Here is a 71799-nt window from a genome sequence, read left to right on the forward strand (position 1 = left end):
TGAGATGGACAAGGTCACTGTGTGAGATGGATAAGGTCACTGTGTCAGGATGGACAAGGTCACTGTGTGTGAGATGGAGAAGGTCACTGTGTGTGAGATGGACAAGGTCTCTGTGTGTGAGATGGACAAAGTCACTGTGTGAGATGGACAAAGTCACTGTGTGAGATGGACAAGGTCACTGTGTGTGAATGGACAAGGTCACTGTGTTTGAGATGGACAAGGTGACTGTGTCAGGATGGACAAGGTCACTGTGTGAGATGGACAAGGTCACTGTGTTAGAATGGACAAAGTCACTGTGTGTTGGGGTGGACAAGGTCGCTGTGTGAGATGGACAAGGTCACTGTGTCAGGATGGCTAAGGTCACTGTGTGTGAAATGAACAAGTTCACTGTGTGTGAGGGTGGACAAGGTCACTGTATGAGATGGACAAGGTCACTGTGTGTGAGATGGACAAGGTCTCTGTGTGTGAGATGGACAAAGTCACTGTGTGAGATGGACAAAGTCACTGTGTGAGATGGACAAGGTCACTGTGTGTGAATGGACAAGGTCACTGTGTTTGAGATGGACAAGGTGACTGTGTCAGGATGGACAAGGTCACTGTGTGAGATGGACAAGGTCACTGTGTTAGAATGGACAAAGTCACTGTGTGTTGGGGTGGACAAGGTCGCTGTGTGAGATGGACAAGGTCACTGTGTCAGGATGGCTAAGGTCACTGTGTGTGAAATGAACAAGTTCACTGTGTGTGAGGGTGGACAAGGTCACTGTATGAGATGGACAAGGTCACTGTGTGTGAGATGGACAAGGTCACTGTGTCTGAGATGGACAAGGTCACTGTGTGTGAGGGTGGGCAAGGTCACTGTGTGAGATGGACAAGGTCACTGTGTGAGATGGACAAGGCCACTGTGTTGAATGGACAAGGTCACTGTGTGTGAGATGGTCAAGGTCACTGTGTGAGATGGACAAGGTCACTGTGTGTGAGGGTGGACAAGGTCACTGTGTGAGATGGACAAGGTCACTGTGTCAGGATGGACAAGGTCACTGTGTGAGATGAACAAGGTCACTGTGTGAGATGGACAAGGTCACTGTGTGTGAGGGTGGACAAGGTCACTGTGTGTGAGATGGGCAAGGTCACTGTGTGAGATGGACACGGTCACTGTGTCAGGATGGACAAGGTCACAGTGTGTGAATGGACAAGGTCACTGTCTGTGAGATGGACAAGGTCACTGTGTCAGGATGGACAAGGTCACTGTGTGAGATGGACACGGTCACTGTGTGAGATGGACAAGGTCACTGTGTGTGAGATGGACAAGGTCACTGTGTGTGAGGGTAGACAAGGTCACTGTGTCAGGATGGACAAGGTCACTGTGTGTGAGATGGACAAGGTCACTGTGTGTGAGGGTAGACAAGGTCACTGTGTCAGGATGGACAAAGTCACTGTGTGAGATGGACAACGTCACTGTGTGTGAGATTGACAAGGTCACTGTGTGTGAAATGGACAAGGTCACTGCGTGTGAGATGGACAAGGTCACTGTGTGAGGTGGACAAGGCCACTGTGTGTGAATGGAGAAGGTCACTGTGTGAGATGGACAAGGTCGCTGTGTGTGGGTGGACAAGGTTACTGTGTGTGAGATGGACAAGGTCACTGTGTGTCAGGATGTACAAAGCCACTGTGTGTGAATGGACAAGGTCACTGTGTGTGAGATGGACAAGGTTACTGTGTGAGGGTGGACAAGGTCACTGTGTGTCAGGATGGACAAGGTCACTGTGTGTGAGATTGACAAGTTTACTGTGTCAGATGGACAAGGTCACTGTGTCAGAATGGACAAGGTCACTGTGTGTGAGATGGACAAGGTCACTGTGAGTGAGATAGACAAGGTCACTGTGTCAGGATGGACAAGGTAACTGTGTGTGAGATGGACAAGGTCACTGTGTGTCAGGATGGACAAGGTCACTGTGTCAGGATGGACAAGGTCACTGTGTGTGAGGGTGGACAAGGTCACTGTGTGTGAGATGGACAAGATCACTGTGTGTGAGGCTGGACAAGTTCACTGTGTGTGAGATGGACAAGGTCACTGTGTGTGAGATAGAAAAGGTCACTGTGTGAGAGATGGACAAGGTCACTGTGTGTGAGATGGACAAGGTCTCTGTGTGTGAGACGGACAAAGTCACTGTGTGAGATGGACAAGGTCACTGTGTGTGAATGGACAAGGTCACTGTGTTTGAGATGGACAAGGTGACTGTGTCAGGATGGACAAGGTCACTGTGTGAGATGGACAAGGTCACTGTGTGTGAATGGACAAGGTCACTGTGTTTGAGATGGACAAGGTGACTGTGTCAGGATGGACAAGGTCACTGTGTGAGATGGACAAGGTCACTGTGTTAGAATGGACAAAGTCACTGTGTGTTGGGGTATACAAGGTCGCTGTGTGAGATGGACAAGGTCACTGTGTGTGAGATGGACAAGGTCACTGTGTGTGAGATGGACAAGGTCACTGTGTGTGAGATGGACAAGGTCACTGTGTGTGAGATGGACAAGGCCACTGTGTGTGAATGGACAAGGTCACTGTGTGTGAGATGGACAAGATCACTGTGTCAGGATGGACAAGGTCACTGTGTGTGAGGGTCGGCAAGGTCACTGTGTGAGATGGACAAGGTCACTGTGTGAGATGGACAAGGTCACTGTGTGAGATGGACAAGGCCACTGTGTGTGAATGGACAAGGTCACTGTGTGTGAGATGGACAAGGTCACTGTGTGAGATGGACAAGGTCACTGTGTGTGAGGGTGGACAAGGTCACTGTGTGAGATGGACAAGGTCACTGTGTCAGGATGGACAAGGTCACTGTGTGTGAGGGTGGACAAGGTCACTGTGTGAGATGGACAAGGTCACTGTGTCAGGATGGACAAGGTCACTGTGTGAGATGGACAAGGTCACTGTGTGAGATGGACAAGGTCACTGTGTGTGAGGGTGGACAAGGTCACTGTGTGTGAGATGGACAAGGTCACTGTGTGAGATGGATAAGGTCACTGTGTCAGGATGGACAAGGTCACTGTGTGTGAGATGGAGAAGGTCACTGTGTGTGAGATGGACAAGGTCTCTGTGTGTGAGATGGACAAAGTCACTGTGTGAGATGGACAAAGTCACTGTGTGAGATGGACAAGGTCACTGTGTGTGAATGGACAAGGTCACTGTGTTTGAGATGGACAAGGTGACTGTGTCAGGATGGACAAGGTCACTGTGTGAGATGGACAAGGTCACTGTGTTAGAATGGACAAAGTCACTGTGTGTTGGGGTGCACAAGGTCGCTGTGTGAGATGGACAAGGTCACTGTGTCAGGATGGCTAAGGTCACTGTGTGTGAAATGAACAAGTTCACTGTGTGTGAGGGTGGACAAGGTCACTGTATGAGATGGACAAGGTCACTGTGTGTGAGATGGACAAGGTCACTGTGTCTGAGATGGACAAGGCCACTGTGTGTGAATGGACAAGGTCACTGTGTGTGAGATGGACAAGGTCACTGTGTCAGGATGGACAAGGTCACTGTGTGTGAGGGTGGGCAAGGTCACTGTGTGAGATGGACAAGGTCACTGTGTGAGATGGACAAGGCCACTGTGTGTGAATGGACAAGGTCACTGTGTGTGAGATGGACAAGGTCACTGTGTGAGATGGACAAGGTCACTGTGTGTGAGGGTGGACAAGGTCACTGTGTGAGATGGACAAGGTCACTGTGTCAGGATGGACAAGGTCACTGTGTGAGATGGACAAGGTCACTGTGTGAGATGGACAAGGTCACTGTGTGTGAGGGTGGACAAGGTCACTGTGTGTGACATGGGCAAGGTCACTGTGTGAGATGGACACGGTCACTGTGTCAGGATGGACAAGGTCACAGTGTGTGAATGGACAAGGTCACTGTCTGTGAGATGGACAAGGTCACTGTGTCAGGATGGACAAGGTCACTGTGTGAGATGGACACGGTCACTGTGTGAGATGGACAAGGTCACTGTGTGTGAGATGGACAAGGTCACTGTGTGTGAGGGTAGACAAGGTCACTGTGTCAGGATGGACAAGATCACTGTGTGTGAATGGACAAGGTCACTGTGTGTGAGATGGACAAGGTCACTGTGTCAAGATGGACAAGGTCACTGTGTGAGATGGACAAGGTCACTGTGTGAGATGGACAAGGTCACTGTGTCAGGATGGGGAAGGTCACTGTGTGTGAGGGTGGACAAGGTCACTGTGTGAGATGGACAAGGTCACTGTGTGTGAGATGGACAAGTTCACTGTGTGTGACTGGACAAGGTCACTGTGTGTGAGATGGACAAGGTCACTGTGTCAGGATGGACAAGTTCACTGTGTGTGAGGGTGGAGAAGGTCACTGTGTGAGATGGACAAGGTCACTGTGTGAAATGGACAAGGTCACTGTGTCAGGATGGACAAGGTCACTGTGTGTGATGGTGGACAAGGTCGCTGTGTGAGATGGACAAGGTCACTGTGTGAGATGGACAAGGTCACTGTGTGAGATGGACAAGGTCACTGTGTCAGGATGGACAAGGTCACTGTGTGTGAGGGTGGACAAGGTCACTGTGTGTGAGATTGACAAGGTCACTGTGTGTGAGGGTGGACAAGGTCACTGTGTGTGAGATGGACAAGGTCACTGTCTGAGATGGACAAGGTCACTGTGTGAGGATGGACAAGGTCACTGTGTGTGAGATGGAGAAGGTCACTGTGTGTGAGATGGACAAGGTCACTGTGTGTGAGATGGACAAGGTCTCTGTGTGTGAGATGGACAAAGTCACTGTGTGAAATGAACAAGTTCACTGTGTGTGAGGGTGGACAAGGTCACTGTATGAGATGGACAAGGTCACTGTGTGTGAGATGGACAAGGTCACTGTGTCTGAGATGGACAAGGCCACTGTGTGTGAATGGACAAGGTCACTGTGTGTGAGATGGACAAGGTCACTGTGTCAGGATGGACAAGGTCACTGTGTGTGAGGGTGGGCAAGGTCACTGTGTGAGATGGACAAGGTCACTGTGTGAGATGGACAAGGCCACTGTGTGTGAATGGACAAGGTCACTGTGTGTGAGATGGACAAGGTCACTGTGTGAGATGGACAAGGTCACTGTGTGTGAGGGTGGACAAGGTCACTGTGTGAGATGGACAAGGTCACTGTGTCAGGATGGACAAGGTCACTGTGTGAGATGGACAAGGTCACTGTGTGAGATGGACAAGGTCACTGTGTGTGAGGGTGGACAAGGTCACTGTGTGTGAGATGGACAAGGTCACTGTGTGAGATGGACACGGTCACTGTGTCAGGATGGACAAGGTCACTGTGTGTGAGATGGAGAAGGTCACTGTGTGTGAGATGGACAAGGTCTCTGTGTGTGAGATGGACAAAGTCACTGTGTGAGATGGACAAGGTCACTGTGTGTGAATGGACAAGGTCACTGTGTGTGAGATGGACAAGGTGACTGTGTCAGGATGGACAAGGTCACTGTGTGAGATGGACAAGGTCACTGTGTCAGAATGGACAAGGTCACTGTGTGTTGGGGTGGACAAGGTCGCTGTGTGAGATGGACAAGGTCACTGTGTCAGGATGGATAAGGTCACTGTGTGTGAGATGGACAAGGTCACTGTGTGTGAGGGTGGACAAGGTCACTGTGTGAGATGGACAAGGTCACTGTGTCAGGATGGACAAGGTCACTGTGTGAGATGGACAAGGTCACTGTGTCGGGATGGACAAGGTCACTAGGTGTGAGATGGACAAGGTCACTGTGCGTGAGATGGACAAGTTCATTGTGTGAGATGGACAAGGTCACTGTGTGTGAGATTGACAAGGTCACTGTGTGAGATGGACAAGGTCACTGTGTCGGGATGGACAAGGTCACTAGGTGTGAGATGGACAAGGTCACTGTGTGTGAGGGTGGACAAGGTCACTGTGTGAGATGGACAAGGTCACTGTGTGTGAAATGGACAAGGTCACTGTGTGTGAGATGGACAAGGTCACTGTGTGTGAGATGGACAAGGTAACTGTGTGTAAGGGTGGACAACGTCACTGTGTGAGATGGACAAGGTCACTGTGTGTGAGATGGACAAGGTCACTGTGTGTGAAATGGACAAGGTCACTGCGTGTGAGATGGACAAGTTCACTGTGTGAGGTGGACAAGGTCACTGTGTGTGAATGGACAAGGTCACTGTGTGAGATGGACAAGGTCACTGTGTGAGGGTGGACAAGTTTACTGTGTGTGAGATGGACAAGGTCACTGTGTGTCAGGATGGACAAGGTCACTGTGTGTGAATGGACAAGGTCACTGTGTGTGAGATGGACAAGGTCCCTGTGTCAGGATGGACAAGGTCACTGTGTGAGATGGACACGGTCACTGTTTGAGATGGACAAGGTCACTGTGTCAGGATGGAGAAGGACACCGTGTGAGAGGGTGGACAAGGTCACTGTGTGTGAGATGGACAAGGTCACTGTGTCAGGATGGACAAGGTCACTGTGTGTGAGGGTTGACAAGGTCACTGTGTGTCAGATGGACAAGGTCACTGTGTGAGATGGACAAGGTCACTCTATGTGAGATGGACAAGGTCACTGTGTGTGAGGGTAGACAAGGTCACTGTGTGTGAGGGTAGACAAGGTCACTGTGTCAGGATGGACAAGGTCACAGTGTGTGAATGGACAAGGTCAATGTGTGTGAGATGGACAAGGTCACTGTGTGAGGATGGACAAGGTCACTGTGTGAGATGGACAAGGTCACTGTGTGAGATGGACAAGGTCACTGTGTCGGGATGGACAAGGTCACTGTGTGAGATGGACAAGGTCACTGTGTGTGAAATGGACAAGGTCACTGTGTGTGAGATGGACAAGGTCACTGTGTGTGAGATGGACAAGGTCACTGTGTGTAAGGGTGGACAACGTCACTGTGTGAGATGGACAAGGTCACTGTGTGTGAGATGGACAAGGTCACTGTGTGTGAAATGGACAAGGTCACTGCGTGTGAGATGGACAAGTTCACTGTGTGAGGTGGACAAGGTCACTGTGTGTGAATGGACAAGGTCACTGTGTGAGATGGACAAGGTCACTGTGTGAGGGTGGACAAGTTTACTGTGTGTGAGATGGACAAGGTCACTGTGTGTCAGGATGGACAAGGTCACTGTGTGTGAATGGACAAGGTCACTGTGTGTGAGATGGACAAGGTCCCTGTGTCAGGATGGACAAGGTCACTGTGTGAGATGGACACGGTCACTGTTTGAGATGGACAAGGTCACTGTGTCAGGATGGAGAAGGACACCGTGTGAGAGGGTGGACAAGGTCACTGTGTGTGAGATGGACAAGGTCACTGTGTCAGGATGGACAAGGTCACTGTGTGTGAGGGTTGACAATGTCACTGTGTGTCAGATGGACAAGGTCACTGTGTGAGATGGACAAGGTCACTCTATGTGAGATGGACAAGGTCACTGTGTCGGGATGGACAAGGTCACTAGGTGTGAGATGGACAAGGTCACTGTGCGTGAGATGGACAAGTTCATTGTGTGAGATGGACAAGGTCACTGTGTGTGAGATGGACAAGGTCACTGTGTGAGATGGACAAGGTCACTGTGTCGGGATGGACAAGGTCACTAGGTGTGAGATGGACAAGGTCACTGTGTGTGAGGGTGGACAAGGTCACTGTGTGAGATGGACGAGGTCACTGTGTGTGAAATGGACAAGGTCACTGTGTGTGAGATGGACAAGGTCACTGTGTGTGAGATGGACAAGGTCACTGTGTGTAAGGGTGGACAACGTCACTGTGTGAGATGGACAAGGTCACTGTGTGTGAGATGGACAAGGTCACTGTGTGTGAAATGGGCAAGGTCACTGCGTGTGAGATGGACAAGTTCACTGTGTGAGGTGGACAAGGTCACTGTGTGTGAATGGACAAGGTCACTGTGTGAGATGGACAAGGTCACTGTGTGAGGGTGGACAAGTTTACTGTGTGTGAGATGGACAAGGTCACTGTGTGTCAGGATGGACAAGGTCACTGTGTGTGAATGGACAAGGTCACTGTGTGTGAGATGGACAAGGTCCCTGTGTCAGGATGGACAAGGTCACTGTGTGAGATGGACACGGTCACTGTTTGAGATGGACAAGGTCACTGTGTCAGGATGGAGAAGGACACCGTGTGAGAGGGTGGACAAGGTCACTGTGTGTGAGATGGACAAGGTCACTGTGTCAGGATGGACAAGGTCACTGTGTGTGAGGGTTTACAAGGTCACTGTGTGTCAGATGGACAAGGTCACTGTGTGAGATGGACAAGGTCACTCTATGTGAGATGGACAAGGTCACTGTGTGTGAGGGTAGACAAGGTCACTGTGTGTGAGGGTAGACAAGGTCACTGTGTCAGGATGGACAAGGTCACAGTGTGTGAATGGACAAGGTCAATGTGTGTGAGATGGACAAGGTCACTGTGTGAGGATGGACAAGGTCACTGTGTGAGATGGACACGGTCACTGTGTGAGATGGACAAGGTCACTGTGTGTGAGATGGACAAGGTCAGTGTGTGTGAGATGGACAAGGTCACTATGTGTGAGGGTAGACAAGGTCACTGTGTCAGGATGGACAAGGTCACTGTGTGTGAATGGACAAGGTCACTGTGTGTGAGATGGACAAGGTCACTGTGTGTGAGATGGACAAGGTCACTGTGTGTAAGGGTGGACAACGTCACTGTGTGAGATGGACAAGGTCACTGTGTGTGAGATGGACAAGGTCACTGTGTCAGGATGGACAAGGTCACTGTGTGTGAGGGTGGACAAGGTCACTGTGTCAGGATGGAGAAGGTCACTGTGTCAGGATGGACAAGGTCACTGTGTGTGAGGGTGGACAAGGTCACTGTGCGTGAGATGGACAAGGTCACTGTGTCAGGATGGACAAGGTCACTGTGTGTGAGGGTGGACAAGGTCATTGTGCGTGAGATGGACAAGGTCACTGTGTGTGAGATGGACAAGGTCACTGTGTGTGAAGGTGGACAAGGTCACTGTTTCAGGATGGACAAGGTCACTGTGTGAGATGGACAAGGTCACTGTGTGTGAGGGTGGACAACGTCACTGTTTCAGGATGGACAAGGTCACTGTGTGAGATGGACAAGGTCACTGTGTGTGAGATGGACAAGGTCACTGTGTGTGAATGGACAAGGTCACTGTGTGTGAGGGTGGACAAGGTCACTGTGTGAGATGGACAAGGTCACTGTGTGTGAGATGGACAAGGTCACTGTGTGAGATGGAGAAGGTCACTGTGTGAGATGGAGAAGGTCACTGTGTCAGGATGGAGAAGGTCACTGTGTGAGATGGAGAAGGTGACTGTGTGAGATGGAGAAGGTCACTGTGTCAGGATGGAGAAGGTCACTGTGTCAGGATGGACAAGGTCACTGTGTGTGAGGGTGGACAAGGTCACTGTGCGTGAGATGGACAAGGTCACTGTGTCAGGATGGACAAGGTCACTGTGTGTGAGGGTGGACAAGGTCATTGTGCGTGAGATGGACAAGGTCACTGTGTGTGAGATGGACAAGGTCACTGTGTGTGAAGGTGGACAAGGTCACTGTTTCAGGATGGACAAGGTCACTGTGTGAGATGGACAAGGTCACTGTGTGTGAGGGTGGACAACGTCACTGTTTCAGGATGGACAAGGTCACTGTGTGAGATGGACAAGGTCACTGTGTGTGAGATGGACAAGGTCACTGTGTGTGAATGGACAAGGTCACTGTGTGTGAGGGTGGACAAGGTCACTGTGTGAGATGGACAAGGTCACTGTGTGTGAGATGGACAAGGTCACTGTGTGAGATGGAGAAGGTCACTGTGTGAGATGGAGAAGGTCACTGTGTCAGGATGGAGAAGGTCACTGTGTGAGATGGAGAAGGTGACTGTGTGAGATGGAGAAGGTCACTGTGTCAGGATGGAGAAGGTCACTCTGTGAGCTCTTCACTGTGGAAGACACCACGAGTATTGTGGAAGTTTGAGCTTATCTTAGAGGAAAAGTAAATGCAGTTGATATTACTGAAGTGAAAGTTCTTTTGGGAAACTGAAGGATCTGAAGCCTGATAAGTCACCTGGACCAGATGGACTACACCCCAGGGTTCTGAAATAAGTAGCTGAAGAGATTACAGAGGTATTAGTCATGATCTTTCAAGAATCACTAGATTCTGGCATGGTTCTGGAGGACTGGAAAATTGCAAATGTCACTCCACTCTTCAAGAAGGGAGAGAGGCAGAAATAAAGAAAATTATAGGCCAGTTAGCCTGACCACAGTGGTTGGGAAGTTATTGGAGTTAGTTGTTCAGGATGAGGTTTGGGGTTACTTGGAGCACGTAATAAAATCAGCATGGATCCTTTAGGGAAAATCTTGCCTGACAAATCTGTGGACTTCTTTGAAGAAATAACAAGCAGGATAGACAAAGGATGTGGTGCACTTGGCTTTTCAGAAGGCCTTTGACAAGGTGCCACACATGAGGCTGCTTAACAAGCTAAGAGCCCGTGGTATTACAAGACAGATTCTAGTATGAATAAAGCAGTGACTGACTGGCCAGAGGGAAAGATTGGGAATAAGGGGAGCACTGCCTGGATGCTGCTGGTGACTAGTGCTTTCCCATCAGGGCCTGTGTCAGGACTGATCCTTTTTACGTTCTATGTCAATGATTTTGATGATGGCTTTGTGGCCAAGTTTGTAGATGACATGAAGATGGATGGAGAGGCAGGTAATTTTGAGGAAGTAGAGCGGCTACAGAAGGACTTAGACAGATGAGGAGAATGGGAAAAGAAGTGGTAGATGGAATACATTGTCGGGAAGCCTGTGGTCATGCACTTTGATCAAAGGAATAAAATCAGAGACTATTTTCTAAACAGGAAGAAAACTCAAAAATCCAAGATTCACTAAAGGTTGACTTGCAGGCTGAATTGGTGTTGAGGAATTCAACCTCCAATGTTAGCAATCATTTTGAGAGGAGCAAAAGCTGAGGCTTTATAAGACACTGGCTAGTACTGTGAGCAGTTTTAGGCCCCTTATCTGAAAAAGGATGTACAGACATTGGAAAGAGTTCGAAGGAGTCTCACAAAAATTTTTCTTGGAATGAAAGGGTTATCATATGAGGAGTGTTTTATTGACCTTGGGCCTGTACTCATTGGAATTTAGAAGAATGAGGGGAGGGATCTCATTGAAATCAGTCCAAAGTCGAAAGGCCCAGATCGAGTGAATGTGGAGAGGATGTTTCCTATAGTGGGGGAGTCTAGGACCAGAGGACACAGATAGAGTGGTTGTGGAGAGGATGTTTCCTATAGTGGGGGAGTCTAGGACCAGAGGACACAGATAGAGTGGTTGTGGAGAGGATGTTTCCTATAGTGGGGGGGTCTAGGACCAGAGGGCACAGATAGAGTGGATGTGGAGAGGATGTTTCCTATAGTGGGGGAGTCTAGGACCAGAGGACACAGATAGAGTGGATGTGGAGAGGGTGTTTCCTATAGTGGGGGGGTCTAGGACCAGAGGGCACAGATAGAGTGGATGTGGAGAGGATGTTTCCTATAGTGGGGGAGTCTAGGACCAGAGGACACAGATAGAGTGGATGTGGAGAGGATGTTTCCTATAGTGGGGGAGTCTAGGACCAGAGGACACAGATAGAGTGGTTGTGGAGAGGATGTTTCCTATAGTGGGGGAGTCTAGGACCAGAGGACACAGATAGAGTGGTTGTGGAGAGGATGTTTCCTATAGTGGGGGGGGGTCTAGGACCAGAGGGCACAGATAGAGTGGATGTGGAGAGGATGTTTCCTATAGTGGGGGAGTCTAGGACCAGAGGACACAGATAGAGTGGATGTGGAGAGGATGTTTCCTATAGTGGGGGAGTCTAGGACCAGAGGACACAGATAGAGTGGATGTGGAGAGGATGTTTCCTGTAGTGGGGGGAGTCTAGGACCAGAGGGCACAGATAGAGTGGATGTGGAGAGGATGTTTCCTATAGTGGGGGAGTCTAGGACCAGAGGACACAGATAGAGTGGATGCGGAGAGGATGTTTCCTATAGTGGGGGAGTCTAGGACCAGAGGACACAGATAGAGTGGATGTGGAGAGGATGTTTCCTATAGTGGGGGAGTCTAGGACCAGAGGACACAGATAGAGTGGATGTGGAGAGGATGTTTCCTATAGTGGGGGAGTCTAGGACCAGAGGACACAGATAGAGTGGATGTGGAGAGGATGTTTCCTGTAGTGGGGGGAGTCTAGGACCAGAGGGCACAGATAGAGTGGATGTGGAGAGGATGTTTCCTATAGTGGGGGAGTCTAGGACCAGAGGACACAGATAGAGTGGATGCGGAGAGGATGTTTCCTATAGTGGGGGAGTCTAGGACCAGAGGACACAGATAGAGTGGTTGTGGAGAGGATGTTTCCTATAGTGGGGGAGTCTAGGACCAGAGGACACAGATAGAGTGGTTGTGGAGAGGATGTTCCCTATAGTGGGGGGTCTAGGACCAGAGGGCAGCTGAGCAGAAGAAAGTGCAGTGTGCAATTAGTGGATATGATGAATCGAGCCAAGGGGAACCTGACAAACCAATTGTCTTTGTTTCTGCCCATTTTGTGGACTCTAATCTGACTCCTGCTCTGCGACACTCTAATCAGAGCAACTGAATGTGGAGACAGGGAACTTCAGGTAATGACCTGCTAGACCCGAGACCATTCTCAGAGGAGTAGCTACCTATGATGTAAAATGCCAGAGCTACCAAACAAGCAATCTGTAATCTCGTTAGACTCTGTCTGGGCCGCCTCATTTAGCTGGTTTGGACCAGTGAGAGTTGACAGACACAGATACACAAAGCTGGACTGGGCAGAACCATGGATCAATGTTGGTTGTAGCCCTGGACGAGAACCAGTAAGAAGGCGAAGCAGGTAGGTCAGGTGACCTTGAGCCAGTGGGATGGCGTCGAGAGTCAAGCGCTCAAAATGTGCAGGGGCGGTCACTCCCCAGCGACCAGAGACCAACCATCGCGGATAAGGAGCACCCCACGACACGTGGGGATCGGGACCACGAGGAGTGCCTGGCCAGCACAGGCTCCTTTCACAGGTAATTCCTTTTCTCTTCATTTAACCGTTCATGGAGTGTCCGGGTTTCTAGTCGTGTGCACACAGGCAGATCGTTTGTGATCCCACATGCTTTTGTTTTTTGTTTAGTTGAAACAATAAAACTTGCTTGTCGGTAAATACGGATTCTCTGTGCCTCACAGATCGTTATTGGAAGGGGTGATTCTTGTAACAGGACACAACCTCAGAATAGAACGACGTCCATTTGGAATGGAGGTGAGGAGGAATTTCTTTAGCCAGAGGGTGGAGAATCTGTGGAGTTCATTGCCCCAGGTGGCCGCGGAGGCCAAGTCATTGGCTACATTTAAGATAGAGATTGATAGCTTCTTGATTGATCAGGGTAGGAGACGGGGATGAGAGGGATGATGAAATGGTGGAACAGACATGATGGACCAAACAGCCTAACTATGCACATATATCTATGGTCTTATGGTCACTGTATGTGGCTGGCTAAAGGTCACAGGGTGTGGACGGCCAAGGCAACTGTGTGTGGATGGCCAGGCTTGTCGGTCTGGTCAGTCGAGGTCACTGTGTGTGGACGGTCAAGGTCATCGATCTGGCCAGTCGAGGTTACTGTGTGTGGACGGTCAAGGTCATCGGTCTGGTCAGTCAAGGTCACTGTGTGTGGATGGTCAAGGTCATCGGTCTGGTCAGTCGAGGTCACTGTGTGTGGATGGTCAAGGTCATCGGTCTGGTCAGTCGAGGTCACTGTGTGTGGACAGTCAAGGTCATTGGTCTGGTCAGTCAAGGTCACTGTGTGTGGATGGTCAAGGTCATCGGTCTGGTCACTCGAGGTCACTGTGTGTGGACGGTCAAGGTCATTGGTCTGGTCAGTCGAGGTCACTGTGTGTGGACAGTCAAGGTCATTGGTCTGGTCAGTCGAGGTCACTGTGTGTGGACAGTCAAGGTCATCGATCTGGTAGTCAAGGTCACTGTGTGAGGACGGTCAAGGTCATCGATCTGGCCAGTCGAGGTTACTGTGTGTGGACAGTCAAGGTCATCGGTCTGGTCAGTCAAGGTCACTGTGTGTGGACGGTCAAGGTCATCGGTCTGGTCAGTCAAGGTTACTGCGTGTGGACAGTCAAGGACAGTCAAGGTCATCGGTCTGGTCAGTCGAGGTCACTGTGTGTGGACAGTCAAGGTCATCGGTCTGGTCAGTCAAGGTCACTGTGTGTGGACGGTCAAGGTCATCGGTCTGGTCAGTCGAGGTCACTGTGTGTGGACGGTCAAGGTCATCGATCTGGTCAGTCAAGGTCACTGTGTGTGGACGGTCAAGGTCATCGGTCTGGTCAGTCAAGCTCACTGTGTGTGGACGGTCAAGGTCATCGGTCTGGTCAGTCAAGGTTACTGTGTGAGGACGGTCAAGGTCATCGATCTGGCCAGTCGAGGTTACTGCGTGTGGACAGTCAAGGACAGTCAAGGTCATCGGTCTGGTCAGTCAAGCTCACTGTGTGAGGACGGTCAAGGTCATCGATCTGGCCAGTCGAGGTTACTGCGTGTGGACAGTCAAGGACAGTCAAGGTCATCGGTCTGGTCAGTCGAGGTCACTGTGTGTGGACGGTCAAGGTCATCGGTCTGGTCAGTCAAGGTTACTGTGTGAGGACGGTCAAGGTCATCGATCTGGTAGTCAAGCTCACTGTGTGAGGACGGTCAAGGTCATCGATCTGGCCAGTCGAGGTTACTGCGTGTGGACAGTCAAGGACAGTCAAGGTCATCGGTCTGGTCAGTCAAGCTCACTGTGTGAGGACGGTCAAGGTCATCGATCTGGCCAGTCGAGGTTACTGCGTGTGGACAGTCAAGGACAGTCAAGGTCATCGGTCTGGTCAGTCGAGGTCACTGTGTGTGGACGGTCAAGGTCATCGGTCTGGTCAGTCAAGGTTACTGTGTGAGGACGGTCAAGGTCATCGATCTGGTAGTCAAGCTCACTGTGTGAGGACGGTCAAGGTCATCGATCTGGCCAGTCGAGGTTACTGCGTGTGGACAGTCAAGGTCATCGGTCTGGTCAGTCAAGGTTACTGCGTGTGGACAGTCAAGGACAGTCAAGGTCATCGGTCTGGTCAGTCGAGGTCACTGTGTGTGGACGGTCAAGGTCATCGGTCTGGTCAGTTGAGGTCACTGTGTGTGGACGGTCAAGGTCATCGGTCTGGTCAGTCGAGGTCACTGTGTGTGGACAGTCAAGGTCATTGGTCTGGTCAGTTGAAGTCACTGTGTGTGGACAGTCAAGGTCATTGGTCTGGTCAGTCGAGGTCACTGTGTGTGGACGGTCAAGGTCATCGGTCTGGTCAGTTGAGGTCACTGTGTGTGGACGGTCAAGGTCATCGGTCTGGTCAGTCGAGGTCACTGTGTGTGGACAGTCAAGGTCATTGGTCTGGTCAGTCGAGGTCACTGTGTGTGGACTGTCAAGGTCATTGGACTGGTCAGTTGAAGTCACTGTGTGTGGACGGTTGGGTAAAGGTGACTGTGGGTATTAATAGGACGGTGGAAAGGCTTATTTGGGATGGAATGGGATTCATGGGGTTGTGTGATATTCAGAGGCTGGGGTTCATGGGGATGTACAGTATTCAGAGGCTGGGGTTCCTGCTGGTGGCTTATAATATTCAGTATCTGGGGTTCCTGGGGATGTGCAATACTCAGAGGTTGGGGTTCAAGGGGATATTTACTATTCAGTGTCCGGGGTTCCCAGGGTTGTGCAATACTCAGAGGCAGAGGTTCAAGGAACCCCAGGAACCCTGGGCACTGAATATTAATACCCCTATGAACCCCCCCCCCCCCCCCCTGAGTATTTAATATTCAGTGTTGGGGTTCCTTAGGCATGAGTGGGTTACTGGGGTAGGAGGGGTTGCTGAATTGCTGGGCATTACTTGGTGTGAGGAGCTTTCTGAGGTGGAGGGGTGGTAACTGGGGAGAGGGGCATCGGCGGAGCGAGGGTGTTGTTGGAGGAGGGGGGAGATTTACTGGATGGAGGACTCCTGGCAGAGCAGATGTAGACTAAACCACCCACGGTGTTTGAGGAGAGCTAACCTTCCGCAAAAATTTGCTGGCCAACCTTTCTCGATGTGCGACGGAGACCATACTGACGCACGGAACGACGGTGTGGTAGTCTAGCTGCGGCGAGAGAGATCACAAAGGATTCCAATGGGTGATCAGGGTTAGACATTGCTGGCCAACTTTTATCGATGTGCGCTGGAGACCATACTAACATACGGGGTGACAGTGTGTTACTCTCCCTGCAGTAAGTCCGATCGCAAAGCCCCCCCAACGAGTGATTAGGACCGCCCGGCACGTCACTGGGTCTCAACTACCGGACCTGGAGACAAACTATAGCTCCCAATGCTCGTAACGTTCATTAAAGACTCCATCCCATCCCGGGCACTGTCTGTTCAATCTCCTGCCATCTGGTCAGGGACACAGAAACATCGCGGCCGAGACGGTGAGAGTGAAGAGCAATTGCTTCCCGGGGGCTGTTGTGCAGCTGAATAATCCTACACCCCAGCTTGCCAGTGGCCTTGGAGTGTTAGAGACTATCAAAGTCACTCGTCGCGTATCAATACGGGAATTGTAGTTTTTAATGAAACCGTGCTGCATGCATTGTAAATATCTGTTTTGCACGGAGTAGCACCACAATCTCGTTGTTTTCAGAAACGACGATTAAAAGGGTCGGAGGTCACTGTCCACGGGCGGACGGAGTTCGAGCCGTCGCTCTCCCCGACGCTGATGGCAGGATGTTTTTGAAATTTATGGGATTATTGGTGTGGACTGTAGTTTATGTTGCTCTCCTCCAGTTTCCTGTGTTTTTCTCTCTTGCCGATTGGGGATTTGGGGACTTGATGTCTTTGCGGGTGATATTTTAGTTTTTGTGTGAGGGAGGGGTTGGGGATTCGGGGGGCTGATGTTTTTATTGACATTTTTCCGTGTTGGGGGGTGGGATCTGTTAAATTTTCTGTTCGCGGGAGGGGGTTGAGGGGTCTTGATGTTCCCGTTGCCATTTTTTTTCCCTCCTTGTGGGCGATATCTTAGTTCTTTTGCGAGGGAGGGGGTTGGAGGTTTGGGGGTCTGATGTTCTCGCTGCCCTTTTATGGGTGGGCGATCTGTTACTTTTTTGTGCGAGGGAGGGGGTTGGAGGTTTGCGAGTTTTGGGGTTTCTTCTTCTTTCTCGTGCGGCGGGGGGGGGGGTTGGGTTTATTTTTTTCTCTTTCAACGACCTCCGTGGTTTTTCTGTACTTCATGACTATCTGGAGAAGACGAGTCTCAGAGTTATATTCTGCGTACGTACTTCCTTAATAAAATGACCCCTTGAACCTTTACTCTATTCGGATAAAGTGGTTAAGGCGTCGGTCTAGTGATCTGAAGGTCGTGAGTTCGAGCCTTGGCTGAGGCAGCGTGTTGTGTCCTTGAGGAAGGCACTTAACCACACATTGCTCTGCGAGGACACCGGTGCCAAGCTGTATGGGTCCTAATGCCCTTCCCTTGGACAACATCAGTGTCGTGGAGAGGGGAGACTTGCAGCATGGGCTTCCATACAACCTTGCCCAGGCCTGCGCCCTGGAAACCTTCCAAGGCGCAAATCCATGTTCTCAACAAGACTTACGGATGCCCATATATCCGGAATGAAGCTGTGAATTAAATCTCTACATTTAATTTCAAGTTGAACAATTTTATTAAATCTTTGAAATACAATCTATAAAGTGATGTTGAATCAGTGTTATTCATCTGGATACATTCTTTAATCTTTTTAAAACAACATAGTGTTATCTGAAGTATTCATAATAATATAGAAACATAAGATAATTATTTATTATAACTTGTAATGAAGGGAATATTTAAAAAATACGGGTTGACGGCAAATTTAAACCAGACTGAAGTCAGTTATTAAATAATTATCTTCTTTATTAACCGTGGTGTTAGTGAGCTTAACTTTGATTGTCGGTGTGAAGCTGAAAGCAACAAGTTGCGTTGGGGAGATTGATGCTTTGAGATTGCTGGTTCCGAGGTAGTGTTTGGTAACGGAGAGAAGGAGGTGGGGAGGTGGGAGAGAGTTGAAGGACAGGGATATGGAGAGGGCAAGTGCAAGCAGGCTGGACCCACTGGGGTTGGGTGGGATGCCAACTAGAGGTCGTGGGTTAAGGGTGAAAGCTGAGAAGTTTAAGGGGGGGCGTGGGGGAAAATGTCTTCACTCAGAGGGGCAGAATGAGCTGCCAGCACAAGTGGTGCACACGAGCTGGATTTCAACGTTTCGGAGAAGTCTGGATAGGGACACAGATGGGAGGGGTGTGGTCCCAGTGCAAGTCGGTGGGAGCAGGCTGTTTCGACTGTTTCGGCTACGGACTAGATGGGCCGAAGGGCCGGTTTCCGTGCCGAGCTTCTCTGTGGCAGGTGCTGGGACCACTCCCATGTGTGAGATGTGTTAAGGACCCGGACCTCCGGGTGAACGTCTCAAAGTTCACAAATGATTCTCTGTTCCCTTCCCACCTACATCCGTGACACTTTGACTATGAGACAGAGAAGCGGATATACACCATTCAGCCCATCAAGTCTGCTCCGCTGTTCCTCCTCTGGCTAAAGAAATTCCTCCTCATCTCTGTTCTGAGGCTCTATCTGTGTCCTCTGGTCCTAGACTCCCCGACTATAGGAAACATTCTCTCCACATCCACTATCTGTGTCTTCTGGTCTGAGAGTCCCCGACTATAGGAAACATCCTCTCCACATCCACTCTATCCGTGTCCTCTGGTCCTAGACTCCCCCACTATAGGAAACATCCTCTCCACATCCACTCTATCTGTCTCCTGTAAAAAAATTCCTTCCTCTCTGCCACAGGGAGAGGCGTCCCATCCTCGGGCATCTGCCCGCCACAGAGGAGTCCGGCGAGCTGCCCCAGTATGGCTGATGGGCCTCATGAGAAGAAGAAATGGAAAAAATCCTCTTCCTGGCACTTAACCCTGGGAGAAGGACAAGTACTACACCTCGTCCCTCAGCACCGTCCGGGACCCCAGCAGGAATGGTGAGGCTTCTCATAACCACAAGAGGAGAGGGGTCCTGATGGAAGATCTCAGCTCAGAATGTCGACTCTTCACCCCTCTCCGCAAAAGCTGCCTGACCTGCTGAGTCCTTCCCGCATCGTGTTGCCCAGTTTCGAAATGGAAACCGTTTTGGACACCGCACACACTCCCTGGAGCAGAAATGGAGATGTCCCACCCTGGCCCCGACCCTCAAACACACCTTGCTCACAGGTGTCACTGGGCACCGAATCTGTCTGCAGGGAAACAGACACTGACAGGTGAAATCTGGGGTGGGAATTGGATCCAGACCCACGGGCAATATTCCCGCTAATTTTTTTTTTCAAACATCTGTGCTCTGAGATGCAGCCTGAAAACCGCGGGGCACTTGAATAAAATAGTACATAAAAGAAAATTTCAGCTGCGTTGGCAACGAAGGCTACGTGCACGGGAGCATTTCAGTCGCTGCGTGGCAGTGAAGCTTGGAGGGAACTGCGCCCCAAGGCTGGGGCAGTGAGGGTGGACTCCAGCGTTGCCTGTCGGCCCGGTCACCTCCTCCGAGTTTCCAGGATGCTCTTGGCCACCAGATCGATGATAAGGTGAGCTGAGTTCTCATGCTCCAACTCCGCAAAGACGTGGCACACGTTCTCTGACGTGCTGCCCTGCTTTTGGGCCACGAATGCAAAGATCCTGAAAATTAAAAAAAAAATCTCATTCCATATCCCAGAGCAAACTCGCCCAGCAACCACCTGAGGTGTAAACTTGGGCGACAGACAAATACTTGTGGGGTGGGAGGTGGTGGTGGACTGCTAGGGTGGTGTGGTGAGGAGGGAAGAGAGAAGTGGGGGGGGGTGTTAGGGAGCAGGGAGATGGAAGTCGAGATGGGAGAAGCAGAGGGAGAGATGGACGGGGAAGATGGGAGGAGGCTGAGTGGGGAGGAGATGGAGGGGAGAGAGGCGGGGGAAGAGAGAGGGAGACGGGGGAAGAGAGAGAGAGAGATGGGTGGAGAGAGGTGGGGAGGGAGCTGGGGGAGGGAGGGGGAGGGGAGAAGGGGGAGAGAGAGAGGGTGAGAGGGGGAGAGAGGGGAGAGGGGAGAGAGAGAGACGGGGAAGACAGGGGAGAGAGGGGGAAAGGGAGGGGGAGAGGGGGGAGAGGGGGGGAGGGGGAGAGAGAGATGGGGATGAGAGAGAGACGGGCAAGAGAGGGGGGAGAGAGAGGGGAAAGGGAGGGGGAGAGAGGGGGAGAGAGGGGAGAGAGGGGGAGAGAGGGGAGAGAGGGGGAGGGGGGAGAGAAGAGGAGAGGGGGAGAGAGGAGGAGAGGGGGGAGGGAGGAGGAGAGGGAGGAGAGAGGAGGTGAGGGGGGAGAGAGGGGAGAGAGGGGGAGAGAGAGAGATGGGGTTGAGAGAGATGGGGAGAGAGAGATGGGGAAGAGAGAATGTGTGAATATGGGAGTTGGGGTGAGGTGATGGGCATGTAGGGGTTCGGGGGGGGGGAGTTGAAGTGAGGATGGGTCCAGGGGAATTGGGGTATAGTTGAAGTGGGAGTTGAGGAGAGGTGATGGGTATGGGTGAGTTGGGGGTTGGGAATTGAAGAGAGGTGTGGGTACTATGGGAGAATTACAGAACATCGCTCCCACTACAAATGGGTGCTCACCTTGATGGCTCGTTGTCCTTCCGCCACCTGTAACGAGAAGGAAGGAGTCACATTTCCTGGTGTTAACATCCCCTGCACCCACAGGCTCAGCCCCGAGGTTACCGCCAGGTCCCCCATCCCAGGCCAGAGCAAGACCACACACAGTGCCGGGGCTGGGTCTAATGACTCTTTGTTTGGACCTGTCCAGGCAGGGGGAGGGCAGCCGTGGCCCCTGGTGCTCTTTCTTGGCCTGACTAGTAAACCAGACCCAGTATTGGGGAAGTCTAGGACACACCAAATATTGAAAGGCCTGGATAGAGTGGATGTGGAGAGGATGTTTCTTATTGTGGGGGAGACTAGGACCAGAGGACACAGATAGAGTGGATGTGGAGAGGATGTTTCTGATTGTGGGGGAGTCTAGGACCAGAGGACACAGATAGAGTGGATGTGGAGAGGATGTTTCCTATAGTGGGGGAGTCTAGGACCAGAGGACCCAGATAGAGTGGATGTGGAGAGGATGTTTCCTATAGAGGGGGAGTCTAGGACCAGAGGGCACAGATAGAGTGGATGTGGAGAGGATGTTTCCTATAGTCGGGGAGTCTAGGACCAGAGGGCACAGATAGAGTGGATGTGGAGAGGATGTTTCCTATAGTGGGGGAGTCTAGGACCAGAGGGCACAGATAGAGTGGATGTGGAGAGGATGTTTCCTATAGTGGGGGGAGTCTAGGACCAGAGGGAACGGTCCTCTGACGTTCATCTAAAACTGAGATGAAGAGAATTTTCATTAGCCAGAGGGTGGTGAATCTGGAATTCGTTGCCACAGACGGCTGCGGAGGCCGAGTCATTGGGTGTGTTTAAGGTGGAGGTTGACAGGTTGTTGATTAGTCAGGGTGTCAAAGGTTATGGGGAGAAGGCAGGAGAATGGGGGTTGAGTGGGACAGTAAATCAGCCATGTTAGCATGGTGGAGCAGACTCAATGGGCTGAATGGCCTAATTCTGGCCCTATGTTTTATGGTCTTACAGAAACCGGTCTTGGCCAAATTAGTAAAAGTATCCAAGAAAGTGGGAGGTGCAGTTCTGGTGGCTGAATTTATAAACATGTTACAGGGAGCGGCAGGAACAGAATTCTGAACTTTAGCCATCAGGAAGTTTTCAGCTTGAGACGTCGGCTGTTTAATCCTCTCCATAGATGCTGCCGACTCGCTGAGCTCCTCCAGCACTGTGTGTGTGTGGGTGTAGACCTACTCTCGGGTCTAAAGAGGAGGGGGATTCTGCAGAGGCTGGAAATCCAGAGCAACACACACACACACAATGCTGGAGGAACTCAGCAGGTCGGGCAGAGTCTACGGAGAGGGATAAACAGTTAGAATTCCGGGCCGAGTCCCTTCCCCTCCTGTGTTTACGACAAGCCACCCCATCCCTGCTGGGGTCTGAGGGAGGAGACGGTAGCGGCACTCGTCCCGCTCCGGTGCGGGGTGGGGGGTGGGGGGTTAAGTGACAGGAGGGAGATTACTCTTGTCCTGAAGCCCGTCACCCCAAATGGGGCAAAGGTAGCCGACTGCAACTTGCCCCAGTCCTCTGTCCTGGGCTGTTAGAAGTTTCATCAACTCCCCCCCCCCCCTCCCCACGTCCCCGGACCCCTTGCTTAATGGCGTCGGGTCCATTAAAGGCACGAGGAAGGGAAACTGCTCCCAGTTTACGTGGCGAGGCTGAAAGACGGGGCGCTTCGCGAGGTGAGCCCGCTGGCTCCCCAGCAGCGGAGGTCGGCCTTCTCGTACGGCCGCGGCCCACCCACACCCCCCGCGCACGTCCCCGCAACATCCGATGGACCACCCACCCACCCGCTTACCGGCGCTGCAAGGGATCCAGACCGCAGTGGCTGATGGAACCGGCTTGATAGTGTCGTCTGAAGAACAGCCTGCAGAGAGAGGTAGGGGTGAAAGGTTCAGTCTCAAGGCCCTTCGGCCCGTCGTGCCATGCTGACCCCTTTGACCTGCCCTAAGGTCCACCTAGCGAGTGGCAGGGCGGTGATAGGTCCCTACCATAGGAGGTGTGAGGCGCTCCTCCCCTCCGCTAGCCCGCAGGTTACCCTCGGGGCGAGCTGTAGCACCTGCTTAGACCCCCCTCTACCGATCAGGGTCAAGTGAAGAGCAGGTGGTGGACGCTCGTACGAGCAGCCGGTGCAGATCACAAGTCCTGGTGATGAGACCAGGCAGGCAAGCTCTGAAGAGTATTAACACAATAACGCAAGAGAGTTGCAAGACACCGGGATTCCTGGGGTGGGAGGGGGCGAGCAGGGGAAAGGGGGGCGTGGCCCTGTAGAGTGGGCGGGACTCTGTTGGGGGGAGTGGGCGTGGCTCTGCTGGGGAGTGGGGGCGGAGCAGCTGGAAGTAGAGGGGGCGTGTTCCTGTGGGGGAAAGGAGGCGGGGCCCAGATACAGAGGCGGGGTCCTGCCAGGAAGGCAGGGTGGGGGGCGAGGGGGCCCAGCGAGGAGAGCTGGCGGAGCCTGGAGCCGGGTTAGCGGACCAGCCGGGAGAAAGTGGGTCCAGGGATTCGGAGGGGGTACAGCTACGTAGCAAAAGGGCAGGACCCTGGGGGAGATAGCAGTAGGGCTTAGAGCAACGGAGCCAAAGACGGGGCAGCAGGAACTGGGGGTAGGTGAGGTGGGCTTGGTTCTTCGAGAAGCAGATGTCTTCCTCAAGCCATTAACGTAATCCATAGCGTTAAGGTTGTCATTGTTTGATTAGCGTCCAGATTTTTGATTCTATTGTGAAATAACTTTTACACTTGGTTCTGCACATTGGCTGTTGGTCCACCTTCGTCCGGGTTAAAGTTAACATTGTCTGCTTCATGAAAGGGTTAACGTATGAGGATCATTTGATGGCTCTAGGCCTGCATTCACTGGAGTTTAGAAGAATTGGGGGCGGGGGCGGATTTCATTGAAGTTTATCTAATATTGAAAAGCCCAGATAGAGTGGATGTGGAGAGGATGTTTCCTATAGTGGGGGAGTCTAGGATCAGAGGACACAGATAGACTGGATGTGGAGAGGATGTTTCCTGTAGTGGGGGAGTCTAGGACCAGAGGACACAGATAGAGTGGATGTGGAGAGGATGTTTCCTACAGTGGGGGAGTCTAGGACCAGAGGACACAGATAGAGTGGATGTGGAGAGGATGTTTCCTATAGTGGGGGAGTCTAGGATCAGAGGACACAGACAGAGTGGATGTGGAGAGGATGTTTCCTACAGTGGGGGAGTCTAGGACCAGAGGACACAGATAGAGTGGAAGTGGAGAGGATGTTTCCTACAGTGGGGGAGTCTAGGACCAGAGGACACAGATAGAGTGGAAGTGGAGAGGATGTTTCCTACAGTGGGGGAGTCTAGGACCAGAGGACACAGACAGAGTGGATGTGGAGAGGATGTTTCCTACAGTGGGGGAGTCTAGGACCAGAGGACACAGACAGAGTGGATGTGGAGAGGATGTTTCCTACAGTGGGGGAGTCTAGGGCCAGAGGACACAGATAGAGTGGATGTGGAGAGGATGTTTCCTACAGTGGGGGAATCTAGGACCAGAGGACACAGATAGAGTGGATGTGGAGAGGATGTTTCCTATAGTGGGGGAATCTAGGACCAGAGGACACAGATAGAGTGGATGTTGAGAGGATGTTTCCTATAGTGGGGGAATCTAGGACCAGAGGACACAGATAGAGTGGATGTGGAGAGGATGTTTCCCATAGTGCGGGGGAGGGGGTCTAGGACCAGAGGGCACAGATAGGGTGGGTGTGGAGAGGATGTTTCCTATAGTGGGGGAGTCTGGGACCAGAGGGCACAGATAGAGTGGATGTGGAGAGGATGTTTCCTATAGTGGGGGAGTCTGGGACCAGAGGGCACAGATAGAGTGGATGTGGAGAGGATGTTTCCTATAGTGGGGGAGTCTAGGACCAGAGGACACAGATAGAGTGGATGTGGAGAGGATGTTTCCTATAGTGGGGGAGTCTAGGACCAGAGGGCACAGCCTCAGAATAGAGGGACATCCATTTAGAACAGAGATGAGGAGGAATTTCTTTAGCCAGAGGGTGATGAATCTGTGGAATTCATTTTCACAGATGGTTTTGGAGGTCAGGTCATTGGGTGTATTTAAATCGGAGGTTGATAGGTTTTTGATTAGTCAGGGTATCAAAGGTTTCAAGGAGAAGGCAGGAGATTGGGGTTGAGAGGGATATTAAATCAGCTGTGATGGAATGGTGGGGCAGACTCGATGGGCTGAATGGCCTCATTCCCCTCCTGTGTCTTATGTTTTGTTCATCTATGTGTAGTTTCTCAATTATTCTATTGTATTTCTGTGTTCTACTGTGACTGCCTGCACGAAGATGAATCTCAGGACTGTTTACAGCGTCAGACGCCTATTTTGAGAGTAAATTTACTTTGAACTTTGAACGATAATTCAGCAGTTGCTTTGTCTGCACAACGTATGCGTGACTCAGCCCGTACCTCTTCACTGATTTCTTTATCTAATCTGGTTCTGAGCTGTCAGCCGTGTAAAAATAAACGACGTACTCAAATTCCTTCGGTGCGTCTTTGCCTGCCCTGCTTGCTGGGACGAGCTGACCCCTGCCGGACCTGTACAGTCCTGTACAAAGGCACATATCCATCGCTGGGTTGCCTAAGACCTTTTCACAGCACTATACAGTATGCCATGAAATTTGTTTATTTTTTTTGTGTGGCGGCAGTACAGTGCCATCCTGTGCTAAAGTCTTTGGCGCATACGTATAGCTGGGGTGCCCTATACTGTACTGTGTTTGTCAACGTGGAGCGGAAAGCGAGGTTGTAAGTGCAGAGCAGAGGAGGTTGGGAATGGGAGAGGGTGGGGTGCCGCGGGAGGGGTGTGGGGACAGGTGGCAGAGAAGGAGTGTTAGGGGTGGGTGCAGGCACTACCAGAGCCCTCAGACTCTGGGCAACGGTCATTTGAACCCAAACAATCGGTTCATTGATCATTACAGAATGTCTCCCTTGTGCTTCCCGCTCCCTCCCCTCTCCCTTCCCCTTTTCCCAACCACGATTCCCCCTCTCCCTGACCCCCTTCCCCTCTCTCAGTCCACAATAGAGACCCAGATCAGAATCAGGTTTATCATCACTCACATGTTTCATGAAATTTGTGTTTGTTTTTGTGTGGCAGCGGTACAGTGCAATGCATAACATGACCACAGTACTGTGCTAAAGTCTTAGGCACCCCAGCTTTGGGTATGTGCCTAAGATTTTTTGCACAGTACTCTGTACTGAGAAATATCTATTTAAGTGAGATTTGCGTCTCATTCTTGACTTCCCAAGAGCCTTCTGATAGAATGGCGGAACGGGCCGAATAGCCTACTACAAGTTCTACCTCTTGCGATCTTAAAACAGGCCGAGCCCCGGCTGCTTACTTCCGTTTGCTATCCGTGAGGGTGATGCCCTGCTCCGTCACTTTGAAGTGGACGGTGGTAGCGTCGGGCAACGGCCCCTGTTCCAACACGTAGGAGGCGGCCTTCAGGACAGCCTGGGGGCCGGTCAGGGACTCCATGGTGACAGACTTCAGGTACAAGACGCACTGATCTGGGGGTGGGAGCAAGATTCAAGATTTAGGATCGTTTGACGTCATTCCCGGCGCAAAAGTGCAAAGCAGAACGAAATGATTGTTACTCCGGATCCGATGTAATGCAAGAAAAAACCACAGTAAGACAAAAAACACAAAAATAATAAAAAAAACACAATAATTATAAATACATAATTTAGCTTAAACACACAGATTGACTGTATGTCCATAAAGTGACGCTGGGCACAGGCGTGTCTGTACATGAGGTGACTCTGACAGGAAATGATAAACTAGTGGTGATTGGGGGTGTGGAGGGGTGGGTCAGTGGGTGTTTGGGGGTGTGGAGGGGTGGGTCAGTTGGTGATTGGGGGTGTGGAGGGGTGGGTCGGTGGGTGATTGGGTGTGTGGAGGGGTGGGTCGGTGGGTGATTGGTCACAGTTTGAGGATAGAGGGGAAGCCTTTTAGGACCGAGATTAGGAAAAACTTCTTCACACAGAGAGTGGTGAATCTGTGGAATTCTCTGCCACAGGAAACAGTTGAGGCCAGTTCATTGGCTATATTTAAGAGGGAGTTAGATATGGCCCTTGTGGCTATGGGGGTCAGGGGGTATGGAGGGAAGGCTGGTACAGGGTTCTGAGTTGGATGATCAGCCATGATCATACTGAATGGCGGTGCAGGCTCGAAGGGCTGAATGGCCTACTCCTGCACCTATTTTCTATGTTTCTATATGCTACTGGCCCCTTTTCCCGGCACCTTCCTGTATCTACGTTCTTGCAGGTTGGTGATGCCCTGGGCGGTCTGACGGGTGCACTAACACCACCAAATGCACCACGTCTCCATCCACCCCACAGGAACAACTCAGCCCTCCGCAACTGATAGCCCTCTCCTGCAACCAGCGGTTGAGGTATTGGTAAGGAACTCCGGGAGCTGGTCACTGCCCTGGTTCCTGTGGTTGCCACTCGGTCTGACGAGCCCCACTTGTCTGAAGCAACTAGCTTGAAGGCGCCAGTAACCCACCTTTGCCCCTTCTCCAGTCAATAGGAAAAGTTACACTGGGCTTCGTAACGAAGCCACTCGTGAAGGCCGGGAGCTATCTGAACTACACACCATTGGGACTGTTTAATAGGTAGTAGGAGGCCTAGATAGAGTGGATGTGGAGAGATGTTTCCTGTAGTGGGGGAGTCTAGGACCAGAGGACGCAGATAGAGTGGATGTGGAGAGGATGTTTCCTATAGTGGGGGAGTCTAGGACCAGAGGACACAGATAGAGTGGATGAGGAGAGGATGTTTCCTATAGTGGGGGAGTCTAGGACCAGAGGACACAGATAGAGTGGATATGGAGAGGATGTTTCCTGTAGTGGGGGGAGTTTGGGATCAGAGGACACAGATAGAGTGGATGTGGAGAGGATTTTTCCTATTGTGGGGGAGTCTAGGACCAGAGGGTACAGATAGAGTGGATGTGGAGAGGATGTTTCCTATGGTGGGTGGGGGGGGGGTGTCTAGGACCAGAGGACACAGATAGAGTGGATGTGGAGAGGATGAGATGATGTTTCCTATAGTGGGGGAGTCTAGGACCAGAGGGCACAGATAGAGTGGATGTGGAGATGATGTTTCCTATAGTGGGGGAGTCTAGGACCAGAGGGCACAGATAGAGTGGATGTGGAGAGGATGTTTCCTATGGTGGGGGAGTCTAGGACCAGAGGACACAGATAGAGTGGATGTGGAGAGGATGTTTCCTGTAGTGGGGGGAGTCTAGGACCAGAGGGCAGAGCCTCAGAATAAGGGGACGTTCATTTAGAACAGAGATGAGGAGGAATTTCTTTACCCAGAGGGTGGTGAATCTGTGGAATTAGTTGCCACAGATGGCTGTGGAGGTTCCTGATTAGTCAGGGCATCAAAGGTTACGGGAGACGGCAGGAGAATGGGGTCGAGAGGGATAATAAATCGGCCATGATGGAATGGGGGAGCAGGTTTGATGGGCCGAATGGCCTAATTCTCCTCCTCTGTCAATGGTCCCCAGGCGGTGTGGAGGGCCGTTCTGTTTCTGGGTGACGGGGTGGGCTCCACAGTGCGGACCGAGACGTTTGCGTTTTTGACGTCGGGCAGTGAGGGCGGGGTGCGATCGGCTGCTTCCTCGCCGGTGTCAAAGGGCCACCGCCACAGCGGCGTCTGTCAAGGACGTCGCTCACCCTCCCCCCCTCCCCACCCCCCCAGCACCCCCAGCCGCCCCCTGTTGCCGACTGACCTGCTCTTTGGTTCCTCGGGGGGGACACGTTGCCACCTGCCGACTCAGACCCGGCGCCTTCACCGTTACCCCGCAGACAGTCTGGAGAGCAGAAAGGCGGATAGTCAATGGGGAGGGGTCAACCTCACCACCTCCCCCACCCCCCACCCCCGAAGGTCGTCCCTCGGCCTGCCGACCACTTCCTCCCCTCAGCACCCGCCCTCACTTCCCACCGCCCTCCACTCCACCCCCACTGGACGGCCAAGAAATGGGGAGTGAACGAGAGGGTCCAAGCTCACTCCGACGCCCATCCTCTCCTGTCTAAAACTTTGGCAAACTTCCAGAGATGCGTGGAGGACAGTATGCCGGCCGGCTGCATCGCGGTCTGGTGTGGGAACGCCAATGTCCCTGATTGGAAAATCCTACAAAAAGCACTGGATACGGTCCAGTCCATCGGGGGTAAAGCCCCCCCCCCCCCGTCATCGGGGAGCACCCACCCTCCGCACAGCCCTCCCATTCCTCGGCCCTCCCCGCTGGAAGGCTCCCATCTCCAGGGCTTCTGCGTCCCAGGACAGAGCCCAGCCGCTCGGCCAAGCTGACTTGGCCATCGTCCTGGTAGCCGGATCTGGTCCGAACCGTGGGGTTAATTTCACTGACGCACCTTGTGAAATTTGTTCCTTTGCAGCAATAGTACAGAGCAATAATTTTTTTAAAAATATTATAAAGTGGGAGAAATATATTTTAAAAATAACTAAATAGTGAGGTAGTGTTCATGGGCTCGGTGTCCATTGAATGGCAGAGGGGAAGAAGCTGTTCCTGAATCGCTGAGTGTGTGTCTTCAGGCTCCTGTACCTCCTCCCTGATGGCAGAGGGGAAGAAGCTGTTCCTGAATCACTGAGTGTGTGTCTTCAGGCTCCTGTACCTCCTCCCTGATGGCAGAGGGGAAGAAGCTGTTCCTGAATCGCTGAGTGTGTGTCTTCAGGCTCCTGTACCTCCTCCCTGATGGCAGAGGGGAAGAAGCTGTTCCTGAATCGTTGAGTGTGTGTCTTCAGGCTCCTGTACCTCCTCCCTGATGGCAGAGGGGAAGAAGCTGTTCCTGAATCGCTGAGTGTGTGTCTTCAGACTCCTGTACCTCCCCCATGATCAATGAGAAGAAGGAAGGCAATGAAGCACCTGACCCCCACCTCAGGCCGGGCTGACCCACTCCCACCCAACACTGAGACCCCACCCAGTCCTATCCCGCGACAGTGCTGATCCTACCCGACCCCTGACCCACCCCCTCCACCATCCAGCCCTGACCTGACCTGACCGCGCCTACGCCCACGCCAGTGACTCACCCGTCCTCGGCAGGCGAAGCTTGTTCGGCAAGCTGATGGGAGTGATGCAATGCTGGTAGACAAACGCTGACAGGCTTCCTGTGGGGAGAGGTCTGTGGTTAGGGGTGGGTTCACAGCTCGCCACCACCACCCCTCCCAATCCCTCCCCTCCAAGCCCAGTGCCCCAGGCCCTGTGACCTGGGGTACACTGAGCGTCTAATTAAAATAATAACCAGCATCTTGCCAGCAAATATAGAGTCACCAGAGAGCAAGGCTGCTGTATCAGAGGGAAATGAGGAATTGCTACTTCCTGTGTTTCATAGAGACATGGCTCACTCTGGACACACCAGATATGTTGGTAAGACCCGGGGGCTTCTCGACACATGAATGGACCTGACTGCTGATTCAAAGAAAGCAAAAGATGGAAGTCTGCGTTTAATGATAGACGCCAGACACAGTGGCCTTGTCGCACTCTTGTTCCCCCCAGACCTGGAACAGCTCATGATTGAGAGCCAACCGTTCTAGTTCTCTTTAGTGATCCTGCCCACAGTTTATGTCCCACCGAAGGCCGATGCTGAGCAGGCTTCCCGAGGATTGATTAGCAAACAGGAAGCAGCCTACTGCAACGCCTTTCAAATCGGCGTTCGGAGGCTTCAGTCAGGTTGGCTTGAAGGTATCCCTGCCCAATTATCATCAGCGTCTCACCTGCAGGAGATTGAGTTGATATTTGACAGAGGTATATAAAAATCGAGGGGTATAGGCAGGGTAAATACTTTATCCCCCACTGAGGTTGGGTGAGACTACAACTGGAGGCCTTAGGTTAAAGGTGAAAGGTGAAATTCGAAGGGGAGCTCTGTAACTCTTTGGCACACAGTGATATGGATTCCATGTTTCGCAGCTGTCTGTGGAGAGGACGAATTGCAGGGTTTGTATACCGATCATAAACGCACTTTGAGTCCTTTTTGACTTTGTCACTGAGATTACGGCGTGGGGAGTGAGGCCCGAGACCACAAACGCATCGTCCCTCTCCCAGAGGCAGGAATGAACCGCCACTGAATAAAGCCCGTGGACGCTTGGAAGTCCAAGCGACAGGCGCACAAAATCCTGGAGGAACTCAGCAGGCCAGGCAGTGTCTACGGCAAAGAGGAAACAGTCGATGTTTCGGGCCGGGACCCCGCCCTGATGGAGGGTCTCGGCCCGAGGCGTTCGACTCTTTTTACTCTTTCCTACGGGCGCTGCCCAGCCTGCTGAGTTCCTCCAGCGTTTTGTGCGCGGCACTGAATAAGCTTGACCAACCACTCACCAAAGTAAGGCTCCTGGGGCCCTCCTTTCAGACACACTCCTTTCCGAGAGAACTCGATGAGGAAATGCCGGACCGAGTCGGCTGGGGAGTATCCTTTAAAGAAGGAATAACTGGGTGAGACACCAGAACTCAAAGGGTCACCAACGCCGTGCATCTTCACCCACCACAAACCGCCCCAAGCCCAGCTGCCAGAGGAGGAGCGTTGGCCGTGGGGCTAGCAAACTCACCCTCGCCATCCCATAAAAGCCCACTGCTACTGAAACACCAACAGAAGCTCCAAAGACCTCGTCCCTGGGAGAGGAAGGATACACCAAGAAGATGTGAAGGTCTGGCCCAGGACAGAGGGTTGTGGCGAGCTGCTGTGGGCGGATGCAGGGAGGATGGGCTTAGGTCAGTGCGCGGCGACCTTGATCCCCCACTCGGAGTGAAGCAACGCGTGAAGACGTACCCATCTTCCTCTCGGGGCCCTCGGGGCTGGACGAGACCTTCACTGCGAGGCCAAAGGACCCGACGTAGGAGGAACTCTCCCGGATGATGAAGGAACCGACCTCCTTGTCTTTCAACATCTCGATGACTGCAAGAGATGCAAGATCCGACTTCAGCAGCTGGAAGACTTTCAGCTGGGGTTCTCAGCAATAACCAACCACTCTGCGTAAGATCCAAACTCCCAGGAGCATCATTACACCAACTTTTTGTAGAACGGTACAGGTACTTCGGCCCACAATGTTGTGCTGACCCGTTATTTCTACTACAAGATGTATCTAACCCTTCCCTCCCACAGAGCACTCATTTTTCTATCATCCATTTGCCTATCTAAGAGTCTCTTAAATGTCCCTAATGTATCTGTCTCTACCACCACCCCTGGCAGGGTGTTCCACACACCCACCACTCTCTGTGTAAAAGACCTACCTCCCCGATACTTTCCTCCAGTCACCCTAAATTATGCCCCGTGTATTAGCCATTTTCACCCTGGGAAAAAGTCTCCAGCAGTCCACTCGATCTGTGCCTCTTATCCTCTTGTACACCTCTATCAAATCACCTCTCATCCTCCATCGCTCCAAAGAGAAAAGCCCGAGCTCGCTTGACCTATAAGATACACTCTGTAATCCAGGCAGCATCCTGGTGAATCTCCTGTGCACCCTCCCTAATCCAGGCAGCATCCTGGTGAATCTCCTCTGCATCCTCTCTAATCCAGGCAGCATCCTGGTGAATCTCCTCTGCACCCTCTCTAATCCAGGCAGCATCCTGGTGAATCTCCTCTGCACCCTCTCTAATCCAGGCAGCATCCTGGTGAATCTCCTCTGCACCCTCTGTAATCCAGGCAGCATCCTGGTAAATCTCCTCTGCACCCTCTCTAAAGTTTCCACATCCTTCTTATAATGAGGCGACCAGAAGTGAACACAACACTCCCAGTGTGGTCTAACCAGGGTTTTATAGAGCCAGAACATTACCTCACGGCTCTTGAACTCAGTGCCCTGACTAACGAAGGCCAACACACCGTACACCTTCTTAACCAGCCTATCAACTTGCGCGGCAACTTTGAGGGATCTGTGGACATGGGCCAGCCGATCCCTCTGACCCTCCACACTGCTCAGAATCTCACCATTAACCCCGGACCTTGCCTTCGAGTTCGACCTTCCAAAGTGAATCAGTTCACACTTTCCTGCCTAAAACTCCACCTACCCCTTCTCAGCCCAGCTCTGCATCCCGTCAACGCCGCTACAACCGCCTTCTACACGATACACAGGTTATGGTCTTAGCTCCTTCCACTCCCTGCTCCGAGGCAGTGATCATTAACGGTAGATCTGACTGCAGAACATGCCACATCTCGTCAGCGGGAACCATCCAACCGAGACCACAGGGAGTAACTGGCTCACAGTGCTCTCCAGCAGAATCAGATTATCTACTCTCCCTCTCCCTCTCGCCCTCGCACTCCTTTCCTCACTCCCTACCCCTCCTTTTCTCCCCCTCTCTCTCACTTCTTTGTCTCCATCTCCCCCTCTCTCCCCATCATACCTCTCTGTTCCCCCTCCATCTCCCCTATCCACCTCCCTCACCCCATCTCTCCTTCCCTCACCCCATCTCTCCCTCCTCTCTCTCCCCTCCCTCCCTCACCCCATCTCTTCCTCCCCTCCCTCCTCTCTCTCCCCCCTCTGTCCCTCACCCCATCTCTCTCTCCCTCACCCATGTCTCCCCCAACTCATCTCTCTCCCCTCCATCTCTCCCTCTCTCTCCCCATCCACCTCACCCCCTCACCCCATCTCACCTTCCTCTCTCTCCCCCTCTCTCTCCCTCCCTCCCCCTCGCTCTCCCTCCCTCCCTCTCTCTCCCCCTTGCTCTCTTCCTCAACCGAACCTATCTTTCACTCCTCTCTCTCTCCTCTCCCCTTCCCCTCCATCTCCCTCATCCCTCTCCCTCCCCCTCTTCCTCTCCCTCTTCTCCCCTCCCGCTCCTCCCTCTTTCTCTCTCACCCTTTCTTTCTCTTTACCCCCCCGTCTCTAGAATGCAATAGAATTCATTGTTCCTATGAAACTTACAACGTAAAGAGTTTATGTGCTAATTGACAGCACGTACACAGAACATTCTGCACATACATACAGACTCAGCATACAGAAAGGTGCCGGAGAAACGGCCAGTAACATCCCACCTGCCCTGCTCACAGACTGTCTGTCCCACTCCCATCAGGGAGGAGGATACGTAGCATTCATGCCAGGATCACCAGACTCAAGAACAGTGACTTTCCCCAAGTAGTGAGGCTGATCAACACCTCCACCCACCGACCCACCCCTCTGCACCCCCAATCACCCACTGAACCACCCCTCTACACCCCCAATCACCCACTGACCCACCCCTCCACACCCCCAATCACCCACTGACCTACCCCTCCACACCCCCAATCACCCACTGACCCACCCCTCCACACCCCCAATCGCCCACTGACCCACCCCTCCACACCCCCAACCACCCACTGACCACCCCTCCACACCCCCAATCACTCACTGACCCACTGCTCCACAGTCCCAATCACCCACTGACCCACCCCTCCACACCCCCAATCACCTACTGACCCACCCCTCCACACCCCCAATCACCCACTGACCCACCCCTCCACACTCCCAATCACTCACTGAATCACCGCTCCACACCCCCAACCACCCACTGACCCACCCCTCCACAGTCCCAATTACCAACTGACCCACCCCTCCACACCCCCAACCACCCACTGACCCACCCCTCATCACCCCCAATCACCCACTGACCCACCCCTCCACACCCCCAACCACCCACTGACCCACCCCTCATCACCCCCAATCACCCACTGGCCGACCCCTCCACAACCACAATCACCCACTGACCCACCCCTGCACACCTCCAATCACCCACTGACCCACACCTCCACACCCCCAATCACCCACCGACCCACCCCTCCACACCCCCAATCACCCACCGACCCACCCCTCCACACCCCCAATCACCCACTGACACACCCCTCCACACCCCCAATCACCCACCGACCCACCCCTCCACACCCCCAATCACCCACTGACCCACCCCTTCACACCCCCAATCACTCACTGACCCACCCCTCCACACCCCCAATCACCCACCGACCCACCCCTCCACACCTCCAATCACCCACTGACCCACCCCTCCACACCCCCAATCACCCACTGACCCACCCCTCCACACCCAAATCACCCACTGACCCACCCCTCCACAACCCCAATCACCCACCGACCCACCCCTCTAAACCCCCAACCACCCACTGATCCACCCCTCTAAACCCCCAACCACCCACTGACCCACCCCTCTAAACCCCCAATCACCCACCGACCAACCGCTCCACACCCCCAATCACCCACCGACCCACCCCTCCAAACCCCCAATCACCCACTGACACACCCCTCCACACCCCCAATCACCCACCGACCCTCCCCTCCACACCTCCAATCACCCACTGACCCACCCCTCCACAACCCCAATCACCCACCGACCCACCCCTCTGAACCCCCAACCACCCACTGATCCACCCCTCTAAACCCCCAACCACCCACTGACCCACCCCTCTAAACCCCCAATCACCCACCGACCCACCCCTCCACACCCCCAATCACCAACTGACCCACCTCTCCACACCCCCAACCACCCAATGACCCAACCCTCCACACCCCCAATCACCCACTGACACACCCCACCCCTCCACACCCCCAATCACCCACTGACCCACCCCTCCACACCCCCAATCACCCACTGACCCACCCCTCCACACCCCCAATCACCCACTGACCCACCCCTCCACACCCCCAATCACCCACTGACCCACCCGTCCACAGCCCCAATCACCCACTGACCCCCCCTCCACACCCCCAATCACCCACTGACCCACCCCTCCACACCCCGAATCACCCACTGACCCACCCGTCCACAGCCCCAATCACCCACTGACCCACCCCTCCACACCCCCAATCACCCACCGACCCACCCCTCCACACCCCCAATCACCCACCGACCCACCCCTCCACACCCCCAATCACCCACTGACCCACCCCTCCACACCCCCAATCACCCACTGACCCACCGCTCCACACCCCCAACCACCCACTGACCCACCCCTCCACACCCCCAATCACCCACTGACCCACCCCTCCACACCCCCAATCACCCACTGACCCACCCCTCCACACACCCAATCACCCACTGACCCACCCCTCCACACCCCCAATCACCCACTGACCCAGCCCTCCACACCCCCAATCACCCACTGACCCAGCCCTCCATACCCCCAATCACCCACTGACCCCCCCTCCACACCCCCAATCACCCACTGACCCACCCCTCCACACCCCGAATCACCCACTGACCCACCCGTCCACAGCCCCAATCACCCACTGACCCACCCCTCCACACCCCCAATCACCCACCGACCCACCCCTCCACACCCCCAATCACCCACCGACCCACCCCTCCACACCCCCAATCACCCACCGACCCACCCCTCCACACCCCCAATCACCCACTGACCCACCGCTCCACACCCCCAACCACCATTACTTTATCATCTCCTGTCAGAATCGCCTCATGTACAGACACTCCTGTGCCCAGCGTCACTTTATGGACACACAATCTGTGTGTATAAACTATTTTATGTTTTTATATTTGTTGTGTTTTTTATTATTAATGTGTTCTTTGTCTTAATATGTTTTTTTCTTGCACCAGATCGGATCTGGAGTGACAATTATTTTGTTCTCCTTTGCACTCGTGTACCGGAAATGACATGAAACATCTCCGATCCTGACGGAGAATGACATCAGATCAACCAGTTCACCCCAAGGCGACTTACCCTGTTCCCGGCTGATTTTTGGCTTGTACCAATATTTGGAGGTATCTTGTACAAATTTAACAGTAGGTTCTGCACTGGTTGGGAGATCTGCAGAGGAGACAAAAGCAGATAAGGGATAGAGCGCCAGAGCACAGAATCAGGCCCCAGAATCAGCGTCCAGCATCTCCCACATGGAGTGTTCCTTTATCTTCATCACCAGAATTGCCTTCAGCAACAACACCAGCTCGTTTTCTCAGGTCGGCGTTCGTGTGACATGAAATTCCTTCCAGCCCCAAGGGGCAGGAAGGAAGGAGGGAACGGGGCACTGGGGAGGGTGTTCGGAGGAGGTTCACAAGAATAATCCGGAAAAAGAGGTAAGATTTACCTGCGAGGGAGGCCGTACTGGAAGACTTGGCGGATTCTCTGCTGGGAGAAGCAGAGCGGGGCAGGCTTGCGGTGCTGAACGACTTGGAGGCCAGCCGCTGGGTCTCCTGCCCCTGCACGGGGCACGGTACGCAGCCGTTGACCAGGAGCAGCGGGATATCGGTACAGGAGCTGGCGGCAGAGGCCGGGCAGCTGCTGGACTGCTTCTTCACCCCCCGCCGGGGCGGCTGCCCCGGCGGCGCTAGCGCCGGCCCCGCTGGGGCTCCCTGCGGGTGGAGCGGGTGCGCCGGCCTGCGGGGCAGCGGGAGCGTCCGGCACTCGGAGGACCGGTCGAGCTGCTGGTCGCTGTACGAGCTCTTGCACAGGCCCGGGGAGACGATGCAAGGGCTCTTCAGGTTGACGAACGAGCCGGACGAACCGTACGGACTCCCGGCCGACCGGTACATCGTCCCCGGCTCTCCGTCGTCGCTCAGCAGCGAGTGCGAACTGAAAGACAAATTGTGGGGGGTAATTAAAAACCTCAACTTGTCAGTGATCACTCCCATCTAATCATCTGTGGTTACCTGGGATGCAGACCATCAGGCCCTGGGGATTTATCAACCTTCAGTCCCATCAGTTTACCCAACACCATTTTCCGCCTGATGCGAAATTTCCTTCAGTTCCTCTGTTACCCTAAGACCTCTGGCCACTATTACATCTGGGAGATTGTTTGTATCTTCTGCAGTTGTACAGGGCCCTGGTGAGACACATCTGGAGTATTGTGTGCAGTTTTGGTCTCCAAATTTGGGGAAGGACACTCTTGCTATTGAGGGAGTGCAGGGTAGGTTCATGAGGTTAATTTCCGGGATAGCGGGACTGTCATATGTCGAAAGATTGGAGGGACTGGGTTTGTATACTCTGGAATTTAGAAGGCTGAGAGGGGATCTGATTGAAACATATAAGATAATTAAGGGATTGGACGCGCTAGAGGCAGGAAACATGTTCCCGATGTTGGGGGAGTCCGGAACCAGAGGCCACAATTTGAGAATGAGGGGTAGACAATGTAGAACGGAGTTGAGGAAAAACTTTTTCACACAGAGGGTTGTGGTTCTGTGGAATGCTCTGCCTCAGAAGGCAGTGGAGGCCAATTCTCTGGATTCTTTCAAGAAAGAGTTAGATAGAGCTCTTAAAGATAGCAGAGTGAAGGGATATGGGGAGAAGGCAGGAAAAGGGTACTGATTGTGGATGATCAGCCATGATCACAGTGAATGGTGGTGCTGGCTCGAAGGGCTGAATGGCCTACTCCTGCACCTATTGACTGTTGTCTGTTGTTAATCTCTTTAATCACCCCACTAGCATCAGGAGGAAATACCGTACATTAGGGAGAAGGACTGTTAGGATGGGAAACAGCTTCCTCCCACTGCCCCCCCCCCCCAGGCCGTGAGACAACTGGACTACCTGCCACCATCCAGGTCTCATCACAGCTGAAGCGACAGTAGCCTTAGACAGTTTGCTGTTTAATCTTGCGTTGTTGATGCACCTTGTTATTTATTACAAACAAGAGGAGGTCTGGAGATGCTGGAATTCCGAGCAACAGCACAGACAATGCCAGAGGAACTCAGCAGGCCGGGCAGCATCTCTGGAGAAAAGTCTAGTCGAGGTTTCGGGCCAAAACCCTTTACGTGTTGTGTGTGTGAGTTATATGTACTGTGTTGTGCACCTTGATCCAGGGGAACATTGTTTCGTTTGACGGTATAATTTATGTTGTGTGTTGGTGCGTGGCCAAGTGGTTAAGGCGCTCGTCTAGTGATCTGAAGGTCGCTAGTTCGAGCCTCAGCTGAGGCAGCGTGTTGTGTCCTTGAGCAAGGCACTTAACCACACATTGCCCTGCAACGACACCGGTGCCAAGCTGTATGGGTCCTAATGCCCTTCCCTTGGACAACATCGGTGGCGTGGAGAGGGGAGACTTGCAGCATGGGCAACTGCCGGTCTTCCACACAACCTTGCCCAGGCCTGAGCCCTGGAAACCTTCCAAGGCGCAAATGGATGCCAATTAAAAATTTAAATACTTTATGTGTTGTGTGTGTGAGTTATATCTACTGCTTTGTGCACCTTGGTCCAGAGGAGCGTTGTCTCGTTTGACGGTGTATGGTTGAATGACAGTGAGTTGAACTTCAGGGAGTTACTCTACCTTCCCAAGGTGTCCCATCCCCCGGAAGAGGTGGAGAGCAAAGAGCTGGCACTGTCGCCCAGCCTGTGTTGATGGCGCTGGTAAGAGCTGAGTTGGTTGTCGGAGCCTGCGGACGTTGACAGATAAGACCCAGGGGCTTCCCTCGTCTGGGTCAGGTTGCCGTGCTGGTGAGGCGGGGAACCGGCGAGTGACCCGCTGTTGCTGCTGGAGTAGGGGGCTGCGACGGGCTGGTAGATCTGCTGGGATGAGCTGGAGTCCCGGGCCAGCCACGCGGCCCCCTGCGTCTGCTGGGAAGTCGGTACTGCCACTGCTTTTGAAGAGTCCACGATCCGGGAGTCTGCGGAACAAGGCGAAGCGGGGAATTGGTGAAACGGTTCAGTTAGTCCTGTAAGACCATCAGACACAGGAGCAGAATTAGGCGATTCAGCCCATTGAGCCTGCTCCGCCATTCCATCATGGCTGGTTTACTATCCCTCTCAACCCCATTCTCCTGCCTTCTCCCCGTAACCTTCAACACCCTGACTAATCAAGAACCGATCAACCTCCATTTTAAATACACTCAATGACTGGGCCTCCAGAGCTGCCTGTGACAATGAATTTGACAGATTCACCACCCTCTGGCTAAAGAAATTCTTCCTCATCTCTGTTCTAAATGGGCGTCCCTCTGTTCTGAGGCTGTGTCCTCTGGTCCTAGACTCCCCCCACTATAGGAAACATCCTCTCCACATCCACTCTATCTGTGTCCTCTGGTCCTAGACTCCCCCCACTATAGGAAACATCCTCTCCACATCCACTCTATCTGTGTCCTCTGGTCCTAGACTCCCCCCACTATAGGAAACATCCTCTCCACATCCACTCTATCTGTGTCCTCTGGTCCTAGACTCCCCCCACTATAGGAAACATCCTCTCCACATCCACTCTATCTGTGTCCTCTGGTCCTAGACTCCCCCCACTATAGGAAACATCCTCTCCACATCCACTCTATCTGTGCCCTCTGGTCCTAGACTCCCCCACTCTAGGAAACATCCTCTCCACATCCACTCTATCTGTGTCCTCTGGTCCTAGACTCCCCCACTATAGGAAACATCCTCTCCACATCCACTCTATCTGTGTCCTCTGGTCCTAGACTCCCCCCACTATAGGAAACATCCTCTCCACATCCACTCTATCTGTGTCCTCTGGTCCTAGACTCCCCCCACTATAGGAAACATCCTCTCCACATCCACTCTATCTGTGGTCCTAGACTCCCCCCACTATAGGAAACATCCTCTCCACATCCACTCTATCTGTATTTGGTAAGTTTCAATGAGATTTTCCCCTCCCCCATTCTTCTAATCCTCAGCGAGTATGGACCGAGAGCCATCAACCGCTCCTCATACATTAATCCTTTCATTCCTGGAATGATTCTTGTCTGGACCCTGTCCAACACCAGCACATCTTTTCTTTCAATAATGGGCCCAAAACAGCTCACAATACTCCAAGTGCGGCCTGACCAGTGCCTTATAAAGCCTCAGCATTACATCCTTCTTCTTATAACTACTCCTCTCGAAAAGAATGCTAACATTGCATTTGCCTTCCTCACCAGCCGACTCAACCTGGAAGCTAATCTTCAGGGAACCCTGCACAAGGACTCCCAAATCCTTTCGCAAATGCTTTTTGAATTTTTCAAACGCTGCTTTTTGAATTTCTCCTACCAAAGTGCCCGACCGTACACTTCCCTTCGAACTTGAAATTGTAAATTGCCGCTGTGAGTCGCAGCAGCTCGCTGGGCCGACAGGGCCTGTTCTCCTCTCTCTCCAATTAGATAAGAAAGGAACTCGGAGAATACCGAGTATTGGCGGTATCCTAGCGGTTAGCGTAACGCCTTACAGCGGCTGCAATCAGGGTTCGATTCCCGCCGCTGCCTGCAAGGAGTTTGTACGTGCTTCTCATCTCTGTAATAAACAGACGCCCCCCTGTTCTGAGGCGGTGTCCTCTTAGACTCCCCACTGCAGGAAACATCCTCTCCACATCCACTCTATCTGTGCCCTCTGGTCCTAGATTCCCCCACTATAGGAAACATCCTCCCCACATCCACTCTATCTGTGTCCTCTGGTTCTAGACTCCCCCACTATAGGAAACATCCTCTCCACATCCACTCTATCTGTGTCCTCTGGTCCTAGACTCCCCCACTATAGGAAACATCCTCTCCACATCCACTCTATCTGTGCCCTCTTGTCCTAGACTCCCCCAACATTTGATAGGTTTCAATGAGATCCTCCCTTATTGTTCCGAGTTCCAGTGAGTACAGTCCAGAGCATTCAAATGCTCCTGACACAATAAACCTTTCAATGCGGGAATCATTTTCGTGAACCTGCTTTTGAACCCCCTCCAATGTCAGTGTGTCCTTTCTTGGATAAGGGGCCCAAAACTGTTCCCAATACTCCAGGGGAGGCCTCAGCAGGACCTTTTAAAGCCTCAGCTTTGCATCCTTGCATTTTTATATCCTGGTCAGTCCAACCAGGGTTTTAAGGGTCTGAAACATCTCCTGCAGTTTAACATCAATCTCTTTGGCTGCTTCCCTGTGCCGCGCTCTACATGCATTTTGATTTATATATTTGTTAACTTCTTTATTGGCAGTAATATTTTGGTTCTTGCGCGTTGTGTGGGTGCACCGCGGTCTGGAGGGACGTTGTTTTGTTTGGTTGTATACACACACACACACACACACACACACACACACACACACACACACACACACACACACACACACACACACACACACAGCTTGAGCTTGCTGAAGCCCGGCACGCCCGCACCCCTTTCCTGTCCGCGCCCCTGCGCTGCAGAGAGCTCTGCAACCAGCAGATTCCTTGGCTACTGTGTGCAGCACTCCCACAGACAACGCAGCTGGGGCTGCTGCGTGTTCAGACAGACCCGCCCTTGCCCTGGCTGGAGGGGTGCGGGAGAGATCGAGACGTACCAAAACTTCCAGGCACGCCACCCTGCCCGGACAGGTGTAGGGTTGGTCCCGTGAGGTCGTGTGAGTACGCTCGGCGGAAAGTGAGGCTGCCAGGCGCCAGGCAGCCGGTGAAAGCTCCTCCCGGGGCGCGACTCACCGCCCTGCGCCAGTTAAAGGCAGGATGTGATGCTGAGGCTTCATCAGGCATTACTCAGCCCACAGGGGGAGTATTGTGAGCAGGTTTGGGCCCCGTATCCAGGTAAAGAAAAAAAGTTGGAAGTAAAATTTATTATCACAGCATGTACCTACAACCCTGAGATTCCTTTTCCTGCAAGCATACTCAGCAAATATATGGAATATTAACTGTTCCATAATAGAAAAAAAGGACCAGACGATACAGATAGAGTGGATGTGGAGAGGATGTTCCCTATAGTGGGGGAGTCTAGGACCAGAGGGCACAGATAGAGTGGATGTGGAGAGGATGTTCCCTATAGTGGGGGAGTCTAGGACCAGAGGACACAGATAGAGTGGATGTGGAGAGGATGTTTCCTATAGTGGGGGGAGTCCAGGATCAGAGGACACAGATAGAGTGGATGTGGAGAGGATGTTTCCTATAGTGGGGGAGTCTAGGACCAGAGGACACAGATAGAGTGGATGTGGAGAGGATGTTTCCTATAGTGGGGGAGTCTAGGACCAGAGGACACAGATAGAGTGGATGTGGAGAGGATGTTTCCTATAGTGGGGAAGTCTAGGACCAGAGGACACAGATAGAGTGGATGTGGAGAGGATGTTTCCTATAGTGGAGGAGTCTAGGACCAGAGGGCACAGATAGAGTGGAGGTGGAGAGGATGTCTCCTATAGTGGGGGAGCCTAGGACCAGAAAGCACAGATAGAGTGGATATGGAGAGGATGTTTCCTGTAGTGGGGGAGTCTAGGACCAGAGGACACAGATAGAGTGGACGTGGAGAGGATGTTTCCTATAGTCGGGGAGTCTAGGACCAGAGGACACAGACAGAGTGGATGTGGAGAGGATGTTTCCTATCGTGTGGGAGTCTAGGACCAGAGGGCACAGATAGAGTGGAGGTGGAGAGGATGTCTCCTATAGTGGGGGAGCCTAGGACCAGAGGGCACAGATAGAGTGGATATGGAGAGGATGTTTCCTATAGTGGGGGAGTCTAGGACCAGAGGGCACAGATAGAGTGGATGTGGAGAGGATGTTTCCTATCGTGTGGGAGTCTAGGACCAGAGGGCACAGATAGAGTGGATGTGGAGAGGATGTTTCCTATAGTGGGGGAGTCTAGGACCAGAGGACACAGATAGAGTGGATGTGGAGAGGATGTTTCCTGTAGTGGGGGAGTCTAGGACCAGAGGACACAGATAGAGTGGATGTGGAGAGGATGTTTCCTATAGTGGGGGAGTCTAGGACCAGAGGACACAGATAGAGTGGATGTGGAGAGGATGTTTCCTATAGTGGGGGAGTCTAGGACCAGAGGACACAGATAGAGTGGATGTGGAGAGGATGTTTCCTATAGTGGAGGAGTCTAGGACCAGAGGGCACGGAGAGAGTGGAGGTGGAGAGGATGTTTCCTGTAGTGGGGGAGTCTAGGACCAGAGGACACAGATAGAGTGGATGTGGAGAGGATGTTTCCTATAGTGGGGGAGCCTAGGACCAGAGGGCACAGATAGAGTGGATATGGAGAGGATGTTTCCTGTAGTGGGGGAGTCTAGGACCAGAAGACACAGATAGAGTGGACGTGGAGAGGATGTTTCCTATAGTGGGGGAGTCTAGGACCAGAGGACAGAGACAGAGTGGATGTGGAGAGGATGTTTCCTATCGTGTGGGAGTCTAGGACCAGAGGGCACAGATAGAGTGGAGGTGGAGAGGATGTCTCCTATAGTGGGGGAGCCTAGGACCAGAGGGCACAGATAGAGTGGATATGGAGAGGATGTTTCCTGTAGTGGGGGAGTCTAGGACCAGAGGACACAGATAGAGTGGATGTGGAGAGGATGTTTCCTATAGTGGGGGAGTCTAGGACCAGAGGGCACAGATAGAGTGGATGTGGAGAGGATGTTCCCTATAGTGGGAGAGTCCAGGACCAGAGGACACAGATAGAGTGGACATAGAGAGGATGTTTCCTGTAGTGGGGGAGTCTAGGACCAGAGGACACAGATAGAGTGGATATGGAGAGGATGTTTCCTGTAGTGGGGGAGTCTAGGACCAGAGGGCACAGATAGAGTGGATGAGGAGAGGATGTTTCCTGTAGCGGGGGAGTCTAGGACCAGAGGACACAGATAGAGTGGATGTGGAGAGGATGTTTCCTATAGTGGGGGAGTCTAGGACCAGAGGACACAGATAGAGTGGATGTGGAGAGGATGTTCCCTATAGTGGGAGAGTCCAGGACCAGAGGACACAGATAGAGTGGACATAGAGAGGATGTTTCCTGTAGTGGGGGAGTCTAGGACCAGAGGACACAGATAGAGTGGATATGGAGAGGATGTTTCCTGTAGTGGGGGAGTCTAGGACCAGAGGGCACAGACAGAGTGGATGAGGAGAGGATGTTTCCTATAGTGGGGGAGTCTAGGACCAGAGGACACAGATAGAGTGGATATGGAGAAGATGTTTCCTGTAGTGGGGGAGTCTGGGACCAGAGGACACAGATAGAGTGGATGTGGAGAGGATGTTTCCTGTAGTGGGGGAGTCTAGGACCAGAGGACACAGATAGAGTGGATATGGAGAGGATGTTTCCTGTAGTGGGGGAGTCTAGGACCAGAGGGCACTGATAGAGTGGATGAGGAGAGGATGTTTCCTATAGTGGGGGAGTCTAGGACCAGAGGACACAGATAGAGTGGATGTGGAGAGGATGTTTCCTATAGCGGGGGAGTCTAGGACCAGAGGACACAGATAGAGTGGATGTGGAGAGGATGTTTCCTATATTGGGGGAGTCTAGGACCAGAGGACACAGATAGAGGGATGTGGAGAGGATGTTCCCTATAGTGGGAGAGTCCAGGACCAGAGGACACAGATAGAGTGGACATAGAGAGGATGTTTCCTGTAGTGGGGGAGTCTAGGACCAGAGGACACAGATAGAGTGGATATGGAGAGGATGTTTCCTGTAGTGGGGGAGTCTAGGACCAGAGGGCACAGATAGAGTGGATGAGGAGAGGATGTTTCCTATAGTGGGGGAGTCTAGGACCAGAGGACACAGATAGAGTGGATATGGAGAGGATGTTTCCTGTACTGGGGGAGTCTGGGACCAGAGGGCACAGATAGAGTGGATATGGAGAGGATGTTTCCTGTAGTGGGGGAGTCTAGGACCAGAGGGCACAGATAGAGTGGATGAGGAGAGGATGTTTCCTGTAGCGGGGGAGTCTAGGACCAGAGGACACAGATAGAGTGGATGTGGAGAGGATGTTTCCTATAGTGGGGGAGTCTAGGACCAGAGGACACAGATAGAGTGGATGTGGAGAGGATGTTCCCTATAGTGGGAGAGTCCAGGACCAGAGGACACAGATAGAGTGGACATAGAGAGGATGTTTCCTGTAGTGGGGGAGTCTAGGACCAGAGGGCACAGACAGAGTGGATGAGGAGAGGATGTTTCCCATAGTGGGGGAGTCTAGGACCAGAGGACACAGATAGAGTGGATATGGAGAAGATGTTTCCTGTAGTGGGGGAGTGTGGGACCAGAGGGCACAGATAGAGTGGATGTGGAGAGGATGTTTCCTATAGCAGGGGAGTCTTGGACCAGAGGACACAGACAGAGTGGATGTGGAGAGGATGTTTCCTATCGTGTGGGAGTCTAGGACCAGAGGGCACAGATAGAGTGGAGGTGGAGAGGATGTCTCCTATAGTGGGGGAGCCTAGGACCAGAGGGCACAGATAGAGTGGATATGGAGAGGATGTTTCCTGTAGTGGGGGAGTCAAGGACCAGAGGACACAGATAGAGTGGACATGGAGAGGATGTTTCCTGTAGTGGGGGAGTCTAGGACCAGAGGGCACAGATAGAGTGGATGAGGAGAGGATGTTTCCTGTAGCGGGGGAGTCTAGGACCAGAGGACACAGATAGAGTGGATGTGGAGAGGATGTTTCCTATAGTGGGGGAGTCTAGGACCAGAGGACACAGATAGAGTGGATGTGGAGAGGATGTTCCCTATAGTGGGAGAGTCCAGGACCAGAGGACACAGATAGAGTGGACATAGAGAGGATGTTTCCTTTAGTGGGGGAGTCTGGGACCAGAGGGCACAGATAGAGTGGATGTGGAGAGGATGTTTCCTATAGCGGGGGAGTCTAGGACCAGAGGACACAGATAGAGTGGATGTGGAGAGGATGTTTGCTATCGTGGGGGAGTCTAGGACCAGAGGACACAGATAGAGGGATGTGGAGAGGATGTTCCCTATAGTGGGAGAGTCCAGGACCAGAGGACACAGATAGAGTGGACATAGAGAGGATGTTTCCTGTAGTGGGGGAGTCTAGGACCAGAGGACACAGATAGAGTGGATATGGAGAGGATGTTTCCTGTAGTGGGGGAGTCTAGGACCAGAGGACACAGATAGAGTGGATGTGGAGAGGATGTTTCCTATAGTGGGGGAGTCTAGGACCAGAGGACACAGATAGAGTGGATGTGGAGAGGATGTTTCCTATAGTGGGGGAGTCTAGGACCAGAGGACACAGATAGAGTGGATGTGGAGAGGATGTTCCCTATAGTGGGAGAGTCCAGGACCAGAGGACACAGATAGAGTGGACGGAGAGAGGATGTTTCCTGTAGTGGGGGAGTCTAGGACCAGAGGACACAGATAGAGTGGATATGGAGAGGATGTTTCCTGTAGTGGGGGAGTCTAGGACCAGAGGGCACTGATAGAGTGGATGAGGAGAGGATGTTTCCTATAGTGGGGGAGTCTAGGACCAGAGGACACAGATAGAGTGGATGTGGAGAGGATGTTTCCTATAGCGGGGGAGTCTAGGACCAGAGGACACAGATAGAGTGGATGTGGAGAGGATGTTTCCTATATTGGGGGAGTCTAGGACCAGAGGACACAGATAGAGGGATGTGGAGAGGATGTTCCCTATAGTGGGAGAGTCCAGGACCAGAGGACACAGATAGAGTGGACATAGAGAGGATGTTTCCTGTAGTGGGGGAGTCTAGGACCAGAGGACACAGATAGAGTGGATATGGAGAGGATGTTTCCTGTAGTGGGGGAGTCTGGGACCAGAGGGCACAGATAGAGTGGATGTGGAGAGGATGTTTCCTATAGCGGGGGAGTCTAGGACCAGAGGACACAGATAGAGTGGATGTGGAGAGGATGTTTCCTATAGTGGGGGAGTCTAGGACCAGAGGACACAGATAGAGTGGATGTGGAGAGGATGTTCCCTATAGTGGGAGAGTCCAGGACCAGAGGACACAGATAGAGTGGACATAGAGAGGATGTTTCCTGTAGTGGGGGAGTCTAGGACCAGAGGACACAGATAGAGTGGATATGGAGAGGATGTTTCCTGTAGTGGGGGAGTCTAGGACCAGAGGGCACTGATAGAGTGGATGAGGAGAGGATGTTTCCTATAGTGGGGGAGTCTAGGACCAGAGGACACAGATAGAGTGGATGTGGAGAGGATGTTTCCTATAGTGGGGGAGTCTAGGACCAGAGGACACAGATAGAGTGGATGTGGAGAGGATGTTTCCTACAGTGGGAGAGTCCAGGACCAGAGGACACAGCCTCAGAATAGAGGACATCTGCCATCAGATTTCTGAATGGACATTGGAGCAATGAACACATTTTAATTGTGTGTATATATATCTTACTGCAATTCATGGTAATTTTAATGTTCTGCAGCAGAATAAATCTCACAACATGTGTGGCCGATAAGAAACCTGATTCTGATTCTGATTTCGACTAAACCCAGTTCTGCTTTCTTGTCAAGGCCTCCTGGATGTGAGGACCCCGAGGTTTCCGGCGGTGATCCCCCGGCTCACATCTCATGCAACCCGCAATGCTCTGTATCTTACCAGACACGGCTCTGAACTGCGGAGGACCGTACAGCACGGCAGGGGAGTCCGTCTGCCCGATGCGGAGCCTGTCGTACCCCGTTGACTCGAGCTGCAGAGAGGACACGGTTCGCAGTTAAGGCCGAGAGCGGACTGGGGCCGGAGGGAAGCACAAGGTTGCGCCTTCACAAATGGCAACGCACGCAAAGACTCAGCAGGCCAGGCGGCATCCATGGAGGGGAATAATCGGTCGAAACGATTCGGGGCCCGGACCCTTCATCAGGACTCGAAAGGAAAGGGGGGAAGAGGGGAAGGGGGACAGGCGGACAGGTGACAGGTGAGACCAGGTGAGGGGGAAGGTGGGTGGGTGGGGGAGGGGGAGGAGGACAAGCGGACAGGTGACAGGTGAGAGGGAAGGTGGGTGGAGGAGGGGGAGGAGGACAAGCTGACAGGTGGCAGGTGAGACCAGGTGAGAGGGAAGGTGGGTGGGTGGGGGAGGGGGAGGAGGACAAGCTGACAGGTGGCAGGTGAGACCAGGTGAGAGGGAAGGTGGGTGGGTGGGGGAGTGGGAGGAGGACAAGCTGACAGGTGGCAGGTGAGACCAGGTGAGGGGGAAGGTGGGTGGGTGGGGGAGGGGGAGGAGGACAAGCGGACAGGTGACAGGTGAGAGGGAAGGTGGGTGGGGGAGGGGGAGGAGGACAAGCTGACAGGTGGCAGGTGAGACCAGGTGAGAGGGAAGGTGGGTGGGTGGGGGAGGGGGAGGAGGACAAGCTGACAGGTGGCAGGTGAGACCAGGTGAGGGGGTAGGTGGGTGGGTGGGGGAGGGGGAGGAGGACAAGCTGACAGGTGAGAGGGAAGGTGGGTGGGGGAGGGGGAGGAGGACAAGCTGACAGGTGGCAGGTGAGACCAGGTGAGAGGGAAGGTGGGTGGGTGGGGGAGGGGGAGGAGGACAAGCTGACAGGTGACAGGTGAGACAAAGGTGCTGGTCAAGAGCAGCATGACAGCCGGCCTGGGCTTGGTCCGAGGCCCGGTCGGCACAGGGAGTGACGCGCCTGGCGAGGTCGCTGAGGACGCGGCAGCGCGGTGGAGGGGCGGGAACTCACCATCCTGCAGAAGGGGTCGGTGCTGGCGGCGGCCGGCTCTGGCCAGCCTGCCTCACGCTGGCGGTCCAGTGAGGTGCTACCATTGCCCGCGGCTCTTGTCGAATCCCACTCCTCGTAGAGAAGGATCCCTGCGGCCAAGAGGGGGAAAGCACACAATTCAGAGTTGTAGGGACAGCTGAAGCCCTGCAGGACGTAGGGGGTCACGTCTGCTCCGCCATCCCATCATCAGCTGATTTACTATCCCTCTCAACCCCATTCTCCCGCCTTCTCCCCGTAACCTTTGACACCCTGGTCAATCAGACACTTTAAATACACCCAATGCGCCCTCTGGTCACTTAGAATCGGAGCACAGCACAGAAACAGGCCCTTCGGCCCATCTAGTCTGTGCCGAAGCCATTTAAACGGCCTGCACCAGGAGACCACCGCCCTCCTCACCCCTCCCATCCATGCACCTATCCAAACTTATCTCAAACCCTGAAACTGAGCTTGCCGTGCCCTACTTGCGCTGGCAGCTCGTTCCACACTCTCACCGCCCTCTGATCCCCCTTAAACCTCTCGCCTTTCACCCTTAACCCGTGAGCTCTATCTGTAGTCCCACCCAACCTCAGCGGGAAAAGCCTGCTTGCATTTACCCTATCTATACCCCTCATAATTTTTGTATACCTCTGTCAAATCTCCCCTCAATCTCCTACACACCGGGGAATAAAGCCCTGACCTATTTGATATTTTCTTATAACTCACAAGAAAAGTTATCTCAGGATTATATATGGTGACATCTTCATACTTTGATGATATATTTACATTGAACTTTGAACAGAGGGGATAACTTCATTCACCCCAACACTGAACTGTTTCCAGAACTTATGGCCTAACTTTGAAGGACTCTTCAGTGAAAACACCTACGTCAGGATGCCGTTTGTTGACTGCCGCTCAGTATCCCACGACATAATTCCTACAGTTCTGACTGAAAGGCTACAGAACCTGGGCCTCCGTATCCCCCTCTGCAATTGGATCCTCGAATTCCTAACCAGAAGACCACAATCTGTGTAGATTTGTGATAACATCTCCTCCTCGCTGACGATCAGCACTGGTGCACCTCAGGGGTGTGTGCTTAGCCCACTGCTCTACTCTCTGTATACCCATGACTGTGTGGCTAGGCATAGCTCAAATACCATCTATAAATTTGCTGATGATACAACCATTGTTGGTAGAATCTCAGGTGGTGACGAGAGGGCGTACAGGAGTGAGATATGCCAACTGGTGGAATGGTGCCACAGCAACAACCTGGCACTCAATGAAAGAGCTGATTGTGGACTTCAGCAAGGGTAAGACAAAGGAACACATACCAATCCTCATAGAGGGATCAGAGGTGGAGAGAGTGAGCAGCTTCAAGTTCCTTGGGTGTCAAGATCTCTGAGGACCTAACCTGGTCCCAGCTATAAAGAAGGCAAGACAGCGGCGACACTTCATTAGGAGTTTGAGGAGGTTTAGTTTGTCAACTGCAACCCTCAAAAAACTTCCACAGGTGTAGCCTGGGAAAGATTCTGGCTAGCTGCATTACCGTCTGACATGGTGGGATCGGGTGGGGGAGGGGGAGCTACTGGACAGGACCAAAATAACTTTAGCTGGCTCCATCGTGGGCACCGGCCTCCGTAGCAGCCAGGACATCTTCAAGCAGCGGTCACTCAGGAAGGGGGCGTCCGTCATTAAGGACCCCCACCAACCAGGGCATGCCCTCTTCTCACTGTTACCATCTCAGGGACGCCCAGTCTCAGGAACAGCTTCTTCCCCTCTGCCACCCGATTTCTGAATGGACATTGAGCACTACCTCACTACTTTAAAAACAAATCTGTTATTTTTGCACTAATCATTTTAACTTAAGTATTTAATTTACTTAATGTAACTCTTTTTTTCCTCTATATTTATTTATCACGTATTTCATTGTACTGCTGCCTTAAAGTTAACAGATTTCACGACATGTGTCGGTGATATTAGTCCTAATTCTGACGCGTGTTCTCGATATTTAGTGCTTATTTATTTATTAGTTATTATTATTATTTCTTGTTTCTTTGTATTTGCTGTGAATTCCCAAAAGAAAGTGAATCCCCGGGTCATAATGGGTGACATATATGTACTCTGTTAATGAAGTTACCTTGAACTTTGAATGAGTTCACGCTGTGAGATTGGTGACCTACCTGGGCCGTGCGCGTCCAGGAGCGGATCGTCCCCGGCTCTGTCCTGCTGCCGTAGGCTGCCTCTCGACAGGTAGCTGGTCTTGGGGCAGGTGGTGATGGGCTGGAAGGTGGGGTCCAGTTCTAGGATCAGGTTATTGAGGTTCTCGATGGTCGCGTCCAGGGTGGGGGACGTCGGCTCGCTCTCCTCGCTTTCCCCCGGGGGCGGCGGCGTCTCGCCGCCCCAGCTTTGGTCGCAGGGTCTCCCCCTGTCCCGGGCGGCCGCTGCCCGAGCGCTGTTGGCCCGCCGGACCCCGTCGTGGAGGGGCGGCTTCCCCCGGACGGTCTGCGACCTGCTGAGTCTGGCGTGAGACCGCTCCTCCGTCTGACAGCCGGGGCTGATCTCCCGGCAGACCCACTGGCCGGACGGGCTGAAGGAGTCCGCCCGGCTATCCGACACGCTCCCCGGGCACACGGCTCTTGCCTGACCGTGACCGACGGACATACCGTTCAATAAGATAGTCTTCATGTAGGGGAACAGGTAGTGGCCCTGGCTCCTGTCCGACTGTGAGCGCAGCGCTTCTGGGTGTCCTGCAGTGATGCTCCCTTCCCAGTGAATTGCAGGCGTCTTGTTTGAAAAGGATATGAACTCAGGGGCAGGCCTGGAAAATTACCAAATATGTTTACAGATGAGTCATCGCGGACACACCGAGGTTAATCACAGATTCACGTTGTAAATCCATAGAACAGAACAGGCCGAACCAATTAAATTAGTGAGCGGATGGCCAGCTAAATTAATCTCTTCTGCCTACACAATTCGCGTGCCGGTGTAAAGGTTTCGTAAAACTCCCTAATGTATTTGCCTCGATCGCCACCCTGCATTCCAGGCGCCCAGCAAACTTTGTGTAAAAAAAAAAGTAATTTGTTTGTGCTCTAAATGCACTCTATCATTTGTTAATTTATTTGTGGTTATGTCCGTGAGTTACACTGTTCCCTATAAACTGGGCACCACCGCACAGTAACCAAAATGCTCCCGCGCACGTAGCCTTTGTTGCTGCACAACCGGAATTTCAAAAAATACAATGTTAATATAATTTTGAAATTATGCTAATATATTGAAATTGTGCTAATATAATATTGACATTATGATAATATAAAATTAAATCTATAATTACGTTAATGAATATAATCCATAAATTTTCTAAATAATAAACCTACCTTTACTTTAAAACATTTTAGAGCTTCAATGTATTTACATTATCAGTGTTTCAAGTTACAGCGCTGTTACAAATTGTAACAATAAACACAGAATGGAAGTCTGTATCTGAACACCAACGCCATCTAGTCTAAACATTTTACTTTTGTCATTGTTTCTGTCAGTTGCTTTGACTGCCTGACGTTGTTTATTTGTGATGTGTGTTGTGGTTTGTGTTTGTTTGATGGGCGTATCACACACAGAAAAATTGTATAACTGCTGCGCGGTTTTCACGCTCGAAGCATTGGTTGGTCTGCATAAAATTAGAGAAAAATTAGAGGGAACTGTGCTGTTTAGCTTGGTCCAGAGGAACATTGTTTCATTTGGCGGTATACATGGATGACAATAAATTTCAACTTGAACTTGCCCTTCCATCACCCCTGTTTGGGTGGGATTCAGACCCTGTCGGCAGAACAGTGATCTCTCCCCAATACTGTCAGAGAACTACCTGTTAAAACCACCTCAGTCAAAGGCAGCTGCCGTTCGACCCCCAGCCCCAGCCCCACACCCCACCACCACCACTAAATGTGCACCAACACGTTGTCTCTTTGGGCTGGACCATATTTTTCTTTAAGCAGAAAATTCCGAACAATCGTGAAGAGAACTTGTGGCACGTTGCCCTTCATAAATCCCAGCATCGAGTACGGGAGCTGGGATGTTATCTTGAAGATGTATAAGACGTTGGTGAGGCCCAATTTGACAGAACATAGAAGAGTCGGGCGAGGGAATAGCCCCCCTCGACCCACAATGTTGTGCTAGACCGATTGAAGTAGTAATCAGACGGCCAACCGAACTGGTTTCAGCGGTCTCTCAGTACCACCAGTCTTCGCAGCTGTGGGGGTCCTTGGTGAGACCACACCAGGTGTATTGTGTGCAGTTCTGGTCCCCCACGGGTAGTAAAGATGCCATTAAGCTGATAAGAATAAAACATTCACCAGGGCATTACGAGGACTGATCTTGAAGTACAAGGGAGAGACTGGGCAAGCTGAGACTGTTTTCAGCCATGTTTGTTTTTTTCTGGGCTTGTATACTCTGGAATTTAGAAGGCTGAGAGGGGATCTTATTGAAACATATAAGATTATTAAGGGATTGGACACGCTGGAGACAGGAAGCATGAAGCATGTTCCCGCTGATCGGTGAGTCCAGAACCAGAGGCCACAGTTTAAGAATAAGGGGTAGGCCATTTAGAACGGAGTTGAGGAAAAACTTTTTCACCCAGAGAGTGGTGGATATATGGAATGCTCTGCCCCAGAAGGCTGTGGAGGCCAAGTCTCTGGATTCTTTCAAAAAAGAGATGGATAGAGCTCTTAAAGAAAGCGGAATCAAAGGTTGTGGGGATAAGGCAGGAACTGGATACTGATTGTGGATGATCAGCCATGATCACAGTGAATGGCGGTGCTGGCTCAGAGGGCCGAATGGCCTACTCCTGCACCTATTGTCTATTTTCCCCCTGAGCCGAGATTCGACCTCACAGAGAGGGTTTATAAAAACCACCAGGGACGTGAGAAGGCAGAATACAGACTTAGCGACAGCATTCATAGCAGAGGAGCCGACAGAACAGTGCCACAAACGACCCTGAGATCCGTTTCCTTCCGGGGAATACTCAGCAGGTCCAGGGAACACAGCAGAATTAATGAAAGACCGCACACGACAGACAACCAGAGCACAAAAGGCCACCAATCGGGCAAAGTACAAAAAAAGGTGGGGGTGGGGGGGACGGAGGAGAAAAAGAAATAATAACTAAGCAATTTTAATGGGCACGTGGCCAAGTGGTTAAGGCATTCGACTGGCGACCTGAAGGTCGTGAGTTCGAGCCTTGGTCGAGGGGACGTGTTGTGTCCTTGAGCAAGGCACTTAACCACACATTGCTCTGCGACGACACCGGTGCCAAGCTGTATGGGTCCTAATGCCCTTCCCTTGGACAACATCAGTGTCGTGGAGAGGGGAGACTTGCAGCATGGGCAACTGCTGGTCTTCCACACAACCTTGCCCAGGCCTGCGCCCTGGAGAGTGAAGACTTTCCAGGCGCAGATTCATGGTCTCGCAAGACTAAAGGATGTCTTCATTTAAATAAGCAATAAATATTGAGAACCTGAGATGAGAGGGGAGGCAACATCGACTTAGACCATGAGAGGCCTGCGTCGGGCTATTTTCATGCCTTACAAGGCGCAGATTGGAAGTCTGTGTGGGGCGCCACTCCTCGCACAGACACTAGAGCAATGTGTGGTTAAGTGCCTTGCTCAAGGACACAAACACGCTGCCACAGCTGAGGCTGGAACTAGCGACCTTCAGATCACTAGACGAACACCTTAACCACTTGGCCACCCGCCCAACTTCCCGAGGCGAAGAGTCCTTCATATAGTGGAGGGGTTCTCAGTCTGGTGGTCCATGGGACCCTTGTCTTATTTAGACTGGTCCATGGCATAAAAAGGGCTTTAGGGTCTAGTGTCTAGCCTTTCCTTGTGTCCGGGTCTTCTGGTTGGTTAGGGATAGTACCGGCCGAGGACGGTACGGCTTTCAAAACGGTGAACGAGGTCCTCCACCCACACTGAAGGAAGAGCCTTGGTCCAGACAGAGGAACACCAAAGGCGTGCGGTGAGGCCATTCAGCCCCTCAAACCGGTACCACCGCATAGTGCTTTGACCTGTAACTTCTGATTTCAAGATTGTCACTATCCCAGCGTCCCGGAGATTCCTAGCGACACTTTATAGATGTGCAATCAGTTTAAAAGTTTTTTAAAAAATTTTTATTTGTGCTCCATCAGATCTGGAGTAACAGTTATTTCCTTCTCCTTTATGCTTGTATACTGTTGTTTTTCTCCACGCCCTGTGATGTATCAGGCAGCCCACGGACGGGGCAGCGTGCAAGGGGCGGGCGGGGGGCGGAATCGAACCCGCGACCACCCGCCGCGGAGTCGGGCGCTGATGCCGGCCACACCGCCAGCCGACACTTGTGTACTGGAAATGACGCTAAAACAATCTCGATGGGGCGCGGGGTTCGAGATCGCGGCCAGGCAGTGACGACCAGCAGCCCACCCTCTGCCCCGTGGACCCCGTGTCACATTACACCCTCGAGGCTGAGGGTCACAGTTAGTTCCGAGTTTTTTTTCTCTGACAATCATGATGTTCTTCATCAAGTCCAATTCTGGAGATTGACCCCCCTTGAGCTGGCTTCCTCCAAACACTCTCCCTCTTTATTTCTCTGTCTTTGTCTCTCCATCTCTCTCTTTCCTGCTCTCTCTTTCTCTCTCCCCTGTCCCTCTCTCTTCCCTCTCTTTTTCTTTCTTCTCTCTCTCCCTCATTTTTCCCTCTCTCCTTCCCCCGCTCTGTATCTTTCCCATTCTCCCTCTTACTCTCCCCCCGCCCCCCCCCCCCGGTGTCTCAACCTTCTCCTCTCTCTCTCACTCCTCCTCTCTCCCTCTCTCCCTCTTTTCCCCTCCCTTCTCTCTCCCCCGCTCCCTCTCTCTCCCTCCCCCTCTCTTTCCCTCTCTCCCCCTCTCCCTCTCTCCCCGCTCCCTCTCTCTCCCTCCCCTCTCCCTCTCTCCCCTCCCCCTCTCTCTTTCCCTCTCTCCCCTGCTCCCTCTCTCTGCTCTCTCTCCCTCCCCACTCCCTCTCTCCTCTCTCCCTCCCCGCTCCCTCTCTCCCCCCTCCCTCTCTCCCCCGCTCCATCTCTCCGCTCTCTCCCTCCCCGCTCCCTCTCTCTCCCTCCCCTCTCCTTCTCTCCCCTCCCCCTCTGCCTCTCTCCTCCGCTGCCTCTCGCGGTCTCCTCTCTCTCTCTCTCACTCCCTCTCTCCCTCTCTCTCTGCCTCTTTCTCCCCTCGCCCCTCAGAGAGCCCAGTCTACTTTCCACTGACTTCCTGTTTCCTTGTCTGTTTCTATGGAAACGGGTGAATCATGGCTCCAGTCATCAAAGCGCTGGCGTTGCCTAATCTGACAGGGGGCGAGGCACGCTGACATAATGCCTGGCCGGACAGGGCGGACTGGGCGCCCGCCTCTGCTCAGCCGCCAGCAGCGGCAGCTGGGTCCCGCCTCGGACACTGAGCTCAAACCATCTGCCCGCTGTTAATGGCTGTGCGGGGCCGCCTTCCTCCCGGCTGTCCCCGTCGGCCACCCCCGTTCCATCTGCGAACCTCCTCAGAGGATCGCAACAGCACAATTACAGCTCGGGGCCTGCGAGATCCGAGTTCAATCCCGGCGCCCTCCGGGAGGAGTTTCCCCGTGAACTCAGGCGCTCCCGCTCCCTTCCCAAAGTCCGTCCACGTACATCGGTGTTTGCTCACTGTAAATTCTCCCGTGATGAGACGAGGGTTAAATCGATAGGCTCCTAGGGGCGTTGTGTCTCTAAATCAGCCACCAAAGAGCTTCGCTCTAACACTTAGATTCAGTGAGATTTACACTTTTAGTGAATCCTGCATTGGGTAATATAATTCTACATGGCACAGATTGAGTGGCTATGGAGAGGATGTTTCCTATAATGGGGGAGTCTAGGACCAGAGGGCACAGATAGAGTGGATGTGGAGAGGATGTTTCCTATAGTGGGGGGAGTCTGGGACCAGAGGGCACAGATTGAGTGGCTATGGAGAGGATGTTTCCTATAATGGGGGAGTCTAGGACCAGAGGGCACAGATAGAGTGGATGTGGAGAGGATGTTTCCTATAGTGGGGGAGTCTAGGACCAGAGGACACAGATAGAGTGGATGTGGAGAGGATGTTTCCTATAGTGGGGGAGTCTAGGACCAGAGGACATAGATAGAGTGGATGTGGAGAGGGTGTTTCCTATAGTGGGGGCGTCTAGGACCAGAGGGCACAGATAGAGTGGGTGTGGAGAGGATGTTTCCTATAGTGGGGGCGTCTAGGACCAGAGGGCACAGATAGAGTGGGTGTGGAGAGGATGTTTCCTGTAGTGGGGCGTCTAGGACCAGAGGGCACAGATACAGTGGATGTGGAGATGATGTTTCCTGTAGTGGAGGAGTCCAGGACCAGAGGACACAAATAGAGTGGATGTGCAGAGGATGTTTCCTACAGTGGGGGAGTCTAGGACCAGAGGACACAAATAGAGTGGATGTGCAGTGGATGTTTCCTACAGTGGGGGAGTCTAGGACCAGAGGGCACAGATAGAGTGGATGGGGAGAGGATGTTTCCTATAGTGGGGGAGTCTAGGACCAGAGGACACAGATAGAGTGGATGTGGAGAGGATGTTTCCTATAGTGGGGGAGTCTAGGGCCAGAGGGCACAGATAGAGTGGATGTGGAGAGGATGTTTCCTATAGTGGGGGAGTCTAGGACAGAGGGCACAGCCTCAGAATAGAGGGACGTCCATTTAGAATAGAGATGAGGAGGAATTTCTAGCCAGAGGGTGGTGAATCTGTGGAATTCACTGCCACAGGCGGCTGTGGAGGCCAAGTCACTGGGTGCATTTAAAGTGGTGACTGATAGGTTCTTGATTAGTCAGGCTGTCAAAGGTTACGGGGAGAAGGCAGGCCAATGGGGTGAAGAGGGATAATAAACCAGCAGTGATGGAATAGGGGAACAGACTCGATGGGCCGAATGGCCTAATTTTGCTCCTGTGGTCTTGCGGCTTAGAAACCAATCCTCTCCAGGTTGTCAGTTCCGAGTTTCCACGGAGCTCCGGCATACTTTTGGTCCCCGAAAGTCTCCGGTCGAGAAAACGCTTTATCCAGGGTACGCCGTGTCTGCACCTGAGAGCCCCAGGCGCTGCGGGTGGCCTCACCCTTCAAGCGGGTTTCCCTTACCCCCGTGCGGTTCCAAACCCGCCCTGTTTTAGATCTCTCTTTTTAACTATACATGCATTCCTGTCGCTCTCCTGTGAGCTGACACCTGATTGATCGGGCTTGTTGCTACCGCAGGAAGGGTGAGCCGTGAGTGACTCACTGGTGGGTTATCAGCGAAATTTATATCTAAAAGAAGGGGAGGGACTTCATCTCATCGGGGAGGCGAGCTGATGAAGTGTTAACTCTTTCTTCTCTCTCTTCGCTCCTGATAAATTCCCGGAGGAAGCCTCCGCGTTTGTTTCGAGTTGCCAGCAGCTGCAGGATTATTACACGCCTGACGCCGCCCTGCCCTTCACGGGAGACCACCCTCCCCGCAAAGAGGCGTGTCTGCTCTTCTCGCGGCCAGGCCTCACGCACCCCCGGGACGTTCTCGCCTGCACCCCACCGTCCCGCCCCATCGGGCAGGAGATACGAACCCCTCTAAACACCGCCCACCAGGCTCAAGGGCAGTTTCTATCAGAATCAGAATCAGGTTTATTATAGAAACGTAGAAAATAGGTGCAGGAGTAGGCCATTCGGCCCTTCGAGCCTGAACCGCCATTCAGTACGATCATAGCTGATCATTCAACTCAGAACCCTGTACCTGCCTTCTCTCCGTACCCCCTGATCCCCGTAGCCACAAGGTCCATATCTAACTCCCTCTTAAATATAGCCAATGAACTGGCCTCAACTGTTCCCTGTGGCAGAGAATTCCACAGATTCACCACTCTCTGTGTGAAGAAGTTTTTCCTCATCTCGGTCCTAAAAGGCTTCCCCGTTTATCCTCAAACCCACAATCCCTGGCTTAGGAAGCCAGTGCCTTATCCATTAGGCCATCAGGGCCTTATCGCCGGCATGTGTCGTGAAATTTGTTAACCTAGCAGCAGCAGTTCAATGCAATACGTAATATAGAAGAGAGAAAAAATAATAACAATTATGTACACACATATTGAATAGATTAAAATTGTGCAAGAAAACAGAAATACTGAATATTAAAAACGTGAGGCAGTATTCAAGGATTCAATGTCCATTTAGGAATCGGATGGTGGGGGGTGGGCGCTGGGAACGGACCCAAATGCAAGACACAGACACTGAAGTACTTGGAACAGGACTAGGCATGTCAAGAAAGCAAGGAAAGTGAGGAAGAAACGACGCTGGACAAGACACAGGCCCTGGACGAGACTAGGATACGGGGCCTGGGCGAGGACCAGACTAGGAAAGCGGGACCTGGACGCGGAACTAGGAGCTTAGAAACTGAACGAGGACTCCGAGCCAGAGACTGGACGGGGACCCGGAACCTGGGTCTCGACTCGGGATCGGAGTCCGGATCCAGGCGAGGACAAGACGTGGCAAGGCAACAGGACTGGACGCGGGACCAGAACTGGATGAGTACACGAAGCTGAGCCTTGGACTTGGGAGACTGGAACACAGAGCCTTAGACTTGGGAGACTGGAACGCAGAATACAGGAACCAGAATGCGGACTTTACGGACCGGACCATGCCAGGCAGAGGGGAGAAGCTGTTCCTGAATCATTGAGTGTGTGTCTTCAGGCTCCTGTACCTCCTCCCTGATGGCAGAGGGGAAGAAGCTGTTCCTGAATCGTTGAGTGTGTGTCTTCAGGCTCCTGTACCTCCTCCCTGATGGCAGAGGGGAAGAAGCTGTTCCTGAATCGTTGAGTGTGTGTCTTCAGGCTCCTGTACCTCCTCCCTGATGGTAACAGTGAGAACAGGGCATGTCCTGGGTGCTGGGGGTCCTTAATTATGGACGCTGCCTTTCCGAGACACCACTCCCTGAAGATGCCCTGGGTACTTTGTAGGCTAGAACCCAAGATGGAGCCGACTAGATTTACAACCCTCTGCAGCTTCTTTCGGTCCTGTGCAGTAGCACCCCGCCCTCATACCAGACAGTGATGCAGCCTGTCAGAATGCTCTCCGCGGGACATCTATAGAGGTTTTGGAGTGTATTTGCTGGCAAATCTCTTCAAACTCCCAATGAAGTATAGTCACTGTGTTGCCTTCTTTATAACTACATCGATATGTCGGGACAACACACATCAAAGTTGCTGGTGAACGCAGCAGGCCAGGCAGCATCTCTAGGAAGAGATACAGTCGACGTTTCAGGCCGAGACCCTTCGTCAGGACTGTTGTTTTCGATACGTTGGGACCGGGTTAGATCCTCAGAGATCTTGGCACCCAGGAACTTGAAGCTGCTCAGTCTCTCCACTCCTGATCCAGTACCCCGCTGTTCTAAGACCACACTGCGATAAGATGGTCCTTGACCTCACGATCTACCTTTTAGGAACCTTGTACCGCGAGGCCTGCCTGTGACTTCACTGCACTCTCGCTGTAGCTGTTACGCTTTAGTCTGCACTCCGTTATCGTTTTACTTTGTCCTACCTCAGTCTGCTTCCTGACAGTAGTTCTAGCCGGGTGGGGGGTAGTGGCGATAAGCTCACGCTGCCTACTTAACGCTCCCAACGGCGTGCGTCTCAAATACCCTCTGACAACCAAGTGTGGTTTAGCTACTAAGCCCGGCGGAACCGTGTCTACTGACAGGAGAAGGGGCAAAGGCGGGTTACCGGCGCCTTGAAACCCGTCGCTCCGGGCGGTCGGGGCTCGTCAGCCGCGGTTGGCAGCTCAGCTGGGAGAAGGAAAACTCTGATCTCAAACCTTCCGCTGCCTTGCGGCTACACCCACTCCCGGGGAAGGCCTCAGGAGTAAACCCCGACAAATCCGGAGCTGGAGCCCTACGTCGAGTTCAACGCTGACCGGCAACTCCTGGTGCCAAACTGTACCGGTCTCTGCCGATCCTTTGGGTCCATCATTTGCGTGGAGAGGGGGAGCCCGCTACACGGGCAACAGCTCGCTCTCCACATCGTACCGCCCTGGCTTGAGTATCACGCAATATTCATGGTCGACCTCGGCTGGCGGAGACCCTCGACTCAAACCTCGACGCTCTGTGTAATGACCTGCCCCGTCCGAACGGCATGCCAGGCAAGCTCTTCGCGATACGGTATCTCGGTACGATAAACCGACTCCGGTTCCTCTCGGATTCTCATTTACAAACGAGAGAAAACTCCGCAGGCGCTGGAAATCCAGAGCAACACACACACACACACACACACACACACACACACACACAATGTGCTGGAGGAACTCAGCAGGCCAGGCAGCATCTGTGGAAAAGGGTAAACAGTCGACGTTTCGAGCAATCTTACTGAACGGGGACGACTATAAAGATGGAGGCGGGATGGAAACTTCGAAGCGCACCGCGAAAGGCGTCAGCGGCCGACACAGCCCGGGAATGTGCTGGGTGGAGGCAGGCCGCTAGTGCCGTCACGCTCCCGGCGCCAACGTAGCGCGCCCCCGGCTCGCCGGCCCCGACCCGCGCTGCCGTGGCTCGCTGACCCCGACCCGCGCGCCCACGACTCGCCGGCCCCGACCCGCGCTCCCGTGGCTCGCCGGCCCCGACCCGCGCGCCCCCTTGGACGGTGGGAGGAAAGTCGGAGTCACGTGGGGGCGGGGGGGGGGGACGGGAAACGCATCAAACCATTTCAAGTTCCAACAAAATCCTTGGCCTTCGACGGCGTAACTTCTGGGATTGCTCCGAAAAAACACACACACACAAAAGAAATTGCTTATAAAACTCTCGTCCGCCCAAGACTTGAATACCATTCGGGATCCCTACCAAACCGTTCACATCAATAACCCTGAGAAAGTCCAGAAAAGAGCTGCCAGGTGAAAGACCATTAGTGTTACAGATATGCTTCTCGACCTCAAATGGGATAGAAGCATGGGCTGAAAGATGGCAGATGCAGTTTAATGCTGATAAATGTGAGGTGCTACATTTTGGGAAGGCGAATCAAAATAGGACATACATGGTTAACCAGGGCATTGAAGAATGCGATAGAACAGAGGGATCTAGGAATAATGGTAACACACATCAAAGTTGCTGGTGAACGCAGCAGGCCAGGCAGCATCTGTAGGAAGAGGTCTCGGATGAAGGGTCTCGGCCTGAAACGTCGACTGCACCTCTTCCTACAGATGCTGCCTGGCCTGCTGCGTTCACCAGCAACTTTGATGTGTGTTGTTTAAATTTCCAGCATCTGCAGAATTCCTGTTGTTTAGGAATAATGGTGCATTGTTCCCTGAAGGTGGAATCTCATGTGGATAGGGTGGTGAAGAAAGCTTTTGGTATGCTGGCCTTTATAAATCATAGCATTGAGTATAGGAGTTGGGATATAATGTTGAAATTGTATAAGGCATTGGTAAGGCCAAATTTGGAGCATTGTGTGCAGTTCTGGTCGCCGAATTATAGGAAAGATTTCAACAAAATTGAGAGAGTACAGAGGAGGTTTACTAAAATGTTACCTGGGTTTCATCACCTAAGTTACAGGGAAAGGTTGAACAAATTGGGTCTTTATTCTTTGAAGCGTAGAAGGTTGAGGGGGGGACTTGATAGAGGTATTTAAAATTATGAGGGGGATTGATAGAGTTGACGTGGATAGGCTTTTTCCATTGAGAGTGGGGGAGATTCAAACAAGAGGACAGGAGTTGAGAGTTAAAGGACAAAAGTTTAAGGGTAATATGAGGGGGAACTTCTTGACTCAGAGAGTGGTAGCTGTGTGGAACGAGCTTCCAGCAGAAGTGGTTGAAGCAGGTTCGATGTTGTCATTTAAAGTTAAATTGGATAGATATATGGACAGGAAAGGAATGGAGGGTTATGGGCTGAGTGCAGGTCGGTGGGACCAGGTGAGAGTAAGCGTTCGGCACGGACTAGAAGGGCCAAGATGGCCTCTTTCTGTGCTTTAATTGTTATATGGTTATATATACCCTCCAAAGACACCGCACATTAGCCAGACTTACTACAATTTACGAGGAAACGCATCCATTAACTCCAGCCAACATTAGTCACCTTTCGTGCAACCAGAATAACAGACCAGCAACCGGACAAAAGCAATCCCTGAACTACAAGGCTATTCAGACCAACAAGGACAACTACCACTTCTCACTGTACCCCCAGGACCATTCCAGTTTGGAACTCCCTGCTGCCGCACGTTAAATCTGCCGCTGATAGTAAAACTTTCAAGTCGCTGCTCTCGAACGCCGCAGATTTAAATTACAACTGCGTGCGTGAGGGACTGCACGTTTATAGGCCGGCGGTTGGTGCAGTATGGACAAGACAAGACAAACGCCCTTACTGATAGAGGCGGAATCGAACCCGGGATCACCGGCTAGCATCACGCTGAAGATCCCACTGTCTCCGGCTCTCCCTGCAGTGCACGGGGCAGTCAGAGGGTGCGGCAGAGTGTGAGAACAAGGCTGGGTAACCTAACCCGAGGCCTCATGCCAGGCCCGCGAGAGTTCCGGGCGCCTCGCTACCGACCGACAGTGTTTTAACAGACGCAATCACCAGGAATTCTGCAGACGCTGGAAATTCAAGCAACACACATCAAAGTTGCTGGTGAACGCAGCAGGCCAGGCAGCATCTCTAGGAAGAGGTACAGTCGACGTTTCGGGCCGAGACCCTTCATCAGGACTAACTGAAGGAAGAGCTAGTAAGAGATTACATCCTTCACATACGTGAGGAGTAAAAATCTTTACGTTAAACATTAAATCTCCGTCTAAATGTGCCATGTGCAATTTATAGTAATTTGTAGTAAATAGTATGTACAACGGGACAGTCAATGTAACATGGAAATACAGTTGCGTCAGCGGGAATTAATCAAACTGATGGCCTGGTGGAAGAAGCTGTCCCGGAGTCTGTTGGTCCTGGCTTTCATGCTACGGTACCGTTTCCCGGACGGAAGTAGCTGGAACAATTTGTGGTTGGGGTGACTCAGGTCCTCAGTGACCCTTTGGGCCCTTTTTACACACCTGTCTCTGTAAATGTCCTGAATCGTGGGACGTTCACAGCTACAGATGCGCTGGGCTGTCATTTACAGGTCTGGGCAGAGAAACGGCAGATGAAGTTTAACCCGATCAAATATGAAGCATTGCAGCTCGGCAGGTCAAATACAAAGAGACCGCACAGTGCTAAAGACAAGGCCTTTTTAACAGTGTGGATGAGCAGAGGGTTCTTGGTTTGTGGTTGGGGTGACACAGACTGTGTTGAGGGTCGGGGGGGGGTGCCAGAGGTGAGGGAGCCCACTCTCACCCCCTATGGGCGATCTGACGGGAAGTCCAGGATCCAGCTGCACAAGGCAGGGTGAAGGCCGAGGAGCTGTTCCTGAATCACTGAGTGTGTGAATTCAGGCTCCTGTACCTCCTCCCTGATGGCAGAGGGGAAGAAGCTGTTCCTGAATCGCTGAGTGTGTGTCTTCAGGCTCCTGTACCTCCTCCCTGATGGCAGAGGGGAAGAAGCTGTTCCTGAATCGTTGAGTGTGTGTCTTCAGGCTCCTGTACCTCCTCCCTGATGGCAGAGGGGAAGAAGCTGTTCCTGAATCATTGAGTGCGTGTCTTCAGGCTCCTGTACCTCCTCCCTGATGGCAGAGGGGAAGAAGCTGTTCCTGAATCACTGAGTGTGTGACTTCAGGCTCCTGTACCTCCTCCCTGACGGTAGCAGTGAGAAGAGGGCACGTCCTGGGTGGTGGTGGTGGTGGTGTGGGGGGGGGTCTTTGATGCTGGGTGCTGCCTTTCTGAGGCATCGCCTTTTGAAGGTGTGCTCGATGCTGAGGAGGCTGGTGGCCGTGATGGTTCGGGCTGAGTGTTGTGACTTCCTGCAGCTCTTTCAGATCCCGGGCAGTGGCCCGCCGTTCCAAAGCAGACGGTGATGCAGCCAGTTAGACTGCTCTCCACTGTACATTGACCGTGTCAGTAAACAGTACTGCTGTTGTATGTATAGCTGTATGTTGCACGTACATTTTATGTCCACTTGTACATCTACAGAAAAGTTTTTATCTGTTAATATTATTTATTATTTGTGTTGTGTGTCTGATATATTTGTTGTGTTTTATTTATTATTTATACGTTGTGTGTGTGATATATCTAGTTTTATTTATGTATTTATTATTATTATTATTTATCTGTTGTGTGTGTGATATAGCTACTATGCTTTATTTATTTATTGAGATTATTATTTATGTATTGCGTGTGTGATATATCTGCTGTTTTATTTATTGAGTTATTATTATTTATATGTTGCGTGTGTGAAATACCTACTGTGGTTTATTTATTTACTGAGTTATTATTATTTGTGCTGTGCATGTGATGTATTCACTGTGCTTTGCGCCTTGGTCCCAGAGGAAAATTGTTTCCTGTGGCTGTCTACATACGTCCAGTTGAAATGACAATCATCTTGAACTTGAGCTAGACCCCTCACCTTGCAATGAAAAGAGGGACCCTAGAGATAGACCCCATTGAGTAGGTGGTGAGGACGGCAAGTGCAATGCTAGCCTTCATTTCGAGAGGACTAGAATATAAAAAAGCAAGGATGTAATGCCGAGGCTTCATCAGGCTCTGGTCAGACCGCACTTGGAGTATTGTGAACAGTTTTGGGCCCCTTATCTAAGAAAAGATGTGCTGACGTTGGAGAGGGCTCAGAGGAGGTTCACGGGAATGATTCTGGGAAGGAAAGGATTAACATATGAGGAGCACTCGATGCCTCTGGGCCTGTAGTTGCTGGAGTGAGGGTGGATCTGCTTGAAACCTGTTTAGTATTGAAAGGCCCAAACAGAGCGGGTGCGAAGAGGATATTAAAGTGTCTGTGGAATTCGTTGCCACAGGCGGCTGTGGAGGCCAAGTCATTAAGTATATTTAAAACAGAGGGCGACAGGTTGTTGATTGGTGAAGATGTCAAAGGTCACAGGGAGAAGACAGGAGAATGGGGGTTGAGGGGTATAATAAATCAGCCTCGATGGAATGGGGAAGCAGACTCGATGGGCAGAATGGCCTACTTCTCCTCCTATGCCTTGTGGTTATAATTGCTTCTCCGGGGTGTACTGATTGTGGGCCCTGTGTGTGTCCGGTGTTCCAGTTCCTTCCTTCCCTTTCCCACAATGTCCCGGGTCCCGGACTCAGATATGCCCGCACAGACCTGTGGGTGGAGTTCCCATTTTAGCACAGCCCCACCCCGGCGGAGTCCGCCGTGTGTCAGCGAGGCCCAGGTGGTGCAGATGGTGCAGATCCGCCGGCGTTTTTCACCCGGCGCCAAGGCAAGCCATTCTGCCCATCACCTCGGTGACTATCCCCCCACCCCACCCACCCCGGCGCCCTTCTCAGAGCTCGTTCAGACCGATTCCTCTCAGGAGGCGGGGCGGCACCTCCCGGCGGCGGTCGCGGGCGGGGTTCGATTCCCGCCGCCGCCACCTGTGGGGCGTTCTCCCCACAACTCCCCTCGGTGACCGCGTGGGTTTCCTCCGGGGGCTCCGGGTTCCTCCCACGTCCCAAGCCCGTGCAGGTCAGCGTTAGCAAGCCGAGGGCGTGTTACGTTGGCTCCAGAAGGGTGGCGACGCTTGCGGGCTGCCCCCACCACCCGGCGCATCCTTGGTCGTTACGCAAACGACACGTATCACGGCATCTTATCTATTTAGAAGTCCCTTCCGGACAATCAAGCCGCGCCGCCCAGCAAACCGCCGGTTTATCCCTCGCCTGTTCAGCGGAACGATTTACAGTGACCGGTACATCTTTGGACCGTGAGAGTGGCCCGGGAGCGCCCCGGGGGTGGGGGGAATCCACGCGGTCGCGGGAAGGAACGTGCGAGCTTCTTGCAGAGGGCGGCCGGAATTGAACTCGGAACTCAGACGCCCGCCGCCCCCCACCCCCGATCTGTCGTAGCATGGCGCTGACCGCTACAGTGCCCACGGGCGCCTTCGGTGTCCGAATAGATGCACGCGTAAAGCCACGAGAGAGCGGCCTCCGGCGGGCCACAGAGAGCCAGCAGCAGCTGTGATAGGGAGAGACCTAGCGGCCAAAAGGCCCGAGCACTGACCACCACACCGCACCAGAATACGTGGACCTCGCCCCCCCCCCCAACTCAAGACCGGCCACCTGAGCTCCCAGCCGCAGCCGCAGCCCCTCAGGAGCACGCCGCGCTCGACTCAGGTGACCGCCCCACCCACCCGTCTGACCGAGGCTCGCCCCCGTTCTCGCGTTCCCCGCACTCCTAACACCCGATTTCACACCTCGGCTCGCGTCCTTCTGCCGATGTGCAGCGGGGAGCACCCTAACGTCACCGCCCGGTTGGGAAACTGCCCTGCGGTGGGCAGGAATTCTCCACGACGGGGAGTCAAAGACTGGCCAGCGCATCACCGGCACCAGCCTTACCCACCGTGACGGACACAGATACAGAAAGGGGCCGGTAACATCGTGAAGGATCCCACCCACCCTGTTCACGTCAGGGGGGAGGCTACGTAGCATCCACGCCAGGGACAACCAGACTCAAAAACAGTGACTCTCCCCAAGCAGTGAGGCTGATCAACACCTCCACCCACTGACCCACCCCTCCACACCCCCAATCACCCACTGACCCACTCCTCCACACCCCCAACCACCCACCGACCCACCCCTCCACACCCCCAATCACCCACTGACCCACCCCTCCACACCCCCAATCACCCACTGACCCACCCCTCCACAACCCCAATCACCCACTGACCCACCCCTCCACACCCCCAATCACCCACTGACCCACCCCTCTACACACACCCCCAACCACCATTACTTTATCATTTCCTGTCAGGGTCACCTCATGTACAGACACCCCTGTGCCCAGCGTCACTCTATGGACACACAATCAATCCATGTGTATAGAAGCTATCTTATGAATTTATATAGACCAGGGGCGATTGATAAGTTCGTGGCCTAAGGTAGAAGGAGATGAGTTATACAGCTGTTGTTACATGCACATACAGTTCAACGCTTTCAGTGATCATGCAGAAAACTTGAAGTTAATAACTCTTCTCCCTCTACCTTAGGCCACGAACTTATCAATCACCCCTGCTGTGTACGCTTTCTGGAGGTCCAAGATCCGTACGCTCCACGACCGCTGGACTAAGTGTGTAAACGTAGGAGGGGACTATGTTGAAAAATAAATGTGCTAGGTTTTCTAAAATTGACTCCTTCTACCTTAGGCCACAGACTTATCAATCACCCCTCGTATATATCTATAAGTATATCTATCTATATATCTATATTTATATCTATCTATCTATACATTTATCATTATTGTGTTCCTGATCTTATATTGTTTTGTTTTAGGTGCTGCATCGGATCCGGAGTAGCAATTATTTCGTTCCCCCTCACACTTTTCTACTGGAAATAACATTAAACAATCTTCAGTCTTGGCTCTAACCCTAGACACCCACAGGTTACACCCGCAAACTCTTTTAACCTTGCAGAACAGATTTTCCAAATCTGAGAAATAACCGAAAAAGTTCTTCCCTGATCCACTGTCATCGTTTGAAAAAAAAAGGGCAGCATAGATCTTTGGTCACTCACCGTTGGCTCTTCTCTGTGCTGTCCCCTCACTGCTGTTGGCGTTGTCCCTGTTCGCCTGTTGATCACCGCTCTGCTCTGGGCTGCACTGCCGGTCCTATAAAGCCTTCTCCCCTCCCACAGCGACGAGCCCTGCCTCGGCTGCAGAAGGCAGGGTGTTTCCAGTCAGGAGGATGTCAGCTGCAAGGAGGGCTAAGATTGGACGAGGCAGCCTCGCCCTCTGTGAGCTGCTGGGAGGGCTGTTGCACAAGAGGGCTACCTCACTGTTTGCAGAACAAGCCCCGACCACATCTGCCCTCTCCATGGCAACCAACACTCTCTGAGCCCGAGTCCTCTGCAGGTTCTCACCCAGCGTCCTCTCTCTCTGGAGCGAAGATGAGGTGGAGGAGTGCACGATGATTAGAGGCATAGCTTGAGTGGACTTTTCCCCCCAGGATGGGAATGGCTACGAGGGAGAATAATTTTTAGGTGATTGGGGAGGGGGGTGGATGTCAGAGGTATATTTTTTTACTCAGAGAGTGGTGGGTGTGTGGAATGCATTGCCAGGGGTTGGCGGTAGAGGAACGTTTGGGAGACTCTTGGACAGAAAAAACTTGTGCACCCTCTCATCCTCCTTCGTTCCCAGGGGAAACGCCCCAGCTCACTCAAGCTGTCCCCGAATCCAGGTCAAACCCCCCTCTCTAAAACTTCCTCCTCCTTCCCATAATGAGGTGACCCGAACTGAACACAGTCCCTCAGGTGTGGTCTAACCAGGGTTTTATAGAGCTGCAACTTCACCTCGTGAACTCAGCCCCCCTCGACTGGTGAAGGCCAACACACCATCAACCACTTGCGTGGCAACTTTGTGGGGGTCTATCGACATGGAACTCAAAATACATTTCTGGGTTTTTCTTTCAGTCTTGAACAACGTTTGTCCCAGGCAATAAAACCTTAAAGTATAATATTGTCCTCCAACCCTCAAGCCCTCACAGAGCCACCCAGCCACCCAGCACCCCCCCCCCATTCCAAATGGTCTCCAGCAGTCAAAGATGATTGGGTTAAATAAAAGTGAAATCGCAAAGGCTCATTTATTATCAATGCATGTATGTGGTACACAACTCTGAGATTCTTCTTTTCCACATAGCCACGGGACAAAGAAAGACGCTGGGAGTCAGTTCAGAGAGAATCGGCAAACATGCCCCCACCCACCCCAGCACAAAAAAATAACGGCAATACGATCGTCAACCCTCCCCACTCCCCAAACCCCCTCCCTCCACACAGAAATATCGGCCCTTAAATTCCCCTCCCCTGGGCAAAAAACTACCAAGAATGCAACAGGAAGATCAGCACCCAATCCCCCTCCCCCATGCAAAAATGAACAGCAATAGATCATCAACCCCCCACTCCCCAAACCCCCAACCGCCCTCCAACCACACAGAAACAACAACCCCTAAATCCCCCTCCTCTGCAGAAAAAAGCAACAAGAACGCAACAAGGCCATCAGCCCCCAATCCATCTCCACCTCACTGCACAAAAAAAGGTAACGAGAATGCAACAAGACCATTAGCTCCCCCCCAAACCCACCCTCCCCCGCACAAAGACGCAACAAGAACATTGACCCCCCCCTCCAAATCCCCCTCCCCCGCATGAAAACAAAAACAACGAGTAAGATCTGGCGACAACACAGAATATGAAACCATGAGACGGAAGGAGTCCGCAGTCCACAGCCCAGATCCAGAAACGCAGACTCTTGGAAACCTCCTCCAACATGATGGGAAGAGAGAGAGAGAGAGATGCAGGGCCCGACCCACCGGGCACAGGGGTAGGCCACGCAGGCTCCTCTGAGCACCCATCGCTGTAAATGGCGAATAACCCCCCCACAGGCGGGCGCGCCCCCTTTCCGCTGTGGGCAGCACGGGCCGGGACAGCAGGCCAAATGTGCAGAGGGCATCTCTGAGTGCACCCCCCACCCCCCACCACTCAACGTCGGCAAAACCAGACAGCCAATTGCTGACGACAGGCAGAAGAGGCCGGAGGTCCAGGGAGTCAATTTTCATCGGGAGGGGGGCGGGGGACTGGAGTCGGAGAGGGTCGGGCAAGTTTAAACTCCTTACAGTTATCATATCAGAAGTTCTGTCCAGGGGCCAGTACACAGCGCCTTCACTATCTTAGAAGTATGCGTGGATTCGGCATGACATCGAAAACTTTGACTAACTTCGATAGATGCACAGAGGAGTGCATCACAGCCTGGCGTAGAATCACCAGTGTCCAGACACAGAAGAGTCTGCAGGAAGCAATGGACGCGGCCCAGTCCACCGCAGGAAGAGACCTCCCCACCATTTAGCACATTCTGGGTGGCGGGGTGGAGATGCGCCTCGGCCAAGGGAGGTGTGAGGCGCTCCTTCCCTTTGCTGGCCGCCAGCCTTGGGCAAGGTGTAGCCCCTGCTTAGCCCCCCTAACCCTCAGTCAGGCCATGGGAGCAGGTGGTGGATGGTTGTATGAGATCACAAGTCCTGGTGATGCGACCACTGATGCCAGGCAGACAACCTCTGAAGAGTATTGGTAATGGCTGGGGGGGTGGGGTCACCTGTCTTGTGAAGACACTGCCCAGAAAAACACGATGACAAACCACTTCCATAGAAAAATTTGCCAAGAACAATCATGGACATGCAAAGACTATGATCACCCAGGTCATATGAAACGGAACATGATGATAATGTCATCTGACAGCATATAATGGTGATGTCATATGATACAGAACATAATGATGATGTTGATGATGGTGGAATAGAAATTGCCAATAGCATCCATCATCAGGGACCTCACCACCCAGATCAGGCTCTCTTCTCACTGCTGCCATCAGGAAGGAGGTACAGGAGCCTCAGGTCCCACACAACCAGGTTCAGGAACAGTTATTACCCCTCAACCATCAGGAAGGAGGTACAGGAGCCTCAGGTCCCACACAACCAGGTTCAGGAACAGTTATTACCCCTCACCATCAGGAAGGAGGTACAGGAGCCTCAGGACCCACACCACCAGGTTCAGGAACAGTTATTACCCCTCAACCATCAGAAAGGAGGTACAGGAGCCTCAGGACCCACACCACCAGGTTCAGGAACAGTTATTACCCCTCAACCATCGGGAAGGAGGTACAGGAGCCTCAGGTCCCACACAACCAGGT

General features: G+C 52.6%; 1 protein-coding gene across 1 annotated transcript; it reads right to left on the bottom strand.

Moving 5' to 3' along the window:
• Window positions 1-17782: 17782 nt before the first annotated feature.
• On the bottom strand, window positions 17783-56769 carry LOC140191714 (tensin-4-like). The gene is made up of 15 exons (XM_072249383.1): window positions 56701-56769; window positions 51207-51844; window positions 49012-49139; window positions 47930-48020; window positions 38993-39329; window positions 36824-37308; window positions 36460-36546; window positions 31567-31692; window positions 31119-31211; window positions 29837-29914; window positions 28521-28601; window positions 26128-26296; window positions 22560-22628; window positions 20732-20758; window positions 17783-19769 (listed from the first exon to the last, which is right to left on the bottom strand). Coding segments are annotated over exons 1-15 (2553 nt in total). The 5' UTR covers window positions 56703-56769; the 3' UTR covers window positions 17783-19627.
• Between the last annotated feature and the right edge of the window lie 15030 nt (window positions 56770-71799).

The sequence above is a fragment of the Mobula birostris genome, chromosome X (genome assembly GCF_030028105.1).
Source record: "Mobula birostris isolate sMobBir1 chromosome X, sMobBir1.hap1, whole genome shotgun sequence".
Lineage (NCBI taxonomy): Eukaryota > Metazoa > Chordata > Chondrichthyes > Myliobatiformes > Myliobatidae > Mobula > Mobula birostris.

Bases quoted from the DNA above. Each gene is read 5' to 3' on its own strand.
- LOC140191714 (XM_072249383.1), bottom strand. The intron at 37,309-38,992 runs GTAGAGTAACTC...TTTGTCTTTCAG, and splicing joins GGATGGGACACCTTGGGAAG to TTCGCACTCGCTGCTGAGCG. The intron at 36,547-36,823 runs GTAAATCTTACC...TCTCCTCTGCAG, and splicing joins CAGTACGGCCTCCCTCGCAG to ATCTCCCAACCAGTGCAGAA.